The 72,089-nt window shown below is 41.7% G+C and overlaps 1 long non-coding RNA gene across 2 annotated transcripts; it reads left to right on the top strand.

The window, feature by feature from the left end:
- The first annotated feature begins 21,122 nt into the window (after nucleotides 1–21,122).
- Nucleotides 21,123–39,036, top strand: LOC142829821 (uncharacterized). Of its 2 annotated transcripts, XR_012904638.1 has the most exons (4): nucleotides 21,123–21,467; nucleotides 23,875–23,967; nucleotides 34,361–34,485; nucleotides 35,287–39,036. It is a non-coding gene; the product is annotated as an uncharacterized LOC142829821 (long non-coding RNA). The 2 variants fall into 2 exon arrangements; XR_012904637.1 differs by lacking the exon at nucleotides 23,875–23,967 and having other exon boundaries at nucleotides 21,200–21,467.
- The last annotated feature ends 33,053 nt before the right edge of the window (nucleotides 39,037–72,089 follow it).

The following is a 72,089-nucleotide window of genomic DNA, read 5'->3' as shown; positions in this document are numbered from 1 at the left end:
GAATCATTAATTTTAGAGACTCTAGAACACAAGGAACAGCTGAGGTATGTATAAGTTCTCAACCATGCTTTCATTATTAATTGTACTACACAGAAACAATATCAGAAACCCTACAATACAACAGGTAATAAAGGAGTAATCTTACTTCCATTTCCTGCTAGACCTTGAGGTGCCTATCATTATGCCCACTGTCATTTGATTCACTATGGCTTGTCACTCTGGCCTCTCCTTCCCACACTCAGACCATGGAATAGACTTTATAGTATATTATGCTACTACTCACTCTTTATTTTATAAATAACAGTTTTATCTCCTGAGCCCTGTTCCCTACCTGCACGGCTACACTCCGCTAATTTCAAAATTCCTTGTTTTTCATAAGCTAACTCCTTAGTTTCTCTTGTATTCATTAGCATTTATATGAATGAGTTATTATGATAATTTGCTGTCTTTGCAAAATCACCCAAGCTGTTGCCGGTCATCTTACAATATTAACTGAGACACTGCAACACATTTTACACTTTATTGCTGCGTAGTTTTCGAAACATCAGCACTTAAACTGATCTTTCTGTAACTTACATCTTACTGGGACAGAATTCTCTTTGTCAGTCAGTCAGTCATGCTAATCTTTTATAGGCCTGAGGCTTTTCTATAGCCAAGCTACATATCTTAGAGACGTAGGGCTTCTAGACCTTGTGATACAGCCTTAGCTTACATATATAGTTAATACATAGTCATCAGTGATACACGGATATTAATCCCATACTCATGTGGTGTAAACCTCCTTATATATCACTTAAATCTACAAATCTAGTCTAACACCTATTCATTACTTACATAAATATCTGATTATTTATATTCAGCTGCAGCAGTATTCTCTCTCGCTCTATTAGAATGTGTCTGTCTGTGAGCCTGTGTGTTTAAGATCTCCTCTTACATTGTAAGTGACAGGGCCACCAAATTTGGTATGCAGTTTCTTCTTCTAACTGAAAGCAAGGACAAGGTTTGGTTGTGCCAGGAGAACTGGAAGATCTGGGAAAAGGACAGTTTTCCATAACATGCAAGGGGAGGATCTGCTGTTTGAAGGGATGTGATATGAGAATGGCGACTGGGGACTGACAGCCCACAGGAGAAAGCTATCCTGTAAGTATCCACCAAGAGAGTGACCAGGAGGGCTGGGGTTCCACCATTTTGCCTCCTAGCACACTGGTAAATAGCCCTCTTGCCCCAAACCCTTTTCCTTCTCTCCCAGCCCTTGGCCATAGTGCTGGGAGTGGGGGAGAAAACAGGCCCCAGGCAGCCTGGGGATGGCCTGGGAGGGGGAAAAACAGGGCCCAGGCAGGCTTGGGGGATGGCTGTGGGGGGGGGGGAGGGCTGGAAGGAAGAGAACATGCCCTAGGTGGGCTGGGAGAAGTGCTAGGGGGGTGGGGGAAAGAGAACATGCTCCTAACCCTAATTCCAGCACCCTACCCCACATCCCCAAAGTCCTTTCCTGAAAGACCTGAGTAGCACTGGATAAGTCTTCTAGTAACACTATAATAAAACAAAAAATAAGCTTGACTTTCTTCCCTGCCCTGCTCCATCTGACTTGTCTAACGGAGTTATCATCTCCCTTAGACAAATACCTCAAGTATAATCAGGCTGAGTGCAGTCATGCATTTTTCACCAATCTCTTTACTGAGCCCTATTTTTCACCTTTGCTTCTTTCTCATTATGTATATATCTAGCTGCACTGGAGTCAACTTATGTCATGGATGATGTAACAGGAGCTGCTCCTTCAGGCATATGAACAGTCCAACATGACTGTTACCGGACCATAGCCCTTTTGAGGCTGGAATTTGGGGAAATTTCAGTCCCATTATAGAGCACCCATCTCTGGGAGGTAGAGAAGGGAGTGGGATTGGGGTGGGGGGGAGAGAGAGAATCTGGGGACTGAATTATATGAATTTCCTGAAGGAGTAGATGGATAGCTATAGTCTCAGGGTACGTCTAGACTACCGCGTTTTGTCGACGGAAGTTTTGTCGACAGATACTGTTGACAAAACTTCTGTCGACAAAGAGCGTCCAGACACATTGAGTTCTGTCAACAAAGCAAGCTGCTTTGTCGACAGAACTCCGTAGTCTGGACGCAATGTTACAGGCAATAACACCTTCTGTCGACAGAGTTCTGTCGACAGAAGGTGTTATGCTTCGTAAAATGAGGTATACCAGTGTCGACAAAACTGCTGAGTTCTGTCGACGTTATGTTGACAGAACTCAGCGGTAGTGTAGATGCTGGTATAGTTTTGTCGATATAAGTCCACTTTTGTCGACAAAACTAGGTAGTCTAGACACACCCTCAGAGAAACCTGTAATGATATCCTATGGCTCAGTGGGAGAACTAGGACTACAGCCTGGGAGAAACTTGGTACAAGAGATTAATGCATTGGGAAAAGGGTAAAAAAAGGTCTTGGGGGAGGGAAGTGAATGTTTTGTTTAGTGTGGATAGTTTTATTTAATATTTATGACTAGATCTCTCTCTTCTTTCACATAGCAAACATCACATGCAAGAACAAACAAGTCAACTCAACACATTAAGCGAACAAATTGCACTGAAAATCAACCACAATCATACATAGTCATAATATTTAATATTGCCTCACCATCACCTGTACACACAGAGGATCATGTTTTCACCAATGTAGAAACATTTACATCATTGGATAGCACCTAGAGCCAGGAGAAGCCAGGATACCCAGAATAGAATCAGTAAAGCCAGGAACACGCCCAGGAACTTAAATATAGTCCAGCACCACAACCAAATGTAAGATCTATCAGTGCTGTGTATTTCCAAAACTACTTTATAGTGCAGATTGCCAGGGAATGACAAAGTATGACATGTCCAAACTGTCTTCATTCCATACAATCTGCCTCAGAAAAATCCTCTGTATCTTTTGACCCAGAACCATCTCAACCCAAGACCTTTTGGTCACACAGTGCAGCCAAAAAGAAATGAATACCATCATTACCAAGAGATATTGGAGATCGATTGTACGTGTGTCACCACTGAAGTAGCAATAAGATTGATACCTGAAGACAAGTGAAAACAAAAGCACCTGAAAACAATATGTCGAAAAGCTGTGGAAACTGTGCAGAAAAACCTGGAGGTATCCCAAAATAGCTACCCTGCAGCTTAACAAGCCACCTGTTACGACAAAATATTTTTTTGAAATAACGGGTGCGCTATTTCAGCATCACAGCAACCCTCACTCCATGAGGGTTAAGGGATGTTTTGAAATAGTACGTCATTTCAAAATTTGGCACTGTGCAGGTGTGCCAAATTTCAAAATAGCCTATTTTGAAATTCAATCAAAATAAAATGCGCAATTTGTGTAGCGCAAACTGTGTATCTTATTTCGAATTTAGGGTGCTGTGTAGATGCACCCAAAGAGAAGATGTGTCACTAAGGCTGCAAAACGTTCCAGGTTTCAGAAGGAGGCTCCCGGAATCAGGCTTAGTCTCCTGGAGATTACTGAAAATAATACAGGAGATTTTAAATCACTAAGAGTCCTGCAATGCAGCAGGGCTAAAGCAGATTCCCTGCCTGCCCTGGTTCCACACAATGGCCAGAAGCAGACAGCACATCCCTGTGGCCACATGACAGGGGGTGTAGGGCAGGGAGTAGGGGTTTTTGCATGCTGTCCCAGCCTTCTGTGTTGATTCTGAAGCTCCCACTGGCCAGCAACTCAGTCAATATGATCTGTGGTGGTGGTGCCAGTGGGCAGGAGCAGTGCCTGCAGGTCAGGGGCATGCCAAGGAGACATTCTGGCTGCTCCTAGGGGCTAAGGGGAACCAAGTCAGGCAGGGAGACTGCCTTAGCCCCTCTGTGCCACAAACCAGGAGCCATCCATTCAGGCTGTGTCCAGACTCAGGGGTTTTTTCGGGAAAAGTAGCCTTTTCCAGAAAAAACTTCCCCTGTGTCCAGACTCAAGCCGCGTTCTTTCGAAATTAATTCGAAAGAACACAGCTTTTCTTTCGATGGCAGTAAACCTCAATTTACGAGGAAGAACGCCTTCTTTCGAAAGTTCCTCTTTCGAAAGAAGGCGTTCTTCAATGTAAATAGGGCTTCTTCAAAAGAGAGAATCCAGACTCACTGGATGCTTTCTTTCGAAAAAGCAAGCCGCTTTTTCGAAATTTCTCCGTGCAGTCTAGACGCTCTCTTTCGAAAGAGGCTCTTTCGAAAGATGCTTTCGAAAGAGCCTCTTTCGAAAGAAGCCTGCAGTCTAGACATAGCCTCAGAGCCCACACCCCTCTTCATCGCAACTCAACTCCCTGCCCCAGCCCTAAGACCCTGCCCTCCACCACCACTGCACTCCAAACCCTGTCCCAGCCCTGAGCCCTTCTTGCACCCTGAACCTTCTGCCCCAGCTTTGAGCTCCCTCCTATACCCTAGCACCTTCCCAGACCCTGCACTCCTCCTTCCCCCCCAAAACCTCTGTCCCAGGCTTAGCCCAGAGCCCCTATTGCCATCCAGTCTCTTTGACCCCACTCCAGAACCTTCACCCCAATCCCTTGCCTAATCCTCATGAAAGTGAATGAGGGTGGAAGAGATAGAACCAAGCAGGGAGAGGGATAGAAGAAGTGGGGTGTGGCCTCAGAGAAGGGACAGGGAAGGGCAACCCTATGAATCCCTGGCTTTGCCATCCTGTTTTTTCATATTAAAGATATATTAGATACATTGTAATAAACAGTGGCAAGTAACAATTATGACAATACAGCACAAACGTAATATCAGTTCAGATTTGACAAAGAAAACTTTCAGGTCTGTTCAGACAAAACTATGGAATTAGACAACTTGTATTACTAATTTGCTTAGCCTCAATTAATCACTCTGATTGCATGGACTAGCCTCTGCTGGGAAAAATTCAGCATCAAGCTATTTCTGAGATTACCAATAACTTCTGTATGTTCTAAATACTATTCGTGTTATTCATCTGATTCCCGAATGTCAAACAGTGGCTGTGTCTTGGAGAGGAGGTGAGTCTCTGCCCCTCATGTGGTGACCACTCTCCTTAAAAGGGACAGCCACTTTGATTAAACAGTTTTTAAAAAATTGACTGTAACCAATCTGGAGTCCTCTACTATTAATTACACAGTTATGGTGCCAGAAAACACTTAGACTGTGTCTACACTACAGATAAAAGATCAAAGCAGCCACAGTTGATCTTCCAGAGTTCAAATTAGCAGGTCTAGTGAAGACACACTAATTCAAACAGAGGGGAACTCCAGTCGATGCCTATAGTCCTGCTTCCATAAGGAGCAAAGGAAATCGAAGGAAGAGTGTTCTCCGACTTTCCACAGTACGTATGGTGCCAAAACTTGAGTTAAGATACTTCAATTTAAGCGATGCAATTAAGATGAAGTTGCATATCTTAATTCTAACTTATTCCCTAGTGTAAACCAGGCCCTGCAGTCCTATACAACTGGTGTCCATTTCATTCCTGGTTCCCATTCCTTCACCTTAAAGAAATTAGGGTGGGGATTGTTCTACAGTTTAATGTTAATAACTGGCTCTTGTCTCCTCCATTGGAGACTGGTAAATATATTTAAGAATCTCTCAGCTCTTATCAAATAACAAATGTACAAGGGGCATAGAAGATATTTATTCTCCTGTTCTCTTTTTCTTTCAGGTCAAGCTGCTGCTTAGTTGGAGATTTTTCAAAAAGGCCCAAAAAATTCTTCTTTGAAAGTTTGAGAGCTATGGTAGCTAATGAAAGTGTTCTGCCAGAGGACTTTTTTTTATTAACTTCATTTCACTTTTGGGAGCTGAGATGTTGTTATTTTGGGCTAGTGCAATTGCTGGATGAGTATGTGCAACCTGGTATCTTGTGCCTGTGTCCGATTGGCTCAGTTTAGCTCACTGGCAAATGATCACTATACTGTAGAAATGTGTTATGAGAGACTCTGGAATACCCAAATCTCCATCCAATATTTTCTGAGCAATCTTTTATAGTACACATTCTGCTTATTGAACTGACTGTTAGAGTTTGAAAAGTTAGTGCAAAAATATTTAAACTTTTTATTGCACAGACGTACTTCTGTGTATGTTGTCATAGTTGCTTAATTTACTAACAAAATGTTTTGCTATTATAAGCAATGCTGAACCAATGAAGCAGTGGACGAATTAGATGCACATGTTTGTGTTCCATGCATTATCAAAAACTGCCAGCTAAATTCTAATCCCAGAATCTTTAGTGTTGCAATGAAGTATGAGACAGTAAACTCAGCTTGATTTTCAGAAAGAGGATGAGTTGCAGTTGCTGATAATTATTAAAAAAAGTGTTAATTTACAAAGGTGTTAATAGAAGTCAATGATGGTAATGAATGCAGAAAAACAAGACACATTGTACCATTTTTACAGCCACTTTATAAAAACAAAATACCACACTTTATGGCAAGTGGGAAAAAGTTTGAATGCCAGTCCATACACTCCTCAACCCTTTTAGCAACCTGATAAAATTAGAAATGATTGGTCATAGACAAAGGTTAATGTGAAAAAACAAACCAAAATATTGACTTCATTAGTACACTTGAACCTCTTTAATCCAGCAACCCTAGGAAACAGGGTGTGTGACGCAGGGTTTGGGCATGAGTGGGATAGGTGCCCCACTCCTGGGAGTATACGTGGTGCCACAGCCCATCAGTACCAGGCACTGTTTCCCACTGCTATGGGAGCATCAGGGGAAAGACTCAGGGGAAGCACATTGTTGTACTGCTCTTCCCCCAGTTGTGGAGAAGGGGAAGCAGCAGCACACAGAACTGCTCCTTTCTCCCCTTGCCAGGATCAATACCACAGGTGTTTAGGTGTACTGTGATGAAAGAATAAAATAATTAATCACAGAATGTGAAAATTGGGCAAGACACAGACAGGACGTAAGACAGGGAGAGATTTAGCCTGGATATTGTCCTCAACTTTATAATCACAGGTGGTTGTGACAGTTACTTGGTGGAACAGCCGCAAACCTAACTTTCAAACTTACTGTAGTTTGACATCTGAATCCTGAACTGAGTTCTTAAACATCTTCTCTGAGGCACTTCAGAGAACAATAGAACAATGGCGATGGTATAAAAACCTAGGGAGGTGGACACAGTATACAGCTAAATTCACATGATTTACTTAAGCCTTCTCTACACTACAGGATACTTGAAACACGTTATTAAAGAGTTAAAAAAAAAGTATTTTAATTTTTTTTTCAAAGCATTTAACCCCCCAAACAAAATTTTCTTTCACTTGTTGATTCAGTGAAAATTATGAGAAAATTAGTTTTTAGTTTGATCCCATGCAATTTTTTCCCCCCAGAATACCAAGTGAATCAACTATTCAGTTATTTGGCCAACTCTAAAAGACAGTTTCTGCAATTTCAGTGGAGTGTGCCCACTTATTCTACTGGTGAATCTAACCCTGTAAGTACTTCTAGAATAGCCCTACAGCTGTTCCTCTTCTATTACCAGTGCTATGAAAGACATTCATTGTAATTGTAAATAGAATAGTCCTGTAAAATAATATTTCTTTATCTTTTCATTCATATTTGCACTGAGACAAAATAGAAAAATACTTTGGACTTAGAAGCACCTAAACCTACGCTATACAACAGGAAATAGTGTTGATATTACTTATATGTAATAGCTTAATAGCTGGCACATGAATGCTAGGCAATTATAAGGTATTAATAGTTTCTTCATGTTAAGCCTTATTGATGTCCAAGTGAATTAATGATGCAGAAACTGTTTCTGTATTCATCAGGTATTAGAAAATATTGTGACCATTAATCATGAATGAATTCACATTAACAGTGCAATTTCATGCAGCAAAACATATAAGACTAGAGGTCTTGGCATGATTTTATTTCAGAGATGGTATTCATAGCGCATCCTAATTCTTCAATAAATATCTGCTGAGTTATGAACAGTTTTGGAAAATTAGCCATCATCACCTAATCAGAGCAGTTGACAGGTCCAATTTAATTTAGGTGGTTGAGTCCCAATGATGAAATAATGGTGTCATTCTATTGAATTCTGATATAACACTTGACATGAAGCATTGGCACCACCTGTGACAATCCTAGTTGACTGTTGGAAAGCAATATGAGTAATTCTGCACTTGCTATTTAAAAATATATGCTATTCATTTTTTCCCTTTTGTGACTCCAATTTCAAAACACACAGGCTATCATCTCTGGCTAATCTGAAGGTAGCTTTTAATAAATTTCATGACCGGTTAAGCAATTATATTTTCTGAAGTCATTACAGTATTTGTACTAATGCTAGAAGACTTACATTTTCACTTTGGGTAAATTGTTATTGGTAAACCTAGTAAAGAAATTGCACAGACACACATTGGGCCAAATTTATCTTTGGTAAAGCTCTACTGAAGTCAATGGATTTACAGCAGGAAATATTTTATCCAATTCTTAGAAATATTACAAAAAAGCTTGATTTCAGAATCCAATTAAGGTTGCTTAGTAACAACCATATTCTTATCCAGCCTGTCATTTACAAGATGCAAGGAAGTTACAGATCATCACCTCATATAGATTCCAAATAATAAATAGATTATTCTTCATATGGAAAAGCACATATTTCGTCACAACAAGAATTCTTAAATTTTGACGATGTAATTTGTGAAAATTCATTGCTGTGTCATTGAGGATAAGGTTTGAATTTCCACATCTGGTCTATGCTTCAGCAGACTTTTCTACAAGATGAGGATCTGGCCCTAAATATTTTTCCTGATAAAAGCCAATTTACCACTGATCAAAAACATACTTCGATTAGAACAGGTTCAAATGATTTAATTTTAAATGTTACAATTCTGGATTTGGATTCAGCTCCAAACTTTGCTATTGACTCCTAACAATGGAACAAAAATGAAATCTTATGTCAGGACATTGCTAAATGTTGGGAATAAATACATGCATTATGTCTAAACATTGCTGTATGAGATTGTCTCTAAAGGATTTAACCTGCCACCCCGACTCATGCCAAGTATCATCTTGTTATGTGATTAATCTAATTGGAATTAATGGAAATCCTTATAAAGCATGAGTAAGGGGAAGCAGAAGCTCTCTCTTTATAGTTTGGTATAACTATGTAAGAAAAGCCCACATATTTGTGAGACTACAATCTTGTTACGCCAATAGTTCCATATGCTTGTTAGCTCATATTGTTCAGAGCATTCCTAAAGATTCCAATTCATGGGTCATCCCATGTTCAACAGGCACATGAGTTTACAGCATCTTGTGTGCAAAACAGAAACCGGAGGATGGGGAAATGAAGGATTATAAAAATGATCCAGAGTAGTATTTTTGTATGTTTTTAAATCCCTCTGTGTTAAAGATCAAGAGGTGTATTTTTTTAAACACTACTAAATGCAGGTAATTGAAAATTTCAGCTCAAACACTTGCCTTGATGACATAGGATGAGAAGCCATTACCATGATGTAACAGTGCCAGTTTATACTAAAGCCAATATTCTGAAGGCTAGACCTTTACTATCTAAATGTAATAATTTAAATGCTAGTCTGACAGCTATAGCATGCTAAGGTGCTCAAAGATTCTGAACTGCATATAGTCAGGGGCGGATATAGGGCAGGGCGAACGGGGCGGCCGCCCTGGGCCCCGCGCTTAAAAAAGCCCCGCGCATGCGCCGTGACACCACCGCGCATGCACATGGCGTCACGGCACATGCACCATGGCAAAGGGGGGGCCCCGCGGAGTTACGCTGCCCGGGGCCCCGCAAAACAGTCATCTGCCCCTGCATATAGTAATGCTTTTGTAAAATAATCTGAATTACTTTAACAAGTAATCAGGTACAAGACACTAAAATGTGACGCTACTAGAGGAACTAGCCTTATTCTTCCAGAGTATGCATTAGATGAATAAGTATTTGTCACCAGGACTGACTCTGTAGCTCCTTTGTAGGCCATCCCTCTCCACAAAATGACACAGGCAACACTGAAGAAAGCAGGAGATGATGCTCTTCTATGGGGAGGATGAAGTGTTTTGGAAAAAGAATTTCCCTTCCGCTTGTCTCAACACTTCACTGTGGCAGAACTTGAACTTTTTATTCCAAAGCGAATGATTAATGTATAAGTGTTGTGCGGTTTAATACCATTTTTTCCCCCCTGAAGCTTCCTGGATCTGATTTTGAGTAACTATTTTAATGTATAAATTGTCCCAAGCTTGGCAAAAATCAAGAATATTTAACAGGACACAGATGGTGCAGAGGAAAGCAATATCCAGAGATTTGGGTGACTTCAGTGCTCTCTAGCCCTCCACCAGCTGCTTTGGCTCAACTGTGAATAAAGACCCTTTAAGAATGAATAAGTGTCTTATATTGTGCCTAAGTATTGCCCACCCAACCCAACTGACACCACAAACAAAGGCAACCATATGTTTATAAGTATATTAATGAAAAAGGACATTGCAGATTCATAATAAATTAACATATTTAATCTTAAATATCACAAATTGCTTGCACATTGCTAGTTTCACATCTGATAGGAAGAAATGCATTTAACTACACTTTATTGTGCTTTATTTTCAGTTTTAATGGTACCAGAAAATAAGACTGACAGCAAATGCCCTAAGTCCAGAAGAAAATGAAAGAGACACTCAATTTCTTTCTTTACAAACTATAATAAAATCACAGTCAATAGATTATATTTATTGCAATAATAAAACAACACTAGCCACAGTTTACAATTAAGTCCTTTGGGATTGTAAATCTGCTATATGGTTTCTTCAGCTTGTAATAAATGATTGCTAATTATAGGGCCCAGATTATTAGTACAGGCATGTCAGCTCTGATATACCAACATAATATAACAGAGAACCCTGAGCAACGTCTTCTGTTTTCAGAAGGTAGAATTTGATAAACTGATCTTTTTGTTCTGAATAACATTAAAACACAAGTGATGAAGTAGAGTTTTGATTGCAAATAGATTTCAGGGAATTAGGTGCTGAAGCTGAGATTCTAACAACACTTCCATGTATATCAATAGTTTGTATTCGGTTTGTCTTGCTCTCTTATTCACATGCACATGTATATGTATTCAAAATAGCATTTCTGGGTCTTTGAAGCTATAATTAAAGTTACATTCAAACATCAACTACAGAATTTATTTTCACATGCTCATAACTTTCCCAAATAATTCAGCATAACAAAATTATATTAGTACTGCCAACCTTGAGTATTTAAAAAAAACCATGAAAGACCCCTAAAATCATCAGTTTTGCTTAAAATTCTCATTTTAATGCAATTATAAATGTACTTACATTATGAGATCTTATATTTTTATCTGCTCTGTACAGACTGAGCCTTTAGCGGAAAGACATCTTTCTTCAATTTGTATGTGATCAGTTCAAGTCCAAAACTCAATCTTAAATGCCCATACAAACTTGTAAGCCTTCCAGCTTGCCATGTAAAGGATTCCATTTAACCTCTGTTAATGCTTGGGTTGGAAATGACTGCCACTCTCTTGCTCCATCATCTTCACTTATTCCCATCCTATCTATATCTTTTCACCATTCCCATAACAGAAAGTGTACTTCCTCAATATTTTTCTTTCCTTATCCTAACATGTTCCTCAGAATTTATCATTATTGTGACCACTGATGGAATACTGTGTGTGGTTCTGGTGTCCACAATTGAAAAAGGAAGTTGATGAATTGGAGATGATTCAAAAAAGAGTTATGAGAATGATTAAGGGATAGAAAACACACCATATGGTGAGTCTCAAAGGGGTCCATCTATTTAGTTTGGCAAAGAGAAGATTAAGTCTGTAAGTACCTACATGGAGAACAAATATTTAACTATGTTATTTTCAGTGTCGCAGAGAAAGATATAACATATACGAAAATCTACAGGCTAAAGGTTGACAAATTGAGCCTGGAAATAAGGTGTACATTTTTAACTGTGCAGATGTATAACTGCTGGAACAAACTGCCAAGAAGTAAGGAGTGATTTTCCATCACTGGCATTTTTTACATCAAGGTTGGATTTTATGGTTTTCCTAGAAGGTATGTTCTGGGAATTATTTTGGATACATTCTATGTCCTGTGTTATATAGGATGTAGATTAGAGTATCACAGTGTTCCCTTTTGGCTTTGAAATCTATGAAGAAGTCTTTTATCCCTATTCATCAGGATCCGCCTCAGTTTCCTGCTGTAACCCATGTTCCCCAATACACTTTCAGTCTCTATCATGTGTGACAACCCCCCACTTGGGTTCTTAGTGACAATGAACCCAAGATGTCTAGTCTGAAAGCACAGTCCTTCAGTTGTATCACAACAACCTAAGAACAATATCCATTAGCTAGTAGCAGTAGGCAGTTACTGTCTTTGAGTCAAAGAAGGGGAAGGAACAGAGATAGGCTTGGCTAGTGTGTGTTCCACAACACCATCCCCAGGCATCTGTTCACCTTCACACCTCCTCTACCTCACATTCCTATGTCATTATAGCTTGCTGACTGACTAGTTTCCTAAGCCACAGAGGGCAAACCAACTTCCCTCAAAACAGCATGACTTTAATCCCACTTGAAATGAGAAATTGTGACCATTTTTCTTGGGGTAGTGTTGCTTCAATATGCAGAGGCAAAAAGGAAAATGATTATTATTTTAACTACTCATAAATCTGGTCATTTGAAGAAGTGGGCTGTGGTATCATGAAAGCTCCTGATACCATCTACATGTTTTGTTAGTCTATGAAGGGTATGCATGTGTTCATTTTAAACAAAATGTGGTTTGGAAAGTAGATATGCATTAAGAAGCATGCTGTGGCTCACCACGCTAGGAACAGTCTAGAAAAGGCCAAGGGAAGGGAGGTGAACTCAACATGTGGAGTGGAGAAGTACAAGCATGTGACAAACAAAGCCATATATGGAAAGGTTGAATATGATTGGTTTAGAAGTTTGTGTTCTATAACTTATGTAACCTGTGATGTAACTGCCATGTGCTATAAAACAGCAAGGGGAGGGGCTCCTTGCTTGAGGGTCTCTGGCTGATTTTAGTACCGGGGCTCTCCCTTTTTGCACATTGAATAAAGTCTTGTTGAATTGAATTGAAGTATCGAAGACCCTTGATTCTGCCCAGCACCTGACTCTCTAGGAACCACAAAATCCCAACATCTATAAAGTGCTACCAGACCATTTGTTGTTTTTTTCTGTAACAGACTAACTCGGCTCTCCCCTGAAGCTTCTGACTTAATTTTCATTGGAAGAAATGGGAAATGTCAACTATTTTGATTAAATGTGAAATTCATGAATTTCATGGCAGAAATGAAATCATTATTTGTTTACCACAGAGTATCATAAGACTCAGTGAAATTGTGAGTTGTAATTCTGTGAGAAAAGGACATCAAGATGACATGTTGAAACCTGAAAAGTTGTAAATTAAGGTTATATTCAACTTATTTTGGGTCCCTCTTGTGCTTATGTCTAGACTGGCATGATTTTGCGGAAATACTTTTAACTGAAAAGTTTTTCCGTTAAAAGTATTTCTGCAAAAGCACATCTGGATTGGCACGGATGCTTTTGCACAAAAAGTGCTTTTGCACAAAAACATCCATGGCCAGTCTAGACGCAATTTTGCGCAAGAAAGGCCTGATCGCCATTTTAGCCATCGGGGCTTTTTTGCGCAAAACAGTTCTTCTCTGTCTACCCTGGCCCTCTTGCGCAAGTATTCTTGCGGAAGAGGGATTTTTCCTGAGCGGGAGCGTGAAAGTATTTGCGCAAGAAGCACTGATTTTGTACATTACAAAGTCAGTGCTTTTGCACAAATTCAAACAGCCAGTGTAGACAGCTGGCAAGTTTTTGAGCAAAATCGGCTGCTTTTGCGCAAAATCGTGCCTGTCTAGACGCACCCATGTGTCTTTGGGATATCCATAGGTATACTCATTTCTTCATCTCCCAGCCTGTTGTGTACAGTTTCATCTGGTGAGTGTTTCCTAAAGCTAGAGTGATAGCATAATGGTAGTTTTGGTAGATTCCATTTTAAGTCTTCTGGTGGTCTCTGTGGGTGTCTTTTGGAGGACCCCATCCAGTAATAAACTCATTGTCTGTCTTGCCAGTTAAAAGCAGGTGAAATTTTTCAACTGGATATCTCTGTTGGGATAGATAGAAGCTTAAGAAATTGAAACAAATAATGAGGGGTAATTTAGTGAAAGATGCTGATTTCTTATGGTTGGAATTTTTTTAGCCATCTTTTACTTGGTTTATTTAGAATACCGTGTACAGTTTTGGAAAAGCATTTTATTAATTCAACATTTATTATAAAACACAGTTGAGCTTCAGATTTTTGGGGGTTTTTTTTTTGTAATGTACGTATAGCAATGCTACATCGAGTTGATTGAACTTAAGCATAAGCCTCCATTAAGGCATTAACCACTCTTGTCAAACCAGCCCTAAGCTACACTTACCTTTTTATGCAGCCCATGATCTGATGGAAGTCCTATCCCAACATGGTGTTTTTCATCCAAAACAACATCACAATAGCTTTTCTAGTGAGAGAAAGGGAGATAAAAGTGTATTAAGAACAAGCTTGCGCGACAGAAACAGAGTTTGCTTTTAGCATCTATTTAAAACAGCTGGAGCACCTGCCTGAGAGTACATGTCTGTCAGCTAGTTAGGCCCTGATTCAGTAAAAGGCACCTATTTAGGAAAATACTTAAATACATGGTTAGTTTTATGCTCCTGATTTTTTTCTTCTATGGAGGTGATTTTAAGGTGTGCTTAAATGTTTTCCTGAGTTCTAAATTTACAGCATTGCCCAATACAGGATTACAACTCCTCCCACCCATTGAACCATGAATTGCAAAGCATGATCCCAAGGAACTAAAATGATGCAGATTCGAGGCTAGAATGTTGGTGAGGGGGCATATTACCTTGCTCAATCATTTAAGAGAGTGAAAACTAAATACTGAGTCTTTCCTTCAGAAACTATTTTCCAAATTAGTGTCAGAATATTCTGAGATGCTCTGCTTTACTTTTCTTTAGGCTTCAGCTTCTCCTAAGAATGTTAATTTTTTCATTCACATGTGAATGAAAGGCCAGTTGAGTCAACAATACTGTCCTGTTACACCTGATGTTAGTGGTTTGACTGTAGTAATTATTCACTTCCAAGATGAAGAAAAAAATCAATAATAATAGCTTTTCAGGTCTATAAAACCATTGAAAGGTTGTAAGTTCAAGTTACAGGATGAATCATTACCAAACGGGAAATGGCCTCAAAATGTTAATTTGTTAATTGAAATTATTGGAATGATAGCAAAATCATGCTATTAACTAATTACAGGGAAATTAAGCAGTCAAAAGCTGTGGCAGTTGAGTTTGGTTTGGATAAATACAATTTATCCAAATCTTATCTGAGCTTCTTCATTCAATAGCACTGGATAAGAAAACCCATTTGTGAGATCACCAGTACTTTCTCTTTGCTTTATCAAATTTCCCATCCACAACCACCCAATGCAGAAGACAGTAAAACACTAAATAGAGAACAAAATAAAAGTATTTAAAAAACCCATGTAATGGTTTTAAATGCCACTGAAGTTCTGTTTCAGTTTCTCTTTATCCATATCTCTTTGCACAGGCAAACTATTAATAGTCTTTGATCAGCTTAATGCCAGGAGAAACTCAAAAGTTACAGATTGGTTAAATATCCAGAAGTTCAGATGTTTGTACAGTGCTTATCCAAATATACTGGAATTGCCTCCTGGAGAAAAGGGACTGACAAAGCTAAAGGGCAGACTGTGTCTGGTTCCAAGATGGGGGAGAAGAGGAAAGATCCAGCGTCTCTGATTATACATCTTGCACAAAGGCTAATTATAATAACATCCCAGAACTTAGGGATTTCAACCCCATGACTGCTTCTGTATTGCACATATACCTGAGGGTAGAGGGCAAAGTGATACTGTAACCTCACATCTCACACGACACCAGGAAGGCAGGCTACAAATTAGCTATATATTCCCCCTAAAAGGTACATTGATTATGAGAGACAAGATGGGTGAGGTAATATCTTTTACTCGCACAACTTCAGTAGGCAAGAGAAACAAAAAAATGTGAAAGTCCAATAAAAGATCTCTCAATCACCTTGTCTGTTTAATATTCTGGGGTCAGCACAGATGCAATTACACAACCACACAGGCCTTCTGAGGCATAATTCCCCAAGCTCTACCTTGGATGGTGATGAACTGCTTTGTTCCCAGCACAACTAGCACCTTAATGATACAATCTGACTACAGAGAACCTTTGTGAATCCTTCGTACCTGCTAAACACAGCCACAGTCAAGTTTAGATTCTGTACGCTTCATACTGAGTCTTAGCAGAACACAATACCATTTGCAAGTCAGCAACAAACCTCCCTCCCATCTCCATACACAGGCATACTGCAGACAACTACTGTTATCCTACACTAATATACTGCTTACTGTTAGGGTGGAGTATCCCTTCTGTGCAGCTAAGGCCATAAATACCAATATATAATGAAACGGCTATACCAATCCAGGTGAAATAAAACTTCCCCATGATCTTCAGTCTGCCAATAGAGATGCTCATTTTTGCTTCTATCCCTTTGCTACAATAGAAAGCTGCGAGTTGGAAACAGTGGCAGGTCTGACTTGCCTACACTGTGAAATGGATGTTAGCAATGAGAGCAGCTGAACCAGTGCCCGCACAGTTAGGAGTAAACCTCATTTTGCACTGATTCAGAACCCAGGAGACTCTTGTAGCAGCTGTGTCTACACCAGCATGTTTGGTCACTCTCAGCTAGTAATAGTAATTGCTAATGAAGCACAGAGAAGTGTCACCTAACCTTGTTCAGGACAGGGATAAGCAACACAAATGGTAAAAACTCTTGAGTGTTGCTGCTGCTGCTGAATTGCTATTCTGACTTCCTGGTAAAGATGAAGCCTTTTCTTAAGTGGTGTTGATAAGAGTTTGGCCATGTCAGTAATTCCACTTCAAACATGGCTTGTATGAAACAACAGATAACAAACATACTGGTATAGACAAGAATTATTAAAGGTAAGAAACTACTTTTTTCTGATTTTCTTACAGACCGTGTTGTATTTTGAAAATATCTTGCATCCTATTTTATTTGATCCCTTTCAGCATCTGTTAATACAAATTCAATTTGCAGGAATGCTTTCTTTCATTTCCCCTCTTCTTTTCATCTCTCTCTCTCTTTGGATTATTTTATTTCAAACTTAGCCTTCTCATCTGCAGCCTCTCTCTTTTCTTTGTTAACTTGACTGCTTTCTGCCTGTGTTCTTTTTCCTGACCCCAAAACTCTGACTCTCATTTCTCCCTCCACCCCATTGCAACCAATGATTTCTGTTTCTTCTTTTTGAGATGAAGATAAAGTTTCCTCCCTTTAGACTCTTGTAGACCCACGATTTAAGTAAATGGCTTTAAAATAAAATAAACTTTAGAAGCTTAATCAGATTTCATTGTGATAACATGGTGTTTCTTCACAATGCCATATACCAAACAGTTCCTTTCTTTTGCAAAATGAAAACCTTTTTATTGCAATTTTATCAGAGTATTCTTAAAATCATAAAGAACAAGAATCTTCTAAAACGTACACTTTCATGTTGCAGCTTAGCAATAGTGGGAAAACTGTAACCGTGGGTCTCCTAAGTATCTTCTAAAGCCAATAGCAAGGCCAATTACATGATTTTGTTTGTGTGTTTACGAGAGACATAGAATACTGTACTATGTTCAAAAACACACTATGGTTCATGTATACAGTCTTGCACTAAGTCACAGTGAATATTCAATTTTCTAGTTGTAACAGGAAAAAAATTTCTGGTTGTTGTACTGGAGACATTCAAGAGGTCATTGTTCTTAGAAGTACAGGGCAGAAAGATAAGTAAATAAACTAAATACAAATACAGTAGTAGCTAAAACTGATGGTACTCCCCACATATAGTGGTATTAGTATAATTAGATCTACTAATTTTGTACAATTAAAGTATTATAATTGCTTTAAAGACCATGTCTAACTGGACAGTGTTACTGCATTAACGGAAATCAAAAATAGAGGCAAGCTTTCAGAAAACTAATTATACTTGAAATACTCAGTGCATATTTTCCTAGTGGCATTTAAGTCACCATCTCATTTAATTATTTTTTTTTAAAAACATTTCTATTATGAAGAATTCCCACCAGGAATCCCTATTTCTGCCTGCTTTGTTCTGTAGTTCCTATTATTCAAGATAATTCTGGTAATAGAAAATCATCATTCATTCAAAATAAAATCTTTGTTTTTATTCTTCTCCTCTCAATTAGAGCTAAGAAATGCAATCAAATATCCTGTGCAAGAAAGGGGAAGACAATACATAAAAGCTAAAAGCAGTTTATATTTGTGTACTGAAATTATGGAACCATTTGCAAATTTTGTGCTTCATTGCTCAACATATGCTGATGCAGAGAAAATGGGTTCTCTCAGACATTAACCCAGTAATAGGTTCTGGAGAAACTTGCCTAATAAATCAGTTGAGAAAGATAAAACCATTGTATACTGGAAAGAAACCAAAGAGGTGTGAAACTATATTGGGCACATCAGGGACTTATGTAGTGGCAATTTATTCTGCTTGACCCAAAAGGAAATAGTGATTGAAGAAAATTAGGCTAGGGAATTACTTCGTGCACTTCCACAATACATCAGACCCTAACCAATAATTAGGCCACTAGCAAAAAGTTAAGAGCCACACCAGCCCTGACAGCTACAGCATGATTCCATATTCAGTCTTTTTATCTGTTAAATTAAATTCCAACAATAAGCTCTAGATTTTCTAATGGTACTATTGTTACATAGTCTCATTGGTGGATTCCACATCCAGGTGAGCTGTACAATTCAAACAAATAAAATGTGTGACAAACACTTGTGTGAGAACCTGTGTACTTTACACAGCAAGTGGTCCCTAAACTTCCAGAGGCTTCTATTCAGCGCGTAGATAAATAAGCACATGCATAAGTCTTTGCAGTCAGAATGATAGACTAAACTCTATGGCACAGATAATATGGGTTGTCTCTTTCTGTTAATCACAGTTTTCACTGGTTATCACCATTAACTGCTGGAATGTGGTACTACCTAGAGGATTTAACCAGATTATCCCATAGTGATGGGCCCTAGATAGATACAAGAGTTCTGGTCTCAAAAGTAATCTAACCTGCAAAGCTAGATGCAGTTTCATCACTTATCAATATTTTTAGAATTTCAAATCAATTTTGGAAGTGTTTTTACTCATTTAAGTGAAAGGTAGTGTTCATATATTTCTAAAAAAAAAGCACTTTGCGGGGATATAAGCAATGTAACACTTTACAACTGTTGAAAAAGCAGCAAAATTCCAAAACTCTGCCTTGTAACAAATTCACATGAATCTTTTAGTTTCACCTGAAAATGTTTTCAATGAAAAATCTGGCATGGACACAGGTGAACTGGTTTGAATGAAACAACTCAAACATAACTGAAGGGTTGAAGTGAACCTTGAAATAAAGTCCAAAAAAGTTAGCCTAACTGATTTAGCTTCAACAGAAAAGAACACAATACATGTCTTCAAACAACAGAGCTTGTCAGCTCAGGATGGAAGTTTGCAAAGAGTAACAAAGATTTGGTGTCAAGGGTAATGCATTACATGATTCTCTGCTGGAAGCATAGACCTGAGAGTATTAGGTAACTAAGTTTTTATATATATGTAGCAGTTGCTTATAATGGGTTTATTGACAATGATTCTTTTGATAGCCTAATTCCAAGGAGGGGCAGGGAAGCTATTGTATATTAGACAGGCAACATCTACCTCTATGAAATAAAAATTTTTTTCAGGAGATCGAACATCTTTCTCCCCCAGACCATATTGATTACAAGTGTAAGTAGAAACACTGTTTATTTTGCCAATTTAATAACCCGTTTACTACTTCTTTCTGGATGCAACTAAAGGCTGAAATACACAGAAGTTACAAGGAAAGGCATCTCTTCTACTATTTCTTGCCCAAATCAAATTAAAAAGAAAGCTGACAGGCTCACCAGTTTTTAGACTTTTTAAAATAGATCTGTAGGCGCAATTCATCCTAGCAGTTTGTATAAGGGACCTAATAGGGGCGTTCTGTCCAAATAAGGAATAAAGCTAGTTGAATAATGAGGGAAAAACAGTATTCACAAAAATCCATTTGAATTTTTGAATGGCTGCTTATCTCATTCATGTTTTGATCCCCTTTTGTTTGCTATTTATCATCAGTTGCATGGATTAGTTTTTGTTTTCATGGAAGTTTCAAAAATGGATATGTTTGCATTCAAAGAAGATCAGTGCCCTGGTTCATGTGCGATTGATTATTCAGTCATCTAAATCAGGAAAGAGACACAAAACTATAACTTTCTTGACCTGTAATTTACCACAAATATATAGTTAAAGTTTTCAAAATGAACTCAAGTTTTGTCAGATTAAACATCAATACAAAGTAAAACAAAAACAATATAATCTATTAAAGAGTCACCTCTATGCAGCAACTCAGTAGCTCACACATACGTACATCCCAGTAGTTCCCAAACTGTGGTTTGCAAACCCACAATGGTTTGTGAAATCTAACAGTGGATCCTCAGACAAAATTCCATAACAGTGGAAGTATTTGAGTGCCAACCCAGAACCAAGGTCATTGTAAATGCAGTGGCAGTGCTGTCCCTCAGTTACTCCTAGCCAGAGATAAGACTTCCTGGCAAAACACATGCCTGAAGGAAAGAAGTGCTTGATAATGCAGTGAAAATGGTGAATTTCATAAAATCACAAGCAAAAAATTCCACAATATTTCATCTAGTTTGTGAAGAATTGGGTAATTTTCTGTTGACGTACCAAAGTTTGATGGCTCTAACAGAGCAAAATCCTTATATGCTTGTTTGAGGTTTTCTTTCAACATCCACTCTTTTCAACTTGCCAGCTGTATGGAAAATCATGTCAGGCTCCTGGGCCAACATTATTTCGCATATATTTTCTTCAGGATTAATGACCAAATTTTAACTCATCAAAACCTCAAAGTAACGGTTTTCAACATGCAAGGGGAAACCATGATAAAGAAGCTGAAGTTCTGGGAAATGTGTTTGGAAAGCAACCAAATTGAATGTTTCATACTCTTTATCACCTCCTGGTAGATCATTAACTTTGGTTGGATCAGTGAACTAAAACAAATATAACCAAATACCTGAAGAGACTTTGCACCATGTTGAGGGAATATTTTTCAGATATGTCATGCAATAATGATTAGATTCACAGCACCTTTGATGATACCACTTTCTTAAAGCAGATATCAAATACTGAAAAAAAGTGAAATTGATCAAGATCTCTTCTGACCACAAATTGAAAAGGAATTTCAAAGAAGTCTCTCACTGATCAACATTTGGCTTAGTTTAGAACTAAGAACTATCCCCTGCTGGCAGAAAAAGGTACCACCTTTTTACCATTTTTAACAACATACTTATGAGAGAAAGCATTTTCCTCATATGCACATCTGAAAAACAAATACAGAAACAGATTCAATGTTGAACCAGACATGGGACTTAGTCTTTCTCCAGTGGTTCCCAACTTCCAAGAGCTGTGCAGACCATAGCAAGCACATTCATCACAGTGAGGAGATTTAAATATCAATAGTCCTTAAAGAGAAATGGAAAGGGAAGTGGCTATTTGTAATATTAAATAAGCTTCTGGATTTTTTAAATAATTATTATGAAGAATAAGTATAAACTTTCTTGTAGGTGTGTGTTTGCCTGGATTGCTCAAGGTCCGAATGTGTAAGTTAGGAGGAACTTTTATATAAACTGACTTATTAAATACCTTCATGCTGCTTCGTATCTGATATTCCTTGATGAAACATATAGAACTCTTGTCCTATAACAGGCTTATTCACAGTGAAATGAACTAGAAAAGTAAAATCTTGGAAGAGTGTTGCCTCTCTCAAATTAATAATGTAATGATAAATAATAATGTAATAATAATGTTTGTGTAATAACCATATCATAAAATATTTTATATTTTCAGATAACTGATTTTATAATTTATGCTCAAGCAAGTGAGAAAATTCTGGAAATATTCATTTTTAGAATGGGGTTTATGAGATTTGGCATTTTTGTAAATGTGGTTCATGGATTCTTAGAGTTTGGGTACTGCTGATACAGTTTACTCTAAAGTTTGCATCATATATATAGTAGCCCAGTGTAAGAGAGTCTTGTACCACCGAAATGCTGGCTGTTCCATCTGGGGGGCGCTGTTGCCTGAAATGCTGGCTGTTCCCTCTGGGCAGCCTGTGCTGCATAGAGAGTGCGGTGTCCAAGCGGCCGCTTGCGCCGCTTCCTCCCCCGCAGCAGCCTGGCCGAGTGGTGCAGAAGTCAGCTGAGCACCACGGTGGGAGGCGAAGGGGGGTGGGGCGGTGATGTGCGACATGACAGCAGCTCCAGGCCTCGCCCCCTGGCCATGAACATCATCGCCCCGCCCCCCTTCGCCTCCCGCCATGGCATTTGGCTGACTTCTGCGCTGCTCAGCCAGGCCGCCGCGTGGGAGCAAGCAGCACAAGCAACCGTTTGGCCTCCGTGCCCTACATGTAGCATGGGGAGTGCGGAGCCCAAACAGCCATTTGGGCTCCACGGTCCCCCGAGTGAGAGGCAGGAGGCAGAGGAGAGCTGAGAGAGAGAGACGGAATGAGAGACTGGAGGCTCAGGAGAAAAGACCAATGTGGAGGAGAGACTTGAAAATCCTGTCTTATGATGGGCTAATTGGCTAGTCAGATAGATAGATAGATAGATAGATAGATAGATAGATAGATAGATAGATAGATAGATAGATAGATAGATAGTAGCCCAATGCCTGAGAGTCTGTAACGCTGAAATGCTGGCTGTTCCTTCTGGGGGGCGCTGTTGCCTGAAACGCTGGCTGTTCCCTCTGGGGGGGGCGCTGTTGCTGAAATGCCGGCTGTTCCCTCTGCTGCATGGGGAGTGCGGGGCCCAAACGGCTGCTTGCTCCGCTTCCTCCCCTGCGGCGGCCTGACTGAGCAATGCAGAAGTCAGCCGAGCGCCACAGCAGGAGGGGAAGGGGGGCGAGACGGTGACATGTGGCGTGACAGAGGCTCCAGGCCCCATCCCCTGTTTTGAATGTCACCGCCCCGCCCCCCTTCACCTCCCACCGTGGTGCTTGGCTGCTTTCTGCGCTGCTCAGCCGGGCTGCCATGTGGGAGCAAGTGGCGCAAGCGACCGTTTGGGCTCTGCGCTCCCCATGCAGGACGGGGAGTGCAGAGCCCAAATGTCTGTTTGGGCTCTGCGGTCCCCCAAGTGAGAGGCAGGAGAAGAGAGAGAGAAAGAGAGAGGCAGGAGGTGGAGGAGAGCTGAGAGAGATGGGGGTAGGCAGTAGGAGGAGGAGAGAGAAAAAGAAAGACTGAGCGAGAGACGGGAGGCTCAGGAGAGACCTGAAAATCCAGTCTTATGACTAGCTAATTGGCTAGTATTAACATAACAGCACACACAACTTCTTATGGGATAAACAGATCTTTTGGGGGAACTTTGAAGGAGACCCTCAAATCTCAGTTGTCCTGTTTACATTTCCAGATGAGTCAATTTGCAGCCTACTAAGAGTTTCCCCCTGAAGTTTATGTCTTGTTACACAATAATCATTCATGTCCATAAAGTTTAAAAATGAACTTGGAGAATCTTTATGGGGTCTTTTGTAAGTGCTTTGATTTGAAGAGCACAATGTTCCTTAAAATAATACATTCATAAGTGTGGGCAGGTGTTAAAGCCTGTTCCCAACACAACTTGAAGAGTGTTCATGTCTTGGTGCCATCTCTATTAATTTTCATTTCTGTAGTGTGCCCTGTCCACAGTCTCAAGATGGATGTTATTTTTCGAGATGCTTTGATACCAAGCAAAAGATCTTTTATCTTTGTATCATCTACTTCAGGTAACATTTTCCTTGATAAAGCATTAGTATCTTTGACCACTGTCATTACTCTCTCCATTACAGCACTGAATGAATATACCACAGCTGCAGGATCTGTCTGATGAACAATCGATGTACAAATGAATTTGTTTGCCTTGTGACTGATACTGTTCAGTGGTGTTTGCTGCAAATTTCCTTAGTGTAGCTAAGTACGTGTATTCATTTGAGCAAGGTTCCAAAAGGGAGAGGCATTGATGAACAATCCAGATGGAGTAATTACTGGGCATATAAGCATCCTTACGCTTCTAAACGTCTATCGTCGTCAAATGTTTCCATGTACTGTCGACACAGCATCAAAATGAGGATGGACAAATGCATGGAACTACGTGACAGTTCACAACTTTTATTAAATATAGGGAAGAGGCACTACCATCATCACACTCTCCTGAGCCAGAAATTTTATTTTTTTGGAGTACTAGGTTACAAGGTTCCCTACAATACCACTCAAAATGCCTGACAGGACTTTAAAAGAGAGCTGAATCCAGTAGTTAGGCTCAGCACCTGTCATCCTTTCCTCTAAAAGGAGGACACAGGGTGAGGACCTTGGTCTCACCCTACTGCTTGAGCCCAAGGTCTAACAGCTAGACTACAGGTCTTCTACTGTGGGAACCACTCATTTTATTCCTGTAATTACACTGGAAACCAGTTACTGGGGCCAACAGTGAATAGCATGAAACCTCCCCATCAGGGTTTCCTCTCATTTCCACATGTGTGCAGAATGAATTTTGTTATATGCACCGATAGGGAGGTGATGTGTGGCAGGGTGGGGCTGAGGGTTTCAGAGTGTGGGAGAGGGTTCAGGGCTAGGGCAGAATATTGTGATACAGGGGGAAGGTCTGGCTGGGGATGTGGGCTCTGAGGTGGGGCTGGGATGAGAGTTTGGGGCGTAGACTTCCCTGAAGCTGCAGCAGGGAGAGAAGATACGCTCAGCCCTCTCTTCACACAGCAGCACATGGGCTGGGAGCGGGGGAAGGGAGAAGCACCTATCCCCCTACCATGGCAGCTCCAGAGCTGGAATTGGGGCTGGGTCAGAAATTCCTCTACTTAGCTGCAGCAAATCCAGGGCTAGGGTAGAGGCACCTCTGCCTCGCAGTGGCAGCTCTGGGACAGCTGTAGAGGCACTTTTCCCAGATGGTGGCAGCTTTGGGGCTAGGGAAGAGGCCTCGCTCTCTGCTGTAATGCTGAGCATCCCTACAGGCCTTGATGGACTGTTGCATGGCAACTTACCTACTTACCCAGTCACACCTCCTTGATTCACATCACAGCACTTAGTCCATGCTTGACATACCCATGTGTCAGCACCTCCATCTGACAGATATTTGCTATCATCCCTGAAGACTACTAACTAATTGTAATGGACATCCCTATGCTATATCACTGATTCCCCTTTCTCCAGGAATATGTTGGCCACCTCATTTTCTTTCTTTTCAGCCTTGTCCACCTGCGCTGTACCTGCTTTCAGCCCTTGACTGTCACTGAGTGCAGAATTAGCATAAGCTGTTCTTCAGCCTTGAAGCCCAGCTAAGCTCCAGCTGCCATCCTGACTGCTCGTGAGCCCAATGCACTACCAGTGCCCACAAATCCAAACAGTGCACATATTCAGGGTAGCTTCTGAAACAAACACACACACTGGGTTAACGACATTTTGCCATCATCTGCCGTCTTTCCTTTGGTGTGGATGTAAGTCTTGTAACACTTGGCTTTCCAGCATCCTAAGGCCTGCACCTGGCACAGGCTTCCACAGCTGTTGATGTCACTGCCTCTAACCTGGAAGAACAAGGACCAAATTTACCTGGGTCAAGACTGCAGCAAGCACAAGTTCTCTCCCCTCCCCTCCCCCACGCAGTACTAAGCTGAATTGAACCCTTGTCAGGAAGCAGCCATCACCATATGTGAACAGCAGGCCTGAGCCTCAGGGGTAAGGGCAGGTGGTCGACATGCCTATATTCCTCCTTTGCCCTGTTCATTAATACACCCAGTGGAGACATGTGCAATTCTAGCATTGGCACTTCCAAGAGCATCTCTACCTTTTCTATATTCTGAAAGCCTGCAGTGGACTTCAAATTCTCTGCCTATATTTGGCACCTCATGCCCTCATATTTGATTTAAAAACAGGCCAAATATCCATACCATAAATATGTTGCGTCTTTTTGCTGTGATAGTTCAATGACAAATTCTATACCCCGCGCCTTAATTGAAGAAAGAGCCTTTTCCATGGTTACTGCCACTCCCTGTGACATCTCCTGAAGCACTGGGTCTTAGAAGACCCCTTTTCTAAAACTCTGTTGGAACCATCTTTGGCTTCCAGAAAAAGAAATAGCACTATCATGACCCACACATATCTTTGCAGCAGTGTTTGGCCTACTTTGGCAACAAAAGTGTTTCCCATCATTATGCAAATTACACAATACCTTTTATATCTGTATTTTGAAAAGCAAATTTAGACATTGGCAATCTGCTGCCTGAGAATGCCAGCTGGGCAAGGCAATAAAGAGACATACCTCCAGTCAAAGTTCCTGGTCTATTTTTATCCCAGAATAAATCAGTCGCTTCTCCTGTACTCTGACTAAATTCTCTTTCATATCTTAACCCGGCTATCCCACTAGATTCAGCATAAATCCTCACTATTAAGTCGTCATACCCGAGGAACAAAATATAACTCTTGGAGCTCCTCTTTAAATTATACTCAAATGCAAAAGGCTTCAAATGAAGAGTTTGAGCTCTTGGGGTTTGTCATCTTTTTCTTTTATGCAATTTGATCCCATTTCTACTGCTTTTCCTTTAACAGTGGGGTAAATGCACCCACATATTCCTTTACTAACCTTTTCCTTTGTATCTTTAGGCAATGAGAACACACAAAACTTTAGGACTGATATCTACTGTGTCTCCTGCTCATGTTTTGTAAGGAATGATGCTGCCTGGCAAAGGGAGGGAAGCTCCTAAATTTCTCCATTTATTCTACTGTTTAATCACTCAAGAAGTTTTTTCCTGATGTCTATCCTAAACTGCCCTTGCTGCGATTTAAGCCCATTGGTTGTCGTCTTATCAAAATTAAAGGAGAATATTTTTTTCTCCTTCCTCCTTATAACAACCTTTTTTTTACTTGAGAACTATTATCGTGTCTCCTCTCAGTCTTTTCTTCTCCAGACTAAAGCAGCCTGTGTTTTTCAATCTTCCTACATAGGTCAAATTTTCTAGCTCTTTCATCAGCGTTGTTGTTCTTTTGTACACTTTCTTCAATTTCTCTATATCTTGCCTGAAATGTGGTTCCCAGAAATGGACCAAGTACTCCCGGATGAGGCATAATCAGTGCACAGTAGAGCAAAATTTACTTCTCATGTTTTGTTCACAATACTCCTACGAATATATCCCAGAAGATATTTGTATTTTTAGCAATAGTGTTCATTCACATTAGCTTGTGGTCCACTGTTGTTCCCCAGTTTCTTTTCTGCAGTACTGCTTCCTAGGCAGTCATTTCCCATTTGTAAGTACACAAGTGATTGTTGCTGGTAAGAGGAGTACTTGGCATTTGTCCTTATTGAATTTCATCCTGTTGACTTCAACCAGTTTCTCCAGTTTTTCCAGATTATTTTGAATTTTAATCTTTTCCCCCAAAATACTCTTCCAGCTTGGTATTGTCCACAAACTATATAAGTGCACTCTCTCAGCCATTATCTAAATCACCAATGAAGATAATGAACAGAACAGAACTAGAATGGATCCCTGTGGAACCCTCCTTGATATGTAATTCCATCTAGAAATGGTTTTCCAACCAGGCCTGCACCCACTAGGTTGGATTTCCCTAGTTTGTTTATGAGAAGGTCATGTAAGACAGAATAAAAAACCTTACTAAATTCAAGATATACCACACCTATCACTTCCATCTAGCTGCATGACTTGTTAGTCTGTCAAAGAAAGCTATTAATTTGGTTTGACAGGAATGGTTCTTGAAAAAAAAAAAAAAAAAAAACCTATGCCTACTGTTATTTATGACATTATATTCTAGGTGTTTGCAAATTTATTGCTAGATTATTTGCTCCAATATCTTTCCATGTACTACAGTTAAGATAACTGCTTTGCAATACCCCAGGTTGTTCTTATTTCCCCTTTTATAGATGGGCACTATATTTTCCATTTTTCCTCCCATCTTCCATGACTTTTCAAAGACAATCAACAAAATGGGGATTGTTTGCATTTGCAAAAAGATTATACTTTATTCTTCACTTCATGTTCTCTACAGTCATCTTCTATGTCTGTTTCCCACTGAACAATTGCCATCTTTCATCAAGAAGTTACTGAATTTTAATTGCAGTTTGTAACTCATGTGTATCAGTTGCTTTATCAGTTAACAAGTTATTTCTACATGAGGAATGAAGTTGTTTTGGCGAGGAATGGGGGAACAAATACTGTACTTACTTGACGTTTGATAAGAAACTCTGTTAATACTTTCTGGTCAAATCAAAAGGCTGCAAAGGTTAGTGTTGTAACTGTATTGGCAACTTACCTCTATTCTTCATATTTTAACAGCCGTGATTCTGTAGTTCTCAATATAGTGATACATTGCCCATAGGGTATATAAAATGCTTCCTCACTGACATGAAAACACATTTCTACAAAAGTTATGTTATATTGTGACGTGTTTCGTTTCAGTCAAGAGTGTGTTGCATTTCTTACGAGAGAACAGGAAAGAGCACCGTGGCACTCGCTGCAGGATACACATGCTATCCTGTCAGTTAGGAGAGTACAGAGCTCTAAGGAGAATTCAGAGCTCTCTATACCACTGAGAATGCAAAGAGCCTCTTCTGCTGTTGAGCTTAGTCTGTAGGTCTGTCCCTTGTTTATGTGTGGCATTCCTTCTTTCAAGGGGGACAGGTAAGGATAATGCCATGGGCACATGGTAGATACACATCTGGAAATAATTTTATAAAAGTGAAATACCTTTAGGAACTGAACAATACTGCATGTCACTGAGCTGTAACAGCTAATTATCAGCAATGACACAAACTGTACTCAAATGGTCAGCTCTCCTATAATGCTGCTTTACACATTGCCTCTGTTAGATGTCTGCTTGTCAATGACTTAAAAGCTGATGGATGCCTCCATTCATCAGTCACCTGAAAGGAATATTCCTTTGGAAGGAAAGGATTAGTCTGGGGTTTTGAAAACACAATACTCATGGGGGGTGAGGAGAACAATTGTGCTTCTCTGTAGGAAAAAATAGCTCACATGGAAACTGACTTCTGGTTCACTTTCTGGTGAAAACAGATAAAAGATTCCATGTTTTGGTGCAGATGTTCCTTCCCATTTTCCCAACAATACTTAAAATTCCTCACTCCATCAGTCTTTGTTTGCATATTTTTTCTGGCCTGGGGAAGGATTGCTTTCCCTCCCCTACTTTATTCATGGTAAGCATCAGTGAAAGATGATTTTGAAGCATCCAAAAGGAAATATGTAAAACACTATTTTTAAATGTCAGCCAATCATAACAAAAACAACATATCCCTAGACTAAGATGACACTTTTTTAAAAAAAATATTCCCTTTCAAGTAAAAGGAGTGAAAATTGCTTTTCTTCAAAGTCCCTGTGCGCAAAAAAAAAAAAAAAAAAAAAAAAGACAATAATTTGACCTCAGTGGTAGACTGGTAGCAAAAATCAGTGGGCAACTCTGCTGAATAAAATAATTCTCTCTCACCACTGCTGTCTCCAACTCCAACAAGCAGTGGCATTATCCTGCAGCAGCATCCTTTGCTATAACCACATCCCTTTTCAAGCTTGCCCTTTTGCTGCTTTACAATATATATTTTAAATAATTCAAAACATTCTGTAGCCTTCTACGCTCCTTAAAAAAATCAATTGCTACCCTTTCAAAGACAGTTCACTTCATTAAAAGGATTAAGCATCTGACATGCTGGTCAATACAATGAAGACCTCTTAAATGTACAGTTGTGAGGGGCAGAGTCCCTGCATTTCTTTCACAGGTTATTGTATTAAGTGTGTTTCAAGGAGTGATATATATTTAATGAAAAATACCAAAATTCCTATTGCCAGCTACCAGAAAAATTAATTCCATCTTACAAGTTGTGTTACAGCATTGGTTAGCATGCATTTTGCTTATGTAACTTAAGCAAATGTAACTCTCGATTTGCCAAAGCCCAAATGTAGGGCCCAATGTCTGATAAAGACTCAAAATTGGGAGGAGGAACATATGCACACGCAAATTAAAATGTTGTTGGGTTCTTCTTTTAGCGTACACAATTAACTTTCAATTAATGCAGGGTTCTGCATTTCTGACCTACATAATTTTGACATGAAACATGAGAAGATTAGGGGACTAAATCAGGCAACATCCTTGGAAATAAACATTTGATATATAGAAATATAGTCTCAGTATAAAGTCTCTCTTCAAAAACAACAAGGTCTAAAGTTCATTGATGTGCCACAGCTGCTGACCCTATTCTCCCCACCCCATAGACTTTTTATTGTAGTTAGAGGATGAAGGGGAAATATCTAATTTCACTCTTCTTCCCCGTTCCAGGTTAGCAGAGTCAAAGACAAAAAACACACCATGAAAGTAATCTGAAATGAAACAATACCTCTGTCTTTGTATTTGAAACCGCAATGAAAACCCCGGCCTTCATAACAATAAAAAAGGGAAACGGGGAATTAACGATTTGTGGGACAGAAAGCTTATTCAAACAATGTGATTTAATGCTCAGTATCTTTAGAACTGACAAAAAAAATTGCTTCAGTCGGACCCAAATAAAAACATATTATCAAAGTAGAAACACAGAAGTTGGCCTCAGACCTAATTAATAGTAAATTAAACTTGAACAAATTGTTAAAATAGCATTTGCATCCTATAAGAGAAATTCTATAGGGAGCAGAGCAGGGTTCTTCATTACTATGAGGGGAGGGGCCATTTAACTACTTTGAATGCTAGCTTGTATGTGGTGTACATTTGATACGTTTCTGCTAAAACTACCTCAAATGCAGAACATGTGAAGACACTACGCCTGTGTAAAGCCCAGCTACCACTATTTTTGTGGTGACCTTGAGGCTTTTTTTCGCCGCCTCCGTGAATATTTCCAAACCACCAATGAACATCAATCTGACCTACCAGATCTCCCCTATCAACACCAAAGGAAAAATAATTCTATTTGGACTCCCCCTGACGGTCGGAATTACAATCTGGATTTCTATATACAAAGCTTCTGCAACAATGCACAGACTGACATTATTCACAAATGACAACAAGCAACACACAATCTCAGCCGCGCAGAACACTATGCCATCCAGAGTCTCAAAAACAACCTGGACATTATAATCAAACCAGCTGACAAAGGAGATTCTGTGTTCATTATGAATAAGGCCGACTAGAACCAAGAGGCAACCAGACAACTCTCCAACACCACATTTTACAAACCTTTCTCCTCTGATCCCACCTTGGAATACCAAAAGAAACTACACTGTCTCCTTAAAAGCCTCCCTACAGCTACTCAGGAACAAATCCACACAGAAACACCTTCTGAACCCTGACCAGGATTGTTCTATCTGCTTCCCAAAATCCATAAACCTGGACACCCCAGATGTCCCATCATCTCAGGTATCGGCACGCTTACTACTGGTTTATCCAATTATGTAGACTCTCTTCTCAAACCCTATGCTACCAACACCCCCAGCTATCTCCAAGATACTACTGACTTCATAAGGAAACTACAAAACATCGATAACCTCCCCGATAACACCATCCTTGCCACCATGGATGTGGAAGCTCTTTACACCAACATCCCACATGAAAGCGGATTACAAGCAATTAGAAACAATATCCCAGAGGACACCACTGCCAGTCTGACAGCAGACCTATATAACTTTGTCCTCACCCACAATTATTTCCAGTTTGAGAACAACTTATACCTCCAGATCAGTGGCAAAGCCATGGGTACACGCATGGCCCCACAGTACACTGACATCTTTATGGCTGACTTAGAACGACGTTTCCTCAGCTCCTGCCCCCTTTTATCCCTTCTCTACTTATGCTACATCAATGACATCTTTATGATCTGGACTCATGGCCAAGAAACACTGGAGACATTCCACAGAGATTTTAACAACCTACACCCCACCATCATTCTCAGCCTGGACATTCTACATGAGAGATCCATTTCCTCGACACCACAGTACAAATCACCAATGGAAAATTAGACACCACTCTCTACAGAAAACCCACAGACTCCTACAGTTACCTACATGCCTCCAGCTCCCATCCAGAACACACCATACGATCCATCGTCTATAGCCAAGCCCTTCGATTCAACCGCATCTGCTCTAATCCCACTGACAGAGACTAGAAACTTCAGGATCTCTACCAAGCATTTATAAACCTCAACTACCCACCCGGAGAAATAAAAAAAAACAAATTGAAAGAGCCAGACGAATACCCAGAAACCATCTACTTCAAGACAGACCCAAGAAAACCAACAATAGAACACCACTTGTCATCACCTACAGCCCCCAACTTAAACCTGTCCAACACATTATCAATAAACTACAACCTAAACTAGAACAGGATACTAAACTCCGAGAGGCTGTGAGAAAGAGACCAATAGTCTACTATAGACAACTACCTAACCTCAAGATGATTCTTACCAACAACCACAGGACATACCACACTAATACCAACCCTGGAACCTTCCCTTGCAACAAACCCCATTGCCAGCTTTGTCCACATATTCACTCTGCTGATACCATTATTGGACCCAACCAATTGAGTTATAAGATCAAGAACACATATTCCTGCTCATCCAGAAATATAATTTATGCTATCATGTGCCGAAAGTGTCCGTATGCTATGTACATTGGACAAATGTCTCGGACACTTCGCCAAAGAATCAATGCCCACAAAACAGATATTAGACAGGATCACAAACTAAAAACAGTTTCTTGCCATTTCAACCAGAAAGGGCATTGTCTCAATGACTTGATTACCTGCAGCCTGCTTCAAAGACCTTTTAACACCAGACTTGAAAGAGAATCCTCTGAACTGTCATTCATGCTTAAATTCAACACTTTACGCCTAGGTCTAAACAAAGACATTAATTATTTTACCCATTACAAAGATAGCTGTAGTAAATTGAGGGTCAGTAACATGGAGTCAGCAGGCCTAAACAGAGGCCTTTAACATGAAAACAGCAACAGGCCTGCAATCTAGTGAGCAAGACTTTGGTTCAGTAACAGGAGCCAAGAAAGAGGCCCTATTGATAACTGTCTGATTGTGTAAGTTAGGTCGAGCATGGAAGGACACAGGGAGGCACTGGGTACAGACTGTAAGCCAAAGGGGAGTAATGGAACATCTTAATAAGAAATGTCTTGGTACAAAAACTCCCTAAAAACTAATGTACATACTGACCTAGGTTCAGGACTGGGTCGAAATTGACAGCATGAAGGATAGTAAGTAAGCCCCCATTCCGTAAGGTGAGGGGTGGTAACTAGGCAACAGAGGGTGGTAACCTGGTACGTAAAGAAATGATGTAAGTTGTTTGTACCTGTCTATAAAAGGACACTGCAGAGGGTGCTCTCCGGCCGACCTGGGGGGGGGGGGGGGGGGCGCACTAGGCACCTGAACAGCAGGTGTCATTGACTAAACTTACAGAATGCACAGTAGCTTAACTTTGACTAAGTGCTGTTAATATCTGATATATGGCAATAGGCCTGCCTGGTGTTGGTACCTTGTCAACGCGGGCCATAGTGCCCAGTGGTGTAACATTGTACTGATCTCTGTTACCAACTGGTAGAGCTTCGCATTTGACAATAAACCTGCTCGATTGATTTCAAACCTTGCCTGCATCTGTCGTTTCCAGGGCCTTTCAGAGATCTCTTGTGTTGACCCAAGTGCACGGGGTCTAACACTCTAGATAAAGGGAGTACCGATTGTTACTCACGCAGCCAAAAGTTTAACAACGGAGTAGAGGTCCTGTCAGGAGCTCGCCAGGACAACCCTGACCAGACGACACTGACACTGACAGTCCAGACCACCGAAGGTACCGAGGTACGAAAACACCGAGGTACGACAATAGCTTCCTCAATTATCACCTCTAATATCATTAGCTCACAGACATTTACCTCCCCCCCTCATTCCCCTTCTGTTCTGAAATTTGATTTGTCCTTTTCATATGTGTTCATTTTTTTTATTGTATCCTTTGGTATATATGGTTGTGCCAATTTTCTTCCACTATTTGATCTGAGGAAGTGGGTCTGGCCCACGAAAGCTCATCACCTAATACAGTAAACCATCTTGTTAGTCTTTAAAGTGCTACATAGTCCTATTTTTGATGGGCTGCATGTTTTTCTTCCACAGAAAAAAGAAACACAAAGGGATTCTTTACATTAAAATATATCCAAGAAAGCTGGAGAGAAATTTGTGATGCGACCATGACTCCTTCATTTGTGACTGAAGGAGCAGGAGCCAGGACAATAAATAAGGTACCAATTCTTTCCCTCAACAATGCTATAGTGCACATATGTATTGCTAAAGTCCAAGACAAGATTAAATTACAGTAAGTAGAGAAATTAACAGAAAGAAACAACTGAGCCTAGAAGGGAAAGCAACAGATTGACTACTTAACCTGTAACAAAAGAGTGGAATTTTCTTATGGCATCTCACCTTTCCACTGTAAGTTACTCTTTTCCAAAGTATGCCTCAACTACAGCCAAAGTTTGGCCTCTGGCATAACACTAGGGGGCTAGAGCGTTATATTTCCAAATCTCTGAGGGATATAATGAGTGGAAATAGAATACAAATGCATGCAAGCAGAGAGCTCCCCAGAGTTATATGTGCGTAACACTTAGGCATGCCCACACTCTCATACTGAAATCCCTGTAAATGGATAAAAGAGTGGGATGAGTGACAGTTGCAATTGCACATTGTAATTTTCAGGGGGAAATAACAGCAGATTCTAATGCAGCTGGGCAAATGTAAACTAATCAAAGTATTGTCTATGTAGGGAAGACTCGGTGGAACAGAGAAGCATACTGTTCTAACCCCAGAAATACCCCCAATTTATGGGAAGGTACTTAGGGAGAAGTGGTTTTCCTATGCATCCAATATGCATGTATAATCATTTGTTTAACACAGGGGTCTTAAACTCCCGGCCTATTGGCCATCCCCAGCCAGAGCAGTTGTATAATCTGGGGTGTGGGTGGAGAGCTACCTGTTCCTCAAACCGCATTCCTTCCTATCACTGTCCCTGCCTTCTCTCCTCCATGACACCCTCATCTGCCAAGGACACAGCTCCAAGGATTACAGCTCCAAGGACACAGCTCCAAGGAGGGCCCGACCACTGCTGCTGCACCATGCACAGACAGCCCGCCAGGACTCCTGGGCCAGATTGTGCAACTGCTCCAGTGGAGCATGGCCCACAGGCTGGGAGTGTGAGACGGTTGGTCTGGTGCCCACGTAATGAATGGTCTACAGCATCTATCTGGTAGCGAATGGGTGCAATTTTAGAACTCCTAAGCATGCAAAATTGTAATACACCATGAAGACAGACAAAATTCATTCTATACAAATTGAAGTCTCTGGTGGAACTATGTGCACAATCTTTTTCAATGAATGCAAATTGAGAACTGTGCCTAATACATCAGCAATACACAAAATAATTAAGTAGTGATCATCATTCTCTTCTCAGTTTTCCTTTCCTAGTTTGCTTCCAGTATTGCTCAGAATTCCTTCAAATGATTCCATCTTTTCATTCCCCCCGCTCTCCCCCTCCCATCAACTGGTATCAAGTCTCTGTCATTAGTCTTCTCCTCCAGGCTCACATACTGTTGGTGACTCTCCCAAGATGAACTCCAGGAAGGAAATGCAAAAGATTAAAGTTAGGAGTTAAACTATACCTTGGGTCAAATAATGAAAAGCCCCCAGAGAACTACTTGTGGGGTTAAAGTATTTCAAGGCACCTTATGGAGGTGAATGCAATAGAAAATGGCATGTGTTCAGATGAATAGATGTGGAGCAAGGGATTTGCAGATTCTGCCAGTGTATTAGAAGTAAATTATAAACTGATTAATTCCAGAGGTTCTTGTTTCTTTCAAACTTTAAAAACTTAAATGTAAAGAAGTTTTAGCATTAGTCTAATATTAAAAATGTCGCTCTCAGAGGTATGTTTCTGATACTCAGTGTACTAATTAAAAAATCATTTTCCATTAATACTCTCCAAATTTCTCTTAAAAGTCATGATTTTGAAAATGGTTCTGAGAGTAACTCATTCACTAGAACATCCATGGATAGTGAGTAAATAAGGAATGTACACTAGAAAAGCCAATACAATTTGAAATTCAAATGAATATTTGTGGAAAATACAATGCTGAAAATGTAACGCTGAATTTGTCCACTTTTATTAAAAAGCCAGGTAATTCTAAGATTGCTCTGACAATGATGCATATGAGATACTTTTCCTATTCTGTTTTATGTATAAGCCATTTGATATATTATGTTCTTAGTATTGCCATAGAATATACAGGATGTTCATCATGTTCAAGTTAGGGCTGCTTGGACAACGTCAACTTTAATGAAAGTTTCTTCATTTATAGGCTTGATTTTACAACCAAAACAGTTTAATTTTAAGAGTAGTCAATTCTGAATCACCATAGATATTTGTAGAGTTGCTATCAATTGTTTAAATATGTCCTTGTATTAAAGTAGCAAGAGTCATTGAGATGAGAACCTGATTTTGCTAGATACAAATATATAACAAGAGACAGCCCCTACTTATTAAAGTTTTTTCAGCCTAGAGGGACAAGTTCACCAAATGTAGATGAAAGGAAATATTAATGAACCCATTGTGCAGATGGGATATTGAAGCCCCTACATTTGGGACTAGATTTTCAAAGAGCTGAAGGCCAGTTATATGAGGGCCCAGCATCTGCAAATACCTAACTATCCAGAAATTCCTACTATAAAAGTATGGCCCAATTTTCTGATGATTTTATAATCCAATGAGATTGATAAATCTGTCAATTTATTCTGATGCCTAATTAGGAGTCATAAACCTTTGAAAACTTTGCCAAAACTTTGAGTGCTCTCCAGTTCTAATATTTTTCACCCAGGAAGTCCCTAGCGAACCTGGGAATTAAACTTAGATGTCATGGTCATGAGTTGCAGTCCATGTCTAATTTTGAAAATAATCCACTTAATCAATTGTGAATTATTAATTTTAATATTTTGGAAAAACTGAAGGGTGAAGAAAATCATTGAAGCACAAACTAGTGTTGCTGGATGTGTTGTCCATAAATAGGAGAGCAAAAAAAATAAAAATTAAAAGAAAAGTTCAGCATTTTCTTAATCTATGAATCACATTTCTCATTTGGATTCAATTTGCTTTCATAAGGATGGAAGAGGAAAGTAATATTTCTTGTTTGTTGGCTCCCCCTCTCCTCCTGCAAAGAAATGTGTTAAATGGCAAGGAAATATAGAACACACTGGAGAGTTTGGACACCTCTAATTCATCACCTTGGTGTACACTAAATCTATTCCACAAACAGGTTTATTTCTTTTATCAAACACGATTTCACTTAATAAATGGCCTGGATATAAAATGGTGAGTGTGTAGTGAGTGATGCTGCTGAAGGTATGACTCTCAGTGATGAAAAACCAAGCAAAGCAGCATTTTACAAGTAAGTGCTTTGTAGAGACTTTTTTAAACATATACTTTACTTTAAAATTTGAAAGTGAAAGTAGTGTTACCAAAGAGATGGACTTACAGCAGTTTTATAACCCAAGCATGTTGTAAAATCTACTCTGTATAGCTCTATATAGCCAGCTCCCCCTCCCCCACCTCCAAACAACCAATTCGTGTTTTAAAAATGTCTTATCTAATCATGGCAAACCCTACCTCAAGGGTGTCAAAAATACAGCTGGTGGATTAGACCCAGCCAACATGATCTATTTATATTGCCCATGTGACGTATTAATGATAAAAGATATAGAAAACATAGCTTATGAGGTAAGGTTTAAAATACTATGTATGTTTGATATTGATACGAAAAGATTGCAGGGGGACCTGATAACAGTCTTCAAATATATTAAAGGCATTATTAGGAGGATTGTGATAAATTGTTTTCCATGTGCATTGAAGTATGATTAGAATAAGACAAATGTAATGCCCATCTTAAAAAAATGGAAGGAGAATCTGGAGAATTACAGAGTGGTCAGCCTCACCTCATCCCTGGAAAAATCATGGATCAAGGTCTGCATTTTTACACACTTGGAGGAGGAACTGGCTGCTCTAACCGGTGCTGAGTGATCAGTGTAATACAGACTAGTTCAAGCATGACTCAAAGCCTCCTGTATTGCTGCTCCTCCTGAGCTGTGTAAGGACTGGGCTTTATGTTCTTTGATGGAAGCTTCCTACCCTCTCCCAAACCAGGGCATCTTTCTCTTTCATAACAATGATGGGAGCAATAGAATAGACAAAGCTCCCATGGACACTGTGGGTGTTAACAGTATACTGGCTAACACTGATCAGAGCAGGTCTAAGTGAGAAGACTCCTCTAACCACAGGAGTCTTGTTAATACCTGACCTATCAAGGATGGAGCTGTGCCAGCATTAGCAACTATGTTAATTTTTTGCTAACCCCTCTATTTCTACAGAAGGTCACAATGCAAATTTGTTCTATGAAGAATGGAAAAATTCACACAGTATTTGAGACATCTGTAATGCCTTTAATTCAAGATCTCAAAAGAGCTTTGCAAAACTAATTGAATTAAGCCTTACAACATCCCTGTAGGGAAGGTAAGGGATATACAGAGATCATTTCACCCACCACCCACACAGAACAGCTGTTAAGTAGTGAATAGCAACACTGCTTACCTACAACATTGCAACAAAAAAGCAGTTTAAGGCAAAAAGCAGTGAGTGTAAAACTCAATGAAATTAACTGAACTGCAGTTTTTCCAGGTACCAAAGCGATCACTAGAGCTGGTTAGAAAATAAAAGACTACAGGCCATCCCCGGGTTACTACAAGATAGGGACTGTAGGTTTGTTCTTAAGTTGAATCTGTATGTAAGTCGGAACTGGCGTCAAGATTCAGCCGCTGCTGAAACTGACCGCCAGTTCTGAATTACACACAGATTCAACTTAAGAACCCCAAGTCCCCAAGTCAGCTGCTGCTGAAACTGATCAGCAGCTGATTCCAGGAAACCCGGGGCAGAGCAACTGTGTCTTGGGTTTCCTGTAGTCAGCGCTGGTCAGTTTCAGCAGCGACTGACTTGGGGATGCCTGGGACAGAGTAGCTGGGTTGCTCCAGTAGCGCTGCTCCAGTAGCGCTGCTCCTCGGCGCTACTGGACCAACCCAGCAGCACCCCAGATTCTCTGCCCCAGGTGTCCTGATTCAGCCGCTGCTGAAACTGACCAGCAGCGGCTGAATCAGGACACCTGGGACAGAGCAGTTGGGGTGCTGCCGGGTTGGTCCAGTAGTGCCCAGAGCGGTGCTGCGGGACCAACCGGCAGCGCCCCAGCTGCTCTGCCCCAGGGTCCACAACAAAAGCCTGGTCTGCTGGGGGGGGGGGCACACTAGCTGCGCCCCCCCCCCCCCCAGCAGACCAGGGACACAGGGAGCAAAGCCGCAGCGGCGGAGTGCCGCGCCTCTGAGGCTTTGCTCTGGCGCGGGACCCGCCGCCGCTGCGGCTTTGCTCCCGGTGCCCCTGGTCTGCTGGAGACTCAGGAGCAGCTTTTCTCGCCCCGGAGGTCGAGGTGGTGGACTGCTGCCTGCAAGCTCCGGGGCGAGAAAGCCCCGTTCGTAAGTGCGGATCCAACATAAGTCGGATCTGCGTAAGTCGGGGACTGCCTGTATACACAAAAATATTTGAGAATTATTCTCTTTTTGTTTTTCCATCCCACCATTCTTGCTATGGAAACTATTACTGGTGCTCTTCCAAAAGGTGTCATGGGATCTTTCATGACCTCAGGTGGCCAGGATCCACAGTACTCACTACAACCCTGCGTGGCCATTGGTCAGTAATGAGACAGACTCAACATTAAAAATCAACTGTTACCTCTCCAAAGATAACATAACATTTTCTTCCAAAACTTCCATTCAAATTCCAACGTTGATCACTCAGAATACTGTGTTCCCTCAGTGCCTATTCATACTGTTGAGTTCTGAGGAGGCTCAGAACCCCACAGGATTGGGCTTTTCGTCTGTGCAATTTGTCAGGAACAAAACAAAAGCTAAGCCTAAATGCAAGCCGCATTCAACATCATTGCTGTGGAGCTGTCAACCATCTAGACAGCATTTTATTCCTCCTCTCACACGTGCACACGAGATGCATCCCTGAAAATTGTTCTTCTGGGCCTGCCAGCACCTTTCTTTATGTAACTAAATGAATGTGACATGGAGAAATGTGCTCAGTCACCTCCCCTCCTGTCTTTTCTGCACCTGAAAATGCTACTGAAGAAACCTGGGCTGGAAATTCCTTCCAATCAGAATAGCATTTCCCTTCAAAGATACTTAGCCGTTTTAGGGCCCTTTTTAAAATCTCGCACAAGAATTAGCCTCCTTCAGAATATTTCACTAGTAACCACCACTGAGCACAAGCACACAATTAATTGTAATGCAAAAGTCAGATCTGTGAGGATATAAGTTCTACTATGATGGACATAGTAGAAGAACTTGTACAGAATACAGTAATAAACCAAAACAGAATCTTATGGGGCTTTGTTCATCTCTTATTGAAAACTAAAAAAAAAAAAAAAAAAATCCCTCCAGAGTGCAGCAGAAGATTGAGCCTCTAAAGAATAACCCTCATATGCTACATCTAGACTGCAATGCTATTTTGGGATACAGGGAGTATCCCAAAATAGCTATTCCACACCTTTGAGCATTGACTTAGAAATAACGGGCATGCTATTCCAGCATCCCTGCAACCCTCATTCCATGAGTGCTAAGGGACATTTTGGAATAGCACTTTATTTTGAAATTTGGCACTGTATATACAGCATAAAATTATGAAATAAACTATTTTGAAATTACTTCAAAATTCACCATGCAATTTGCATAGCTCAAATTGCGTAGCTGATTTCGAGGTAAGGGTGCATAATAGACACACCCACACAGAGTAGGAAAATCTCATTCTCAATTCTACATAAGTATTTTAGTTTAATCCTTTAAAATTAACTCATGTCCTCTGCAAACTCTCTCAAAGATAAGTCTCTCCTTCCTAGTACCTTCTCCTTCCAACATGCAAACAAAAATAGAGCTGGCAACTATCTAATCAAACAAAACCCAACACCCTTGCCTTCTGCTTTCTTGACACCTAGCCCTGCCCTCTCCATCACTCTGTCTGCCCCACTCTCCCTCACTTTCACTGGGCTGAGGCAGTGGGTTGGGGTGTTGGAGGTGTACAGGCTCTGGGCTGGGCCTGAGGGGTTACGAGTGTGGGAAGAAACTCTGGGCTGAAGCTGCGGTAGGGGTTCAAGAGCGGTTGCAAGCTCTGGGAGGGAATTTGGATCCGGGAGGGGGCTCTGGGATGCTGCAAGGTATTGCGATTCAGGAGAGGCTGTGAGTGCAGGCTCTGGGAAGGAGATTGGGTACTGGAGAGGACTCGGGACTGGGGCAGAGGTTGGGGAGCATTAGGGTTTAAGGCAAACAGGCTCCAATCAGTTCATGCTTACCTCAGGTGACTCCTGAGTGGTGGTGCAGCAGGGTAAGGCAGTCTCCCAGCTTGCCCTGGACCTATGGTACTCCCAGAAGAGGCTAGCATGTCTGGCTCCTGGGGGAGAGACACAGCTCTATGTGCTGCCCCCAAGCCCACTGACAGGGGGAGAAAAGGAAGCAGTTGCCCTGGAGCCTCGCAATTTAAAAGGGACCAGGACTCGCGATAGCAGCCAGAGCCCCAGGCCTTTTAAATCGCTGCCAGAGTGAAATGCGGCATACTCCAAGTCATTGTGAGAGTGGGAGGGAGTGTAGCATGGTCCGAGAAGCACTGAGGGCTGGCAGGCTTATCCCTGTGCCTCCTGCCTGAGGCCCCACCCTTCTGGGAGCACAAAACTGGCCCCTCCACCTTGCACAGAGGCTAGTGAGGCTGTTGGCCCCCCCGAATGCCCTACCTACAGGAACAATCCCCACGGTTCCCATTAGCCATTGTTCCTGGCCACTGGTAGCTGTGGAGTTGGCATTCGGAGTTGGGGCAGCATGAGGAGCTGCCTGGCCCACACTCTCAGGGGCTGCAGGGATGTGCCAGCCACTTCCGGGACTGATGTGAATCAGAACAGGTAGGGAGCCTGCCTTAGCACAACCTTACTGCCAGCATTCCCCTTCTCTCATTCTGAATTCAAACGGCTGGTTGACTCACTGCTAGGATAACTAACCCCAAACTTGACAGCAGTTTCTCATATGCCACTCACCCTAGCCTCCTTTCAAAGGCCTGGTTGGTGCTCCAGGCCAATTGTGTGAGCTTGAGATAAAGAATATTGTATCGCTCCCCAGCTCAGAGGAGGGCAGTTAAGGGTAGTCATGGGATACAAATTAGTCATGCTAGAAATATCAAATGGGTGGGTGGAACAGACAAGAATGATTAAAACAATCTGGGGCTTCAGACTGTCCCACTCCCATCCACGTACCATCAACCCTACTCTGACCATATGTCCCGGAAAATCCAAGACAGTCATGATTTTAAATGGCCTGTCCTGCTGGTCTTATAGAGTATTGAAATGTCCCAGGAATCAGTGGGTAGGGGAGAAAGCCGCACAGTTCCCCACCAATGCGGCTTGCACATGCTGCCATTTCCCGTCTGGGACGGCCTTGCAGCACTTCCTGGAGTCCTTCCCCTTTGCTCCCATTGGTCAGAATCTGACCAATGGGAATAAAGGGGAACGCCTTGCAGGGACTTCATCCCAGCTGGGGGAAGGGAATGGGTGATGCACAGAGTTTGGCCAATGGGAGCAAAGCGAAATGCCTTCAGAAAGTGCTGAGAGTCTGTGGCTGCTGTGGGTTCTGGAGGCGGCACGTCAGAACCTGAGCAGAGGGGTGGGGCTGGAGCTGGCTCGTCCCACAGGGTCCAGTGATGCACAGGCAAGGCAGTGACAGGGTTTGTGTGGTGGCAGGAGACATGGTTGCAGCACGAGCCCAGCCCCAGGTGTGTTCTGGGGGGCCCAGCGAGCTGCCGCCTGGCAAGAGGTGCCCCATGCTCAACGACGCCTACGTGAGGTGAGCGGCCCCGGTGATTAGGACCCTCCTGGTCGTCTGGCCTGGAGCATGACCAGCCTGTAACTAGGGGTTCAGGGCTGGTAGGATTTGTCCTCAGCCAGGCTGAGGCAGCCTCTAACCATCTGATTAACGGATCTGCACTGTACATGGCAAACTGAAACCTCCACACGTTATTACCGCTGGGACTAGGAACAACAGACTGCACCAGCTCCCCACAACAACCCCTTGCCTCTACGCACAGAGCCACCAGCACCAGCACATACTCTGCCCCTGCACACAGTGCCACCACACACACTGCCGTAGCGCCCAGCACCACGCCCACACTCTTTGCCCCTGCCCACAGTGCTACACCCACTCCTCCCCACACCCTGTTGTGCCCACCAGAGCCTGCTCACACATCCTGTTCCTGTGCCCAGTGTTACCACACATATCCTGCCCATGTAGTGCCACTTCCACACACCCTGCCACTACATGGAGTTTCTCCAGCACACTCACTCCATCATCCTAGGCACAGCACCACCAGCACACCCACCTCCTCACACACCCTACCTATGCACACTTCATCTCCACACACCCTCTCCCAATACAAAGTGCCACCACCATCTCCACACACACACACACACACACACACACACACACACACACACACACACGCGCACACACACACACACACTCACTCAGCACTACAATATAAACCATGTCCCCCCACACACAGTACATCATAGAATCATAGGACTGGAAGGGACCTCGAGAGGTCATCAAGTCCAGCCCCCCGCCCTCAAGGCAGGACCAAGCTCCGTCTACACCATCCCTGACAGATGTCTATCTAACCTGTTCTTAAATATCTCCAGAGAGGGAGATTCCACCACCTCCCTTGGCAATTTATTCCAATATTTGACCACCCTGACAGTTAGGAATTTTTTCCTAATGTCCAATCTAAACCTCCCTTGCTGCACTTTAAGCCCATTACTCCTTGTCCTGTCCTCAGAAACCAAGAGGAACAAATTTTCTCCTTCCTCCTCGTGACACCCTTTTAGATATTTGAAAACCGCTATCATGTCCCCCCTTAATCTTCTTTTTTCCAAACTAAACAAGCCCAGTTCATGAAGCCTGGCTTCATAGGTCATGTTCTCTAGACCTTTAATCATTCTCGTCGCTCTTCTCTGTACCCTTTCCAATTTCTCCACATCTTTCTTGAAATGTGGCGCCCAGAACTGGACACAGTACTCCAGCTGAGGCCTAACTAGTGCAGAGTAGAGAGGCAGAATGACTTCACGAGTTTTGCTTACAATACACCTGTTGATACAACCTAGAATCATATTTGCTTTTTTTGCAACAGCATCACACTGTTGACTCATATTCAACTTGTGGTCCACTATGACCCCTAGATCCCTTTCCGCCATGCTCCTTCCTAGACAGTCGCTTCCCATATTGTATGTATGGAACTGATTGTTCCTTCCTAAGTGGAGCACTTTGCATTTCTCTTTACTAAACTTCATCCTGTTTACCTCTGACCATTTCTCTAACTTGCTAAGGTCATTTTGAATTATGTCCCTATCATCCAAAGAAGTTGCAACCCCACCCAGTTTGGTATCATCTGCAAACTTAGTAAGTGTACCCTCTATCCCAATATCTACATCAGAACCACCACTGTTATCCCTTTCCAGCAGGATTTAGCACCGTTAACAACAACTCTCTGACTACGGTTATCCAGCCAATTATGCACCCACCTTATCGTGGCCCTATCTAAGTTACATTTGCCTAGTTTATCAATAAGAATATCATGCGAGACCGTATCAAATGCCTTACTAAAGTCTAGGTATATGACATCCACCGCTTCTCCCTTATCCACAAGGCTAGTTATCCTATCAAAGAAAGCTATCAGATTAGTTTGGCATGACTTGTTCTTCACAAACCCATGCTGGCTATTCCCTATCACTTTATTACTTTCCAAGTGTTTGCATATGATTTCCTTAACTACCTGCTCCATTATCTTCCCTGGGACAGACGTTAAACTGACCGGTCTGTAGTTTCCTGGGTTGTTCTTATTCCCCTTTTTATAGATGGGCACAATATTTGCCCTTTTCCAGTCTTCTGGAATCTCCCCTGTCTGCCATGATTTTTCAAAGATCATAGCTAAAGGCTCAGATACCTCCTCTATCAGCTCCATGAGTATCCTGGGATGCATTTCATCAGGACCTTGTGACTTGCTGACATCTAACTTTCCTAAGTGATTTTTAACTTGTTCTTTATGTATCCTATCTTCTAAACTTACCCTCTCTCTGCTTGTATTCACTACGTTAGGCACACCTCCAGACTTCTCGGTGAAGACCGAAACAAAGAAGTCATTGAGCATCTCCGCCATTTCCAAGTTTCCTGTTACTGCTTCTCCCTCCTCACTGAGCAGTGGGCCTACCCTTTCCTTGGTCTTCCTCTTGCTTTTACTGTATTTATAAAAGGTCTTCTTGTTTCCCTTTATGCCTGTAGCTAGTTGATCTCATTTTGTGCCTTTGCCTTTCTAATCTTGCCCCTGTATTCCCGTGTTGCTTGCCTATATTCATCCTTTGTTATTTGTCCTAGTTTCCATTTTTTATATGACTCCTTTTTTATTTTGAGATCATGCAAGATCTCCTTGTTAAGCCAAGCTGGTCTTTTGCCATATTTTCTATGTTTCCTACACAGCGGAATTGTTTGCTTTTGGGCCCTTAACAATGTCCCTTTGAAATACTTCCAGCTCTCCTCAGTTGTTTTTCCGTTCAGGTCTTGCTTCCCATGGGACCTTACCTACAAGTTCTCTGAGCTTATCAAAATCTGCCTTCCTGAAATCCATTACCTCAATTGTGCTGGTCTCCCTTCTACCTTTCCTTAAGATCATGAACTCTATTATTTCATGATCACTGTCCCCCATACTGTCTTCCACTTTCAAGTTCTCAACTAGTTCTTCCCTATTTGTTAAAATCAAATCCAGAACAGCTTCTCCTCTGGTAGCTTTTTCAACCTTCTGAAACAGAAAGTTGTCTCCAATGCAGTCCAGAAACTTATTGGATAGCCTGTGCCCCGCTGTGTTACCTTCACTCAGAAGAGCACCTTCACTCAGCACAGCAGTGCCTCCTTCGGGGCCCAACCCCATCCCAAATGCTAAAGGGTGGTGAGAGGAGTTCTTAGAGGGGTAACATGACCCACTTCTGGACCAATCACCTGCCCTGAAACTCCCTTTGATTGGTCCAATCTGCTGTCAGGGCAGTTCTATGTGGCACAAACATATTCCTATCGGCAGAGGACAGTGGGAAGAGTTCTTAGAGGGGTCACATGACACCGTTTATTTCCAGTCACGTGTCCATCTTAACCCCGGAAGTACTACCTCCAGGGGTGGGACTTTGTGACAGGTGGGTGGGGCCTAAGGGATTAGGGGGTGTGGCCAGTGAGGCCAGGGATATGGCTAATGTGCCCTCCTTTTGTTTCAGAAAATATGGTCACCGTACATCAATCCCCAACTCCACCTGGAATGGCTGAGGGCTATTCCAAATAAGATTCATGCCTGCTTCCCTGCAACCACTCAGATACCTAAGAAAGCAACTAGTTTCCAGGAGAAGTTAAACAATTATATTACACAAGAAACACACAAAACATTGTTGTCTGATTTAACAATCAGAATGCAAGGGCAATGTAAGGAACCAACTTTGTCCTGGCTAAAAGGCCAATAAACAAGAACACATCAAAGATTGCAACAATCATCATTAGAAGACTGTAACAGAGGTATTTGAGAGCAGTGGATAGGGAATTGCATTGCGTTTACTGGTGGCAATACATTGCTACTGTGAAGCTGAGACTCTACAGATGCATCTGTGATATCATAGCTATGATGGCATTACCCCAAGATGTGAAGTTAGATGACACTCAGAGGAGGGTTTAGTATTGTGTTTTGAGCCGTCACTTCCCTAAATTAAGTTAGCTATATTGACCGAAGTTTTCTTCCTTTGACATAGGTACCTCCGCAATGGGGGGTAGGACAGCATTGCTCAGTCAGTTTGAGATGCAGGTTTTCACAGTCCTTCCTGATGTAGCTATGTCATATTAATCTTTAAGTTTTGCTCAAGCCTAGAGTGGCAAGCTGTGAGTGCTCTTAGCAATGATGAAGCCATTTGTATTATTTCCCCCTGATTTAAGTCAAGAAAGATAGCTAAGGGTATGTCTACACTACAAAGTTAATTAGAACTAACAGACATTAGTTCGAATTAACTTTCATAGGCGCTACACATACAAACCGCTAGTTCGAACTTAATTCGAACTAGCAGAGCGCTTAATTCGAACTAGGTAAACCTCATTCCACGAGGACTAACACCTAGTTCGAATTAAGCAGTTCGAATTAAGGGCTGTGTGGCCACTTAATTCGAACTAGTGGGAAGCTAGCCCTCCTCAGCTTTCCCTGGTGGCCACTCTGGGCACAACCAGGGAAACTCGTCTGCCCCCCTCCCGGCCCCGGAGCCTTTAAAGGGGCACGGTCTGGCTATGGTGCCCGTGCCAGGTGCAAGCCTGCCAGCACCCAGCCAGCAGACCCTGCATCTGGCACGGCACGAACCAGCCACCCGCTGCCACCCAGCCCTCCGCCTCTTCCCGGGACCAGGCTGGCGGCTCCCGGGAGCCTGCCCGGGTCCGCAAGAGGCGGGCACCCACCTGGTCTAGTGTGGAGAACGTGGACCACATCCACGACGTCCGCACTAGGCACAGGAAAGTGGCCGTCTAGGGCAGGATAGCTGCCAGCCTGGCCACCCAGGAGCAGGTTTGCATGAAAATCAGGGTGGTCCAGTGAGACCCCCGACCCTGAGCCCTGAGCTTAAAATGGCCATACTGGGTCAGACCAAAGATCCATCTAGCCCAGTAGCCTGTCTGCCGACAGTGGCCAACACTAGGAACCCTGGAGGGGATGGACCGAAAGAATGACCAAGCCATTTGTTTCGTGCCATCCATCTCCAGCCTTCCACAAACTTTGGGCAGGGACACCATTTCTACCCCCTGGCTAATAGCATTCCATGGACCCAACCTCCATGAATTTATCTAACTTCTCTTTCAGCTCTGTTCTAGTTCTAGCCTTCACAGCCTCCTGCAGCAAGGAGTTCCACAGGTTGATTATTTGCTTTGTGAAGAACAACTTTCTGTTATTAGTTTGAAGCCTGCTACCCATTCATTTCATTTGGTGTCCTCTAGTCCTTCTATTATGGGAACTAATGAAGAACTTTTCTTTATGCACCCTCTCTACACCACTCATGCTTTTATAGACCTCTATCATATCCCCCCTCAGTCTCCTCTTTTCTAAGCTGAGAAGTCCCAGTCTCTTTAGCCTCTCTTCATATGGGACCTGTTCCAAACCCCTGATCATTTTAGTTGCCCTCCCCTCTCCCACCCTCTCTCTTCCCCTCTCCCACCTCCTTTTCCCTATCCCCCCGAGTTTTGTTCAATAAAGAGAGTTTCTATTTTTGAACACACGTGTCCTTTATTTTGTACATCAGGAAGGGAGGCTAGGGAGGGGTAAGTGGAAGAACGTGAGGGAGGAATGGGGTACGAGCCCCTGATGGGGAGGACTGCGGTGGGTCCTCAAATTGGGGCACTCCAAGACAGGACTGCTTTGCAGGCGGGGAACCCCTGAGAACTGTCTGTCCGGGGTGGGGGTCGGGACCCTTTAAGCACAGCCCTCTGCTAGCCTGAGACAGCAGCTCCACGCTCTAAGTCCTAATCTGATGCCCTGCCGGCACTGCTTCCAGCCATCCTTAACCTCGGTTCAGGGTCCACTCAATGTGGACATGCTAGTTCGAATTAGCAAAATGCTAATTCGAACTAGTTTTTAGGTCTAGATGCACTAATTCGAATTATCTTAGTTTGAATTAACTAATTCGAATTAAGTTAGTTCGAATTAGTGCTGTAGTGTAGACATACCCTAAGATATGGCCTCATAGGAGGAAGAGCTGCAGGGTCAAAGTGTATACTTTTCAAAGCTATTAAGTAGTTAACTGATTTTAAAAGGAGTATCAAAAATAAAATATATTAAAGAAGTAAAATGAATTAAAACCATGTATCTAAATTTTCAGAAAGTTTTAAATCTTTAAAAGACTTGTTAAAAACAAGCAAAGAATGCATTCTTCAGTACGCTTAGAAACCTAGGACAGAGCATTTTTTTGCAAGGGAAAAGCAATAGAAAAGTGAAATCCTTTATAGCCTGAAAAAGAAACTGGCCAGACTAGCTTCACTGTTTAAACTGCGCAAATTGGGGCTGGGGGGAAAATGACATAAATACTGAAAACTAAGCCATCACATTTTTTAATAATTTAAAAAAGATGAGTTTGCAGTTAAATATGTATTTTTTTTAAGTTTGCATTTGTAATAACCTTTTAGAAACTTCAAATAAGATCTCCTCACAAGTTTTGTCCTTTTCAGTTTGGCAGACCAGTTGCTATTTAAAAAAAAATCAAAACTGTTTTTAATGGAGCTAAAATTAGCACAACTTTTTGCATGTAGCAAACCACTTCCTTTTAGATAGCTCCTTGACTTTGTCTCAGAGGAATTTTACCTTGTTAATTAAGTGGTTGGTGATTATCACACCAAAATATCTTCAGTTTTGCACTCTCAGTACAAGTGTTGCTTTGATGTCAGAACAGAGCTGGGAATAGCATTCCTGAGTTAACTGTTATTGCGGGACCAGAAAACTGACAAAAGGGATATTTTCCCCCTATTTGTGCAAGACTAGTATAACCCAAGACTGCTTATTAGATCGGTAGTTGAATAGCACAGAATGACATGGACAATATTAATTTCTAGGTACTATCAGAATTGTGGTTCTGTGGAAAATACTGATACCATTTGTAATACATTAGCTAGAGTTTGCTTCTGTCCTTTGTTGATAGAACCAGACTCAAATATGAAGGCCAAGAGAGACCATAGCATTCATCTCATCTGACTTCCTGCATATCACAGACATACAGATCATACCCACCCATTTCTGTAATAGCCCCATAAACTTTGGATAAGTTACTGCAGTCCCTAGACCATGATGTAAAGATTTCAAGTTTAAGAAAACCCACCATTTACTATAGTAGTGACACATGCTGCAGAAGGAAAAAAAATCCCTAAATCCATGGTCTCTTTCAATCTGATCTGGGGGAAAATGCCTTCTGAACTTCAAATATGTTAATCCATTAGACACAGAATATGAGACATCCTAACAGTCAGACTACCTGGAAAAGAACTGACAGTACTTACTCAGAACCCTCCCCATCTAGTGTCCCACATCAAATCATTCCTTTAGGGTTTGCATAAAGTGAGGGAAGGGAGAAAGATTCTTATATTTGATTTTTATGAAACAGCGAAATATCTAAAGAAAAAAATCCATTTTTACCTTACACACATTAAAATCCTGGGTTGCCACCAATTGCAAATACTTTCTTTTAGGTTTAAAAATGATATAGGTGTTTTAGAATTCTTATGCATGCAGATTAGTCTTTTTATTAATTAATGTTTTAATAACTACCACTCCCCTTCATTGGGGGTGATGTGAAAAGGGGCACCTGCTTGCGTGCATCAGAAAGGCATGCCCCATTTATTTCCTACCGGTATATTATTTCATTACCTAATTTGGCCATGACTAGTCCACCATGAACTGATCTTCATTATTTTTGTATAGGTTTAACTCCAGTCTTCACCACAGCCTCATTAGCTTACAAGAGCCCAAGAGTAGATTCTACTTTGTTCAGCAAAATAATGCAGGTATTTTTGGTCTTATCCTGCAGCAATATTCCTGGGAGGTTTCTCTGAGTAATGAGTTTATCAGAACTGCCAGGATTGTCTCTATGAGCACATATATTTTATATATGAGATATTTGTAAAGAATCATTTGTTAGTATCATCTTGGATTTTATTCGAGGCAGAGGGAAGAACAGAACTCTGACCTAAAATTCAAATGGATTCCAAACTTATACATTTTAGATTAATTATTTCCCACGTTCACATGCCTCTGCAGTACTTGGGCCAGATCTTCAGTTGGTGTAGTCTGTGTAGTTCCATTAAAGTCAATGGATCTATATTGAAATATGCCTGCTGAGCCTGAATCCTTTTAGACCAGTAGCATAAGATAGCAAATATGTGAAAAAATACCCTATTTGTGATCTATTATAGGTTCTTGTACTGCCTTCACTACCATTAATCATTTCACTCCTCAACCCCTTTTACGTGGGGTTGGAGAAACCCATAATTTTTTACCACTTCTTCCAATGATCTCAGAGTTCTTGTCCTATTCTCCACAGACATTTCTTGACTGTGTCTTTCCATCACATCTTCAGTCTTTTCTTCAATACTTTCTCTGATGGCCTTCATTCTTCCATTCCTATCATATGAACAACTGACTTCTATTGTGCCCTCTCTTCACCCTTGTTACCGGAAGTTGCATGTTCATGTTCCTCCTGACTGCTTTCATTCACCTTCTGTCTACCCTCTGGTAGCGTGCCATTATCTTCTGTATATTTTCTTAGAAGCAGAGGGTTGGAAGAGACCTCAGGAGGTCACCGAGTCCAACTACCTGCTAAAAGCAGGAGCAACCCTTACTAAACCATCCCAGCCAGGCCTTTGTCATGCTGGGACATAAAACCCTCTATTCCACTACCTCCCTAGATAACCCATTCCAGTTCATCATCACCCTCCTAGTTTTTCCTAATATCCAACCTAGATTTCCCTCACTGCACCATGAGACGACATTGATCATCATTCTGTCATCCGTCACCACTGAAAACAGCCTTTCTCCATCCTCTTTGGAATCCCCCTTCAGGTAGTTGAAGGCTGCTATCAAATCCCCCCTCACTCTTCTCTTTTGCAGACTAAAGAAACCCAAATCCCTCAGCCTCTCCTTATAGGTCATGTGTATCCAGCCCCCTAATCATTTTTGTTGCTCTCCGCTGGACTCTCCAATATGTCCACATTCTTTCTGTAATGGAGAGCCCAGAATTTGATGCCATACTCCACGTGACCTCACCAGTGTTGCATAAAGGGATATAATCAGTTCCCTAGATCTGCTCGCAACACTCCCCTAATACACCCTGATATGCCATTAGCCTTCCTGGTTACAAGGGCACACTGTTGATTCATATCCTCCTTCTCATCCACTGCAATCCCTAGGCCCTTTTTGCCTAACCGTTGTTTATTCAGTGTAAACCAGTAGGGCTTGGGGAGGGGAGCCTCCCCCTCAGGGTCAATGGGAAGCCACTCCGCCCCACTACTCCCTGCTTAGTTTCTTGGGGACCTAACTGTGGTCTTCAGCTCTGCAGGGCTGGTGGAAGGTCAATAATGGGTCCAGAGCCCAGGCCCCTGGTGAGGGCAGGATGGTAAACAAACAGTTCTGCGCCCAGGCACACAGTTTAAGGTAGGGCAGCAAACAGGTAAAGAGTTCAGAACCCCAAGTCTCAGTTTTAGACAGGGCCACAGGCAAAGAGTTCAGTGGTCCAAACCTCAGTTTGGGGCAGGGCCGCAAGCAAAGAGTTCAGAAGCCAAGCCCTTGCACAGAGTGGGGCAGCAGGTAAATAAACAGTTCAGCAGTCTTAATATGCACACCCAGAAGGTCCCCTTGCTCAGGTGGGGGGTCCGGCAGGTGCAGGCTTTGTACCTGTACCAGCCGAGGGGGAAGACTGCCACCCAAGAGTAGGGTGGCAGAGGGGCACAGGGCAACCCACTCTACTGCGTCCCAGCCCAGGGCCCTAGTAGCAGCAGAGCAGTCTGCTACTGGGTCGGGGGGATCCGCTCTGCAACACACCGCCCCGATTCTGGCCCAGCCAAACGATGGTCAGCTACCTCTGGGCTTCTTCCCTTCTCCCCCTCAGTTAGTACCTGTGTTCAGTACAGGTCTTCTGGGCTTTATAGCTCTTAAACCCCCAGCCAGGCAGCAGTCCCTTTAGTCCATTGTCCAGTTGGGGCCCCAGCTGTCAATGCCAGTCCTCCACTTATCCTGGCTTGAGCTCCTCTTTTGGGTGCATAGGAGAGACTTCTGGCTCCTTCTATCTCTGGGCTCGCACTGGCCTCTCTGCAGGCCTTTTATATCTCTGGCCCCGCCTCCTGGCTTCTGGTCAGGTGGTCACTAGAGCCAAGTGCTGCCCACCAAGGCTCAGGGAGGGGCACAGTCACTCCGCCCCATTACATCCAGTTGGTCCCCAGCATGTAGCAGTGCTTTGGATTCTTCTGACCAAAGGGCAGGACTCTGCACTTGTCCTTGTTCAACCTCATCAGATTTCTTTTGACCCAACCCTCCAATTTGTCTAGGTTACTCTGGATCCTATCCTTACCCTCCAGCATATCCCTATCCCTACTCTCCCTCGGCTTAGTGTCATCTGCAAACTTGTTGAAGGTGAATTCCATCCCCTCATCCAGGTCTTTTTGTCTTCCATCTCTCTAAGACTCATTGTTCCCAAATTATAGAGCAAACAGGATCAAACACAGGCAGCATATACTTTCTTTTGTTTTATTTAATTGCAGTTCCAAGCACTCCTGCCATCTCCCCTACTACCATCCATGTGCAGTGGGATCCTCTTTCAAATCTCCAGAACTCTCTACAGTGGCACTAAGTGAAGTTCCCATGAATAGAAATTCATCCTTCTAACTCAGCTTGTGTGAAACTTCAATCAACAGCTCTTCTTCCTTACCTGCTGTTGCGGAGTGTCCTGCCCTGCACCGTTCAGCCCTGGGGTCGGGCCTTTGCCCCCATGGGCCTTGCAGCCTAGTCCCCAGCAAACTGCAGGCCCAGAGGCCTAGTCCATAATCACTGCAGGCCCTGAGGCCTAGTCCAGGCTCTGGGGTAGGGGAGTCCGGGCCCTCCCTCTCCACCAGACCCCAACCCAGGCCCCTATTAGTGGTGGGTGCTTCCCACCACTGGTTCGTTGGGGAGTTCTCCCCGAAACGCACCAAGCCCACCGGGAGTTCCCTGCCCCGTCACTTCCTACCCCAGCCCCCGGTCCGGCTGAGACCCCACCTGCAGAAGCGGTGCTGGTAGCAGCTGTGACGGTGCTAGGCTCCACATCTGTGGCAGCGGCACCGGGGTTGTCCACTGTGGCAGGGCGGGTTGCCCTTCAGGGTCGGCGTTGTGGTCGCGCTTGGTCTGGGGACAGCAGCGGTGAGGGCAGCTGGTTCGGCGGCTCTTGCTCTGGCGGCAGGTTCCATGGCTCCAGCGTCTGGTCTGGCTGTGGCTCCAGAGGTGGGGCAGGAGCTCCTCCCTCCCCAGAGGCCAGCAGCAACTGAGCGGTCTCCCTGGCCTTTATACCTGGCCCGCAGTTGGAGCCCACCCAGCACTGCTGTGGGGGCAGGGCCTGCATATCCCAGCAGGCTTCCCCCTTGGCCAGTGCAGGGCTGGGCCACCCTGTCACACTTGCGTAATATCAGGGTTTTTTGTGTTTTCCTTTGAACCTTGCTTTTCAAATAGATGTCCACTCACATACTCTCACATGACCGGGAAGTGGGCAATCATGCCTACTAGTCCAGTGTTTCTCAATCAGTGGTACGAGTACCCTTCGGGGTACTCAAGAGAAGACTGGGGGGAGTACATCAACAACTGAAATTTGGAGAAAACTATTTTTTTAAGTTTTACAGCTTTGTTATTTTTGCACTTTTTCACCCAACAATTTCATCGCCAGCCAGGCTACAATTAAGTTGTTTAAACAAATGTGTTGCAATGGTAGAAAAAAATTGTGTGTCTGAAAATTGGAGGTACCGGGGAGTACTTTTAATTTTTTTTTAAAAGGGGGTACTTTATAAAAAAAAAAAGGTTGAGAATGACTAGTAACTAGTCAGAGTAGGAGTCAGACCTAATGTTTAGTACAGGAGTTGATAGCCAGAACTCTGGTCAGGTTATTCGGTCCAACTCTGATATAAGAGCCAGAGGTTAGAACTCAAGAATCAGAGCCAAGAGTCAGAACTAGGTTATCTGGAATAAGGCAAGCGAGATGAAGCAGGAACTACTGCAGCTCTGAGCAAATGCTGAGTTGTTGCGGATTGTTCCAGCCAATCAGGTGGTGCAGCCTTTCAGGCAGCCTACTGTAGCCCAGATGAATTTGTTAGGTTGCCTGGAGACTAACTCTGCTGCAGAATCTGACAGATGCCATGTGTACCAATTCCTCTTTCTTATGAGACAAAAGGGCCAGATCATTGGCACACATTTTTCTCTGGGTCTTCACAAGCTCCGGTCTACTGCCAATTAACTCCATAACAAGAATGAAAAGTAGTGAACTAAACATACTCTCTCGTCTCAATCCTACTTTTACCTCCAAAACTTTTTACATTCTAGGCATTAATACCACATTAACTCTTGATCCTTGATATAGCTCCTCTCTCAACACCATTTCTTGCAGCCCAACTCCCATCCCTCTCAATACACCCAACACCAGGCACTATAGAAGCAAGTTATAAGACTTGGCTGTGTCTACACTGGGCCACTTATTCCGGAAAATCAGCCGCTTTTCCGGAATAAGCTGCGAGCTGTCTACACTGGCCCTTGAATTTCCGGAAGAGCAACGATGCTCTACTGTACAAAATCAGCCGCTATTCCGGAAAAACTATTCTGCTCCCACTCGGGCATAAATCCTTATTCCGGAACACTGTTCCAGAAAAGGGGCAGTGTAGACAGCCCTGTAGTCTTTTCCGGAAAAATGCCCGATCGCGAAAATGGCGATCGGGGCTTTTTTCCGGAAAAGCGCATCTACATTGGCCACAGATGCTTTTCCGGAAAAGGGGCTTTTCCGGAAAAGCAGCCTGCCAATGTAGACGCTCCTTTTCCGGAAAAACTGAAAACGGAATAGTATTCCGTTTTAAGCAGTTCCGGAAATTCATGCCAGTGTAGACACAAGCCCTTCAGTATCAGTACATGTTACATAGCAGGTAGGCTGTCAATTTATCCTTTTTTGAACTTCAGTCTAATTGCATATTGTTGTTTGTATAGTAAACCTTTCCTTCTGACAGCCATGTTGCTCCTTTCCTGTATTTGCATTTACTTTGCGCCTTAATAGGGAACGTTTGTATCATTTGCATCACCCTTACCCTTCCAAAGATGCACAAATCAACCCCATGCATCAGTAATCTGACATCCTACTTTAATCACAGCAAACATATAGTAGTGTATGTATAATCATAGTAATCTATGTGTTTTAAATCAGCTAAATGTAAATGTGTGCATCTAGGAAAAGGAATGTAGGGATAATTACAGAATGGGAGGCAGTAACTCTGAAAAAGATTTGGGGAATGTGTGGGTAATCAGCTGACTGACTTCCCAGTGTGATGCTATTGGGCAAAAGAGTCAAGACAATTTTGGGATGAATAAATAACAAGCGTAAGGGGCTTTTATGGGCTGCCTTTCCCTTCAGGGCAGCTCATCATTAACAGAAGAACTCAGCCCATCTCTGTCTGTCTTGGCAGCACGGGGTTTCAACAATCTGAGTGACTGGCAACTGGTGGTGCCTCTCACCTCACTGTTTAAGGTTGTCAGGATCCCTACCATACTTTCTTATGTGATTTCAACTATCGCCAACCTTGTACTTATCCAGCTGACTCGCCACATACATCTATTCTGTCACTTCTGTAATGAATGAACCAACAATCGTGATCTACTTTATTTATAATTCAAAATACAGAGGAAGCACATTGTTGCCTGATCTATTGCTTAATGAATTTCCAAATAACCCTAAGGTTTGGTAAACACTTGTCCCAAGATCCAGCTGTCCAACCGGGGACCCAAACATACAGAGTTTAACACTCACACTTAAGAAAACTCTCTGCCCCTGAAATAATTTTATTAACATGTTTATCAAAGTTACAAATGGTAGATAAAGCAGAATGAGCATCTCTATCTGAGCGTATATATACATACACAATTCCCTGTAAAACAACCCGAAGTTCTCATCATCTTCCAACTCATCGTCATTTTCCTCATCACTACCAACAGTGGTCATCTTCCTGGCAACTCCCAAAGCATGCGGGCTGGGAGATAACTTTTTTAACAATATGGGTTTCATCCCCTTTCCTTATCTGTAAATCGTCACACTACCAATGGTGGGGTGCCCTTCTCCCATAGGTTACTAGTCCATTTGCCTCAGGGTCATTAGCATAAAGGTGCATTAGTTACCATAGCATTTTCACAGTCAGACAACTGCTAACACCTTATGTCTGCAAAATCTTCAGAATACTCTCAACAGCTTTAACTGGTACATCACAGCATATATTTCCTGAGTATCAGCAGTTTTAGCACACTTACTTCACACAGCATTCTATCTTAGGATATCTTGTGAAACTGGGTCATGGCTATCTCATGATAGCTTGTGATCTAGGGTCACTTACTGGTTAACTGCTTATAAATGGATCTGATGCCTCCTTTCGTTAAGCTATTGTCTTACAGGCCTAAGACCCTCAGGCTCATTACTTTATTGCCCTAATTTAGCAAATACCTGAACTTATAGACTACAACAAAGAGATGGGGAAGAGGAAGATTGATCTGAAGAGAGCATGTCAGTAGCAATATAAGTAACTATCCCAAAGTGGCTTTCCCTAGATTCACAAATCTAGGGATAATCACTGGGCTGTGGGAAATCTTGGTTCAAGTCCCTACTTTGCCTAAAGGGGAGAAGAAATGTGAACAGTGATCAGCTAACTCTTAGGTAAATGCCATAGCCACTGGGTTGAAAGGTATCCTGAATTGGGGCTCCCTTCATCCCTCCTGAACACAGCTGGATTTGGCGAGTTAAACAGAGGAATGTCTAGCCTTCCCCAGTTTGTGCATTGCTCTGAAGCTTGCATATCCAGATACCTGCTGTGGGAATGGGGTGCACAAGCAGAAATCTAAGCACTTAGGGAACTTTTAATGCAAAATTGTGGGCACTGAACAAATTTAAGCACAGGCAGGGTACAGAAGCTATTAAACTTGAGTTTTGTGAAATCCCAGAATCAGGCCCTATCACCTAAAGCAGCAGCGAGGCCCCTAAATCCTTTCAAGCAGTTAGCTTGTAGGGACTGCTTTTTGCTGATCTCAACCCAGATGCTGGTTTTGGAGATGCAATGTAATGCTCACAAATAATCACTGCTTTACTTTATTTTTATGACCTTGCCAGAAACTACAGACACAGAGCATTGACGACTTCTCAGATAAAAATAGAAGATTTGACTTTAAGTGTATTGGACTTAGGAGTCAAATAATTTTGTTGGCTTCTCATTGTCTTCGATTAAAGTACGATCAGGACTTTGATTAAAACTCCATTGGGGACACTTATGCTCCATTATTAAAGGAAACTCAAAAAGTACAAAATTATGCTATCAAAAGTTAGTTTTAATTTCAACAGAAGTAATCAGAATCTCTTGAAAACACTGAAACATTAAAAAAATGAATTACTGGTTAAAAGTACGTCTCTTTTATAATTAGTTATAACAAACAACAACAACAAAAAGTTTCTAGTGACATGAATGTGGTATTTAAGTAGCAACCTACTTTTGATAAGCCTTTATTTTCCATGTAGTGCATTTTTAAATCACTAATAACTCTGCACTTTGGAGAGAAGCATTATTATTAATTATTATTATAATAATTAGTTTTGTAATTGTATACTATCAAACTCACTCCTAGATAGCACTGGTTTTTATTCTTCCCTTTTTTATTGCTTTGTGAATGTAAACAAGTTTACTACCAGAACATATGAGATTTGGAGGATATTCACATATTTTGGAAGATGCTGAAATTCAGGCAGATCCAAACCTGCACAAGGTCAATTTCATTCTCTCACTCATAAAATTACTCCAAAGACCAGATACATATTACAGATCAGAAAGCAAAATTTTTCCCTTGGTTTTTTTTTCCAACAGTCAGCTATCATTGTTAGTACTGAATTTTGCAGTAGAGAAATATTATGTGATTGTCTTCCATGATTTTTGCTATGTACTGTTTGTTACATGATATAATGTTCTAAAAGGAACTCTAATGATAATTGTAAAATACATCTTTTTAGCACTCATAATATCAGTGTTTCAGAATATAAAACCAATGAGTACAATAGGTGGTAAAATAATTTTTTGCTTTTTATGTACCAGACAAAAATGCAATATTCTGTGGATATTTAGGCAAACATGATGTTTAATCCAAAATTATTCTGAAGTTGAAAATATTTACCAATTTTTAAATGCAAATTTTCAGGCAAATCCCACTAAGAAATTTAATTACGTGGGGATTTAGAAACAGTTTAAAACATACACAAATGCTGACATAGAAAGATGAACTTCAGGTCATTCTGAAATGAAGAGTTCTGTCCTTCAGTATGCATAAAGTCTTAACAAAATAAAAGTATGCAAATAGGAGACAGTATATTTATCTTGAGAAAGGAACAACTTTTAAAATATAATCAAGCTGAAATATTGCAAAACGAGATCTACTGCAACAATAATTTAAGGTAATAGCAGCGATGTCATTTAAGCAATTTGCACACCATATATTTCCCTGCTGTGTTTGCAAGATTACCTCGTGAATCATTGAGATCCATAACTCAAAACACTTTTGATTTACATTTGCCTGAGACCTAAAGGCAAGAAAGGACACTACAGATAAGACAAATAACTTGATGATGTAGTAGCTACAATAAAGAAAAGGCTGCCTTTCCCCAACCGGCTAAAGTTAGCACCAAATATATTCTTGCAACCTATCATGTAGATATATTGGATGTTAAAAGATTGTCTGGCTCAGTTTGAAAAAAGTTTCAGCGTATAATTATGTGTCTAAGAGTGCAGGAGAGAGAACTTACAAGGGCTCTGGAGGAGGATTGCAGTATTAAAATCATTTTAACAAACTCAGGCCTACTTTTCAGAAGTGCTGAGCTCCACAGTTCCTATTATTTCATTTGGGGATGTGGGGCTCATCACTTCTGACAAGCAGACCTTTAATTTCTATTTAATTTCATTCCGTTTAGATTCTCATCCCTTACTTTTAAAATTCTATTCTATATAGGGTCTTATACTATATTCATCACTGCATTATCAGAGTGCCTTACATCTGTCTCGAGTTATTTCTCTCATTCTCTCTTCCTCTCCCCAAAGTGTGTATTTTGGAGTGTTTTGTTGTAGTGTTGATTTTTATAAAAGTCTGCTCGGAACATGCAGCAATTAATGGGGTGGCAACTGCATTTCGGCCCGGACCGCCAAGCTTTTTTTTTTTTCTCTCCCCTGCCCCTTAGTATCGGCACCTTTTTTGTTTACAAAAAAAGAACTCCGTGTGTGTGTGTGTGTGTGTGTGTGTACACACACACACACACACACACACACACACACACACACACACACACACACACACACTTTTCTGCATATTTAGGTTAGAGAAGACATACTCACAGAAATGTGCCTTGTAGTTGGAGTGAACTGTGGTAAAGTTTATAGCGAGCCTTTGTTTCTGTCTTGGACCAGTCCTGTGATAACTGTGGCCCCTCCATATAGTTAAAAGCTCAGTTGTACCAGGAGGATTGGAGTTAATGACCAGTGTCCTCTTCCTGGAGCATTAAGCAATCTTTTCTATATACCAGTCATTGAATAAAGCGATAAGGACCAAGACCTGACATTTGTCATTACTAGCTTTTTAGAGAATAGAAAGTCAAGTTTGGTTTGTTCATGATAACTAGTGTTGCTGAAGGGGCATGCTGGAACTATACACCAGGAATATTAAAAAAAAAAAAGGAGTCTGTAACATGGTGAGGCTCACCACTGGGGCGCCTCCTGCTGGTCACTCTGGGAATTAGCTTCTTGGTGCTGGAACACCCCCTTCTGGCTGGTGTCTCCCTGTGTCTCTGCACTCTGTGGTCCTTTCCTTCTGGGAACCCCCAACTCCCCTTGCCACAGTGACCCACTGCCAGTCTTCATCTAGCCCCTTACCTCAGGGGCAAACTGCAGTCTGAAATGGCCACTCATCATTGGCAAGTGGGTGTGGACTTGCTGCCTTTGCCTTCCCTGGTTGCGCCTCTGCAACCCAAATAGTTTCAAGCCTTGTCTCAGGACCCGAAGTCTGGGAGTGAGGCGAAGCCAGGCCAGAGTTCCCCAGCACTACCCTGTCTCAGAAGCCACCCACTTCACTGGCAGCCAGGTCCCTCCTGCTCCACAGCCAGAGCAAGAGTGTGGCTGTCTCTGCCCTCTAGGAACCTTTATTTATAGTGCCCTCAGCTGAGCCCTAATTGACTAATTCCTGCCACAGCTGCTGGCCCCACAGCTATACTGCTCTAGCTCTCTCCCAGGTCTGGGTTTTAACCCTTAAAGGTTCAGTGCAGGGCAGATGCCCCCATCACAGTGTCCTTTTGCGTATTATTCTTACAGTCATCCAAAAAGTAAAACAAAATATTAGTAAAAACAAAAGACAGAACTATCTAGCACTTTAAAGACTAACAAACCATCTTGTTAGTCTTTAAAGTGCTAGATAGTCTGGTGTAGCTGAAACAGAAGACAGAACTAACACGGCTGCATCTCTGGTGTAGCTGAAACAGAAGACAGAACTAACACGGCTGCATCTCTATCACTAAAATATTAGTAAGTACAATAAATGTTTGCTTTGATTTAGAAGGAGCACCAAATATTTACACTAGTTATATAACTGAAACTCTGAGCCTTCAAAAATAACTGGCAATCTCCTGAGAACAGGCTTCTTATGGTATGTTTTGGTTTTCATGGGATAAAAATCATACAAGCAGCAAATGTGAGGAATGCTTTCTACCATATCTGATTGCCTCAGATACTTGTCCCATCCCTGTGAACAATAACTTGGCCTTAGCTGTGTACACATTTTGTCATCTCATGTCTGGACTACAACAATACTTAAAAATATGAAGCTATCATCCCAGCACAGAATATGAAGCTATCATCCCAGCACATAATCCTGCAGAATGTCTGCTCAATACCACCAACCACTGTAAGCATATCACATCTGTCCCCCCTTCTCTCTAATGCCTTTCCATATAAGTGAGTCTAGTTCAAGGTCTTGGTCCTCATCTAGAAGTCACTCAGTGGTTTAGGTCCAGCTAACAAGTCATCTAAAACTCCAAGGTGACTGTCATTGACAACTGTGCTCCTTAGATACAACTGAACTTTCTGCCATAAAAGGTGAATATTATCTCTCCAAAAGACAGAGGTGTCACAGGTGCGTGGGGGGAGGGGGGGTGTAGAGAGAGGGGATGATGCCAAAACTTTGAGGTAACTCCTGAGTGTGTTTAAGGACCACAATAAACCTCATTCTTGTCTAATTCTTCTGATACCTGCCTCCTTTAAACATACACATAAAAATGTATCCACTCTTTTTATATATAAATACACACAGACAGGCACACCTCAAAAACACCACCATACCAAGACAAACACACTCCACTTAACACAGTTCTATCAAAAATGAAAATGATAAAGAAAATGAACCATGTGACAGATTTTAATTATGTCACTTAATGTACCAATGAAAGGTACTCTAACATTGTTTGTATGGCACAGAGCCCAAAATATTTTCCTAGAACTTACCTTTTGATAAACATCCAATCATGTTTTTAAATACGTCACTGATGGAGAATCGACCACAATCGTTGGTAAATGGCTCCCATGGTTAATTACTGTCACCATTAAATATTTACATTATTTCCAATCTGAATTTGCCTAATTTGAGCATTCCAGCCATTGGATTGTGTTACACTTGTCTCTGAGAGACTGAAGAGCCCATTACTGTATATTTATTCCCATGCAAGTACTTATAGACTGTAATAAAGTCACCCTTTAAACGTCCCTTTGTTAAGATAAACAGATTGAGCTCCTTGAGTATCACTGTAAGGCATGCTTTCTAATCCTTTAATCATTCTTGTGGCTCTCCTCTGAACCCTTTCCAATTTAACAACATGTTTCATAAACTGTACTAGTGGTAAATACAGAGGTAAAATAAACATCTGTACTCCTATCTGAGACTCCCCAGTTTATTCATCCCAAGACTGAATAAGTATTTTGGCCACATCGTCTCACTAGGAGCTTCTCTGCAGCTGATTAGACACTCTCCTATCAGCTGAGTCTCCTATCCTGTAAGTATGCCCTATATTCTTTGATCCTAGATGCATGCATTTATATTTTGTGGTATTAAAAATCATATTTTTACTTGTGCTTCAGGTATCAAGAGATCCAGATAGCTTTAAATCGATGATTATCCTCTTTGTTATTTGCCACCACATCAATTTGTGTGACTTCCACAGACTTTATCAGTGTTAATTTTATATTTCCTTCAAGGTCATTGTTAAAGGTGTTAAATAGCATAGGGTCTACAACTGGTCCTTGCAGGACTCAACTGGAAACTTTCTGACTCAATGACAATTCCTCATTTAGAGTTACATTTTGAGTCAGCCATTTTAAATTCATTTAATGTACAGTCAGTCCCCGGGTTACATATAAGATAGGGACTGGAGGTTTGTACTTAAGTTGAATTTGTACTTAAGTGGGAACTGGCGTTCAGATTCAGCCGCTGATGAAACTGACCAGCGGCTGACTACAGGAAGCCGGAGGCAGAGTTTCTCTACCCCGGGCTTCCTGGAATCAGCCGCTGATCAGTTTCAACAGCAGCTGAATCTGGACGCCTGGGACAGAGCAGCTGGGGCGCTGCTGGGTAAGTTCCCGCAGTGCTGCACCTCGGCGCTGTGGGGACCAACCCGGCAGCACCCCAGCTGCTCTACCCCAGGTGTCCCCAAGTCAGCTGCTGCTGAAACTGATCAGCGGCTGATTCCAGGAAGCCCGGGGCAGAGCAGCTCTGCCTGGGGCTTCCTGTAGTCAGCGCTGGTCAGTTTCAGCAGCGGCTGACTTGGGGACGCCTGGGGCAGAGCAGCTGCGGTGCTGCCGGGTTGGTCCAGTAGCGCCTAGGAGCGGCGCTACTGGACCAACCGGCAGCGCCCCAGCTGCTCTACCACAGGCATCCGTGAGAAAATCCTGGTCTGCTGGGGCGGGGGGAGCACATTAGCTGCGCCCCCCTCCCCCCCAGCAGACCATGGAGACGCGGGCGGTGGGACCGAGACGCGCCGCGGTGCAGCTGCCCAGGTCCTCCGCGGCTTTGCTCAGCGTCTCCCTGGTCTGCTGGGGAGCCCCACCCCCAGCAGACCAAGGAGACGCGGAGCAGCTTTTCCCGCCCCGGAGGACGCGGGCGGTGGGACCGCGGCACGTCTGGGCGGTCCCGCCGCCCGCATCCTTCGGGGGGAGAAAAGCCCCATTCGTAAGTACGGATCCGATGTAAGTCGGATCCGCGTAACTCGGGGACTGCCTGTATTCCATGTTAGTTTTAAATCATTGTACTGTTTTTTAAATCAAAATACTATATAGTATTAAATCAAATGCTCTACAGAAGTTTATTTACATTATGTTTACACACTCACCTTTCATCCACCAAACTTATCTTTTTTAAAAAGATATCAGGTTAGTTTGACAGGATCTATTTTCATAAACCCATGCTGATTTGCATCAATTATATTATCCTCCTTTAGTTCATTATTAATCAAGGTCTGTATCTGCCACTCCATTATTTTACCTAGGATTCATGTCAAGCTGACAGGCCTATAATTTAATTGGGTTATCCCATTTACCCTTTTTAATAACTGGCACAATATTAACTTTATTTCAGTTTCCTTCAGCTTCCTCAGTGCTTCAAGTCTTTCCGAAAATCAACATTAGCAGGAATGTCACCACTTCAGCCAGCTCTTTTAATACTCTTGCAAGCAATTTATCTGGACCTGCTGATTTAAAAAAGTAGGTTCTGTTCAACATCCTCTAGAGATAAAAATGAAATGGAGTATTATCACTACACAATGAGGTAATCTATTTTTCCCTTCAAAACAGAACAAATATTTTTGGCATTATTTTTAATAATTCTACTGTTTCCATCCAACGAAAGACCAATGACATTTTATTTGTAAATTTTACATGTTTTAAGCTATAGCAAGAAGTTTGAGTGAAGGAATCTAGATAAGCAAAAATGTTTGAGGGCAGAACATCAGTCACTTATGCAGCTAGTCTCTGCTGATTAATGCTAAAGCCTAATCCAACTGAACAAAAACTTTGCCAAAGCCTTCATAAAATATCTAATGAAGCCTCTGTTATGTACTGACAGTTCTATTCTCTATAGATTCATGATGATTGCATTGGAGGAGAAAACAGATATACCACTGTACTATTACTAAAGATATCTACTGATTTCAGGGGTGACTGAAATATTCAGTCAAAACTAAACTAATCTGAAATAACCAAATGGAGGCGCATTACTGCATTCTCTCCTTAGTGTTAATTTTTTTCTGCCTTTCTCATTGCTTTTTTGAGTCTTACCTCCTTAAGTCTTGTTCATGAGCTCCAGTATCTCATTGTTGAAAAAAATCAATTTCTATTCAATTAGGAGATGAAGATTTCCCTGCTGGAAACTGAAACCAATCAGCTGCAGCTTGCAAGCTTTTAGATTACAGATCTCTGATGCATAGAGCGGAATATTATTCTATCACTATATGTATTGCATTGTGGCTGATCGTGATCAAGCATTACTTTTGAACACAATACAGCTTGTGAACTAAGATATGGCAATGTACATTAGACCTCACTAATACACTTTCTGATAACTATAGATTTCATTTTTAAAACATACTTTTGTTATTCCATTGCTGTCTTATGTCATCCACTACCTTTTTATCATAGCATTTGCAATTCAGCACTATAGCTTATACTCGAGGGAAGAAAGTCTTTGCAATTGAAAGTAAAGCAAAGGGGTCCATGCATAAGCTAGTGAAGAGGGAGAATCCCATGTACAATGAAAATTTACAATCTTTTTTCAATAACGACAAAACCAACAACATTATTTCCATGGTCACTGTGGTTCCTAGCTGAACAGAGTAAATAAGTTGCAGTGATAAGTTTAACCTTGTGGCTATTCAAAATCTTTTTATAGCCACCACTATCGCCAATTTTTCTTAAAAGCTGAATGACCTCTTAATATTCTAAATCTGAACTCTGAACTGCCTTGGGAAGTTTTGATGAGGCACATAAATTGCAGCAATGATCAGACATAATGGTAATCGAAGTGGGATAAACCCTTAGACAGTAACGTTGCTATTCCTCAGTTGAATGACCCTCAAGAGAAGGGTCACTGGGGTCGGATAGAGGGAGCTGCTAGGCAGGATTAGAGCATTTTAGAGTAATTTATGCCTTCTTTTTTTCTGGGCCACATTGGTTTTTCCTGAGGTATCTTTCCTAGAAAATGTATACTAAGTGAGGTTAATTGTAGTGATTAAATTTAATTTTATCTCCCCCCACCAAAAAAATAATAATTTGCCTGTGCAATTGCTTCTATGTCAGGGCTCTGCTAAGGGTTTTGGGAATCTTATCCTGCTGCTTCATCAAATAACGTCCCGTCCCATATAAAAAGCACCAAGGGCATCCCATTTTCTGGTCTGTAATTTTCTGTCCCTGTCTCAATTATTGAAAATCTGACTATTTAACAATTTTTTCATGCACATGCATGAATAAATCTCAAATACACTCAATGTGAATGCAGCCAAGCCATCTTCATAGTTATATTAAAATGGCCATGTTTTCTGGTATTCACCCAAATCTAACTTTCAGTGTCCGTTAGAAGAAATACTAATTATCTGAAATTTGTCTACAATTGAATTTCATAACGGCAACATTCATAGCGTGCTAGTGATAATAAATGAAGCAACTAAATGACTTTACATCCCATTAGCTTGAATACTTACACACAGTCATCGTGCAAAGCTCTTTTTTTTAAACTTTGCAGTGATAAAATTACAATATTGAGAAATATCCTTTACATGAGTGGATGTTTTTCAAAAAGATAAGTGCTAGGAAAACATTTTGAGGCAGTTTGCTGAGCTGGTACACAAGAAGTCAGACTGAATCACAATTCTGCCTTTTGGCCTTAGAATCTTTGATATCAAACCAAGCAGGTTGTGGAAAAATAGTGATCGTTAAGGCCATTTTCTGTGCTGGATGCCCTCCATCACTTAGTGGAAGGAAATAAAACATCAAGTCTTAACAGTCAGGCCACCAAAATTGTGAGGGAGGCAGCAGAGGGACTCCATAATAGTTCATCCTTGCAAAGAGTTCTCAGGAGCCCCTCTGTGAGATTAAAAGTGCCGCATGCTTTTGGGAACTGTATTTAGGATGATATCCAGAAAGCTACCACTCTTTCCCGATGGCATTGTCCCCACTGCACTATCCAGTTATGCTACAAGTTATCCCAATGGAAGCCAATACGGCACTAATTTCTGTGGAATCGCCTCCAAAGTTTCTACTATGTGGATGTGGGAGGCATTAAGTAAAGAGTATGACTCCCTAAAGAGCAATTTGGAGATGCAGGATCCACAGTCTTCCTAGTTTAAACAATCATTTGCACATCATTTTTGCTAATGCTGAGAAGACTAAGCCTAAAGCTGAAGCATATAATTTAATGGTTACAGTTACTGTCTACTACAGGGCTACTCAACTTTGGAAGCCCCAGGGACCACATGATACTCACAGCACATGCCAAGGGCCGCAACTTAACATGCAAATATATATGCAAATAGCTTCTTTCACACAATACCGTGGCGCTGTAGGCATCTCCTCCCTGGGGGCTAGAAACACCAACACCCTATACCTGTCTGTTCCAGCCAGCCCATCCACTTGAGTCCTTCAATGCTCATCCCGCCTGGGAGGCGTACACCATTGTGAGGCATGTTCCCAGTGGAGGCCATGTTCAAAGGATCCCATCTGTGGGCTGTGTGTTGAGTCCAATGCACCACTGGCCACAAACAAACAGTCTGTGGGCTGCAGGTGGTCCATAGGCTGCGTGTTGAGTAGCCCTGGTCTAGTACTACTTTGGCTGAAAAGTTGGTGATTACAATTAATTAGCAAATATAGCCCGCGGATGGTCCAAGTTTTTTCCTACCATGCCCCCCCCCCCCCCCCCCCGCAGAGTATATATGTCTATTTGTTATGCAGTTTGATTTTTGCTCATATTACCGGTATCACGTTGTAGTAATATTTTAAAAGACTCACTTCTGCACGTTGGCTATCTCTCTGTGAGACAACCCACTTCACCAGGTTTTCTTCTAGACTTGGCCACTTAGCTTTCTTTCCTCAGCGCGCGCTCTTTTGCGAGGATTTAATTTCTCATCTCCGCTTCTTCTTTTCTCTACTCACAAACAGACTTTTCATTAATGGAAAATTTTTCTGACTGCTGCTCTATTGCCATTTTCTTTTGCATATTTAACAACAGATAGTTTAAAATTGTCTGTATATGATTTGCACTTAGGCATCTTTAAAAATATTTTCGTGGACTATATTTGTTATAAACTGAAAAAGTTTTAAAACATTCTGGTTGGGATAGGTCTTATATACTGGTAATAGGGTAGTGCTTATTGCTTTTTATAGCTCAGTGGCCTAAGCCACGGTTCATTACTGGTATACCAAGACCCAGTATTATCAGGCTGCATGACATCATAATTTTCAATGTTTATAGCTGGCAAGTGGCAACCACATCAAAGACCACCAGATTCTTTTATGAAGGCGGCAGAAGTCTCTTCGATATGATAGTTGACGACTTTGTTCTGTGATAATGTGTTAATTGACTGTCAAAATTATACTGGTTTTGCCTTTCATGCAAGCAATATCTGTACTGGCGAATGCTGACAACATCAAAGTCAGGACGATTATGGTACCATAGACAGTTTAGTGTTTCAATGGTACCATAAACAGAAAGAATGATTCCCCTTTCTATATTATTCTATATTATGTTTATACCTAATGAAAAGAAACCAACACAGATTTTGGTCGTTTATTGTTCTTTACAAAAACCTGTGGGTTATGTACGTCTGCAATTATTCTAATATATTTTTTATATACAATAGGAAAACTGTGGGTAATAAATGAGTGCATGTTATACTGGGATGCATGCTATATTTTCCAATTTATGGTAGCTACTTAGACTGCACAAGTGAATTCTTATCTCCAATTTATTACCGGGTCAATGGACTGAAGTCCTTCTACACTTTGTCATACGCTCATTTAGTTGTTTTCTTCCCACCTCAAAAGTGAAAACTTGGTAATGTTTATGATTCTATGAAACAAAGACCAGGATGTTTGTTACTCATTCTCTTTTCAGCATCTTCTATATTGGCTGGGGCATGAGGGAGGAAGGGAAAAGGCACACAATCTCTCCTTCTGTCTAGGGACTTAAACAAAAATTTGTATGTGTTATATTCCTTACATGGGAAACTGGAGAAATAATTTAAGGTATCGAGAATTATAAGAGGCAGTGAATGAATCCAGTAGTGGAGCTCCACATTATTTCCCTATCCCATACCAACCTGAAAGTGTCTTCTCATAGGACATTATCTCTGGATAAGGAATCAGCTAGCACAGCCTGCTTGTGGAATGTATTAAGCTGGTAGGGTAGAATTTGTTTCTTTGGTCCTCATTATCCCTTCCCTCTCCCCAATTTGGTCAGATGAAATTGCACAATGCTGTTGATCCACAAAATGCATATGGGTTCCCCAGGGAGTGTACAGTGTAGATCATGTTCTTCAGAAAGTAAAGAACTTTGCATTTATATTGAGTGAGGTATGGGGCAAGTACCGCTACCCCCTCAATGTTTTGCTGAAGAAAGGCTATCACCCAGCCTGCCAATGAATTATCTGTTCCTAGATTTCTAATATGGGTGAATGTAGGAAAGAGAGGGCCATCAACAGGGGATTTTAATCACCTCCAACACAAAATTTATTCAAATTGCAAGGGGTTGAGTCCAAATGGGCCTTTATTTTCTCATGGTACTGGTAAAAGCCCTTATGTATCCTTTCTCCTCCATGGCCTTCGTGATCTTGGTATAGATGTCTGTGTTTGCAGGTTTGTAGTTCTGTGAGAACAGATTCCTCTCCCCACACAGCTATCAGGTCCAGGATCTCCTGCATGCTCCATGCAGGTGCTTCTGTACGACCCTGGGAATTCATAGTCAGGTCTGCTTGCCACAATGGCCTCACAGGAAATGAAATTCAAACTTTCCAAGAACTTTTCCTGTTTACCTAGAGAGCAATAGAGTTGAAAGTCTTGACCAGAGCTGTCACAGCGGGGCACTGTGGAACACCTCCTGGAGTCCAAGAATGCCAACTTTCACAGTACTGTGTCCTCATTACCACAAAGTTAGCCATTCAAGGTTGAATTTAGCATTACTCCTCATGAAAAGCAGGCATATCAAAATCAGTTTTAACAGCCCGTGTAGTCGATGGTATGGGCTTGGTGTTGTGTACTTATTCTTTAGGAATTTGACCTAATGTGGATAAGTTCTACCTAAACTCCTATTGTAGACCATGCCTTTTCTTTAGAGAGCACTTTGATAAGAACATAAGAATGGCCATACTGGGTCAGACCAAAGGTCCAGTTACCCCAGCATCCTGTGTTCCAACAGTGTCCAATGCCAGATGCCCCAGAAGGAGTGAACAGACCAGATAATCACCAAGTGATTCCTTCCTGTCATCCATTTCCAACCTTTGACAAACAAAAAAGACACTGGAATACAGACTGGCTGCAGGGAAAGATTAATTACCATACTCTCTACAAGCCTCACTAAACATTTTTGGATGTGAAAAGAACTAATACCTTGGAGAGAGGAATAGATGAAAGCAATGGTACAAATCTACTTTAGTGTGCCTGCAACATGCAGTTTCAGCCACTTGCCTCTGCTTCAGCCAAGAAATGCACAACATTTTAGATGTACATGGGCACTGTAGCACACATGCACAAAATCTGATGCTTGAGTGCATGTGCGTGTACACACACACACACACACACACACACACTTGTGAAAGCACACGTGGACTTTTTAAAAACCATGAGCCACATCTTTCAAGCAAATTAAACTTCATATCCCAGTAGCCTTTAGAAGTTAGGCAACATGGTCCATTACCATGATAAAGGCATCTGAAGTAATACATGACTATCAGGATCCCATCTTCCCCCCTGCATGGGGAAAATCCATGAGGACGGTGAATCCAGCAAAAAGGCTAGAGCAGAGGATTGTGTAAGCTTCTCCATGCAACTAGTCATGAAGAGTACAAAGTTGAAACAGAACAAGTGAAGAGAAATCCTCCTTTGGACGTGAAATATAGTCACATGAAGGCCAAATCTATGGTAAAATGGAAAACATACAACCTGTACTCAATTTTCCTTCCACAACAAAAATGTCCCTCTGTTCCGAAGTACCATTTATACAGCATAGTGTTGGATTAGCCACAATGATCACCTAGGTACATCTAGACTGTGGTGCTATTTCAGAATACCAGAGGTATAACGGGCTTGCTATTTCAACATCCCTGTAACCATCATTCCACGAGCATTAAGGGTCGCTTTGGAATAGTGGTTTATTTCAAAATTTGGTGCTGTGTAGACACAGCTGGTACATACAGCACCAAATTTCGAAATAAGCTATTTCAAAATAAGATACACAATTTGTGTAACTCAAACTGCATATCTTATTTCAAGTTACAGTACAGTGTACATGCACCCATAGGGTACATCTACACAGGAACATTATTTCAGAACAACTAGCATTATTTTGAAATAACTAAGTCTGCATCTACACAACACACAGTTATTTAGAAATAGTGTCAAAGTATTGTCAAGCTGGAGAACTTCTTACTCTGACTCTTGTAACCTTCATTGTACAAGGAGTAAGGGGAGTTGGCAGAAGAGTGATCTGTTTTGAAATAAGTGTTGTGTAGACACTCCCTATTATGAAATAAGTTACACAATTGACATAGCTCAATTTGCGTAGTTTATTTCGAATTAATCCCTGCTGTGTAGACGAATACTTATGGTA

This window comes from Pelodiscus sinensis, chromosome 6 (assembly GCF_049634645.1).
Source record: "Pelodiscus sinensis isolate JC-2024 chromosome 6, ASM4963464v1, whole genome shotgun sequence".
Lineage (NCBI taxonomy): Eukaryota > Metazoa > Chordata > Testudines > Trionychidae > Pelodiscus > Pelodiscus sinensis.
The sequence above is the reverse complement of the archived record's forward strand: the minus strand, read 5'-3'. Positions and strand labels throughout refer to the sequence as shown.